Raw genomic sequence first — 64,194 nt, forward strand, 5'->3', positions numbered from 1 at the left:
GTGACTAAAATTAAACACAAATTCCATGAACAAAACTTTTTTCCTAAAACTGCCAGCCTCTGGAACTCTGTTCCATTAACCTGCTTTCCATCTGACTACAATATTGTCGTTTTCAAGTCCAATGTAAACAAGTTCTCGTTGAGCCTTCCTCTTACATAATAAAATTATACTCAATTTCTTCCACTAACAATTACTACACGGTTGTCCAAGTGACCCTTATCCTCCAGTGGCCTTTGAGCCTCGATAAGTGGTAACTCCTTTGTAAAAAACATAGATAAAAAATTCAAACAAGGAATTTCAAGAAAAACTCCTTAGCCCATTCATTTTCAAATAAAGAAATTATATATATATTTTTTAAAGTTTTTTTTATTGCATTTTCACCCCAAACAAGGCATATTGCCACTTTGTTGTAGGGGGCTACTATCAGGGACACGGACCTCAGGGGTACTGTGTAGGGAGTTGGGCAACAAGATGTCGATTCATGTTGCCCTTGAACTTCTGCATGTCAGTACAGTTGGGGAAGCAGGGACCCGGCAGGGAATTCCAAAGTCTAGCTGTCCTGGGGAAGAAACTACTGGAGTAGAAGGCTCTCTTACATCTAGGGATCTCTACTGTGAAGGGGTGGGATTTAGCTGCTTGTTGGGTTTGTCGGGGGTATTTATGTCGAGGGGGCACAAGTGCTTGCAGTTCGTCAGAACATTCACCGTTAAAGTACTTGTAGAAAAGGCAGAGGGATGCAACATTCCGTCAATGGAACAGAGGCTGAAGTTTAGCTGACAGTTCAGGACCTATCAGATTGGCGACTCTCTTTTGAACCTTGTCTAGGAGCGAGAGACTAGTGGCAGATGCACCAGCCCAAATATGACAACAATACTCCATACATGAGCGAATGGTGGCCTTATAGAGGTATAGGATACTTCGGGCATTAGTATCTTTCTAGCATGGTAGAGAGAACCTATTTTCTTCGCAGCGGTCCTGGTGATACTCTCGAAGTAATTGTTCCAACTCATGTTTCCTGAGAGCGTTAGGCCGAGGAGTTTAAAGGATGTACTTTCAGATAAAGAGTCATTGGCCATTGCTATTGGTGGTAGAGGAGGTTTCTTGTAATTATTGAAGGAAACGAGTTTAGACTTGGCAGCATTGAATGTGACCATCCATTTATGTCCCCATTCCACTACAGATTGGAGGTCATCCTCTAGTGCTTCTGCCATTTCTTTAGATATGTGTTCATTTGTTTTCCTGTTGTGTCTGTTTTAGAGTGTGGTATCGTCAGCCTATATACTCATCTCACAGGCAATTTTGTCAGGGAAGTCATTTATGAATATTAGGAATAACAGAAGTCCCATGATATATATAATTATTGGTCCACTAACTTCGTCAGATTTGGACCATAGAAATCAACCTTGCCCGTTTGTCTGTTTGTCCGTTTGTTCCCCAAAATTTCAATGACTACTCATTACATTTTTCTGAAATTTTGCATGAAGTTACAACTACCCAAGGGAGGAAATGTAACATTCTCAAATTTTTTATAAATATTCTGGATGTGTCCTCAGAGGGTCAGAATGGGGTCAAAATGGCCCAAAATAGTACTTTTTGGGATATAGAATATTTTCCGACCATTAGATTTTGCTGAAAATTGCCCAAAAGCAAGATCACATGGATATATATCTGGAAACGTAGTATTTGACTCGGGAAAATTCTGGGGCTTGAGCCCCAGGGTGTTTTAGGGGTGAAAAACACACCCTTTCGGGCTAATTTTTATTTTTCTCCTAAAATTCATACTTGTGCCTAAATAGATGGTACCAAATTAAAAAAAATTATGGCATCGTTTGTCATGAAATGGTGTAATTTGGCTGTTTTAGCCCAATATCAGGCCAGGGCTTTAAATGGTCAAAATAGGTAACAGTTCTTACAACTGATTTTGGGAATGAACTCTTGTAGACTCGATTTTACAAATATTGATTATATATTCGTAGATTGAACTTCAATATATGCAAATGGTTTACAATATGAGGTTACAATCTTGTAAACAGGCAACTCATTTTTTTTAGAGTGCCTTCTACACATAAAGATCCAACCTTTATCTAACTATTCCCTCGTGGGGAGGCAAGTAAATAAGAACATGTCAATTCGGATTTGTTTTACAATTCGAATTGACTATGTATTTATTCCTGTTGTTTCCTGTGAATGTTAGGCTGAGAAGTTTAATTAATAAACTCTTAGCTAGTGTTCATAGGCAGTCATGAAGATTTCGTCAGTGATAAGAATCTTCAAATTTTTGTGTTTTGTACGTAGATCATTTAGAGTTTTATCAGAAAGGGTCTTTCTTGATCTGCCACGAAAAATAGGATGAAAAGCCGTGTGAAGTGTGGGGCCGTTTATTTTACTGGCTGCAATACCAGTGTAAGCTGCACCAAGAACAGTTGGATGTTCCATATCCTTGGAAGAAATTGTTCGCTTGAGGTAATCAACTATAAGGTTAACCACATGACTCTTTCCAGTCCCACCACAAAAACATGACAAAGGCATCAGTCGGGGGACTATTTATATAGTTGTTGGCTTGCTACTATATTTACTATAGCTGTGATACAGCGACACACTCTGTCTGTGGGTGACAATGTACTAAAAAATTTTAAAAAGAGGCCATTCTGAACTGAAACAAAAAATGTTCTTTAATTGCTTCAGTCTAGATGATTTTTCCTTCACTGACCGAGGTTACAAGATAGCTGAAATGCAATCTCAGAACAGATACTACACTTTGCTCCTAACCAAAAAAAGAAAATGAACATGAAGATTAAAAGAAATATTAATAATCTGAGGAGTTGGTGATTATTTCCTGCAAAAATTAAATATATATCAAACATTTTAAATGAAGGTGCGCTGGGGGTGGGGGATATAAGTTAACCTGAAACAAGTAATTAAAAAGTTAATGTAGGTGTCTTTTCACTAATGACATTGAACTTTTTTGATTGAAACAGTTTCATTTTGGTTAATTTCGTTTTTGCATTGTCTCATCTTACCCATATTAAGTTATTTCTGTAGATGAGATTTAAAGTCATTTTTAGAACACTCATTTTTACCAGAGATTTTGAATCGTCACTCATCATCATCATCATCATTGTCGTCGTCATCTTAACGTCTGTTTTACACGTTGGCATTGCTTGGGCTTGGGCGGCTTGAAAAAATGGACTTCCAAACTAACCTATCTTTGGCCAAGTCTTTATTTATCCCTCTTTCCCTTTGGTCCATTATTATTACTTCTTTCCATGTTTCCCTATTCCTTCCCCTGTAAACTGACCATGCTACCTCAACTGTGCTACATCTACTCATCCATTTTTTTTCAATGTAACCACTGTGAAAAATTTCCCCCACTCTATATCTGTGCCTAAATCAAAACGCGGATTCCATGAACAAAGCTTCTTTCTTAGAACTGCACGCCTGTGGAACTCTGTTCCGTCTTCCTGCTTCCCACCGGACTACAACTTGGATGTCTTCAAGTTCAATGTTAACAAATTCCTAATGAACCGCCCCCTTAAGTAAACACTTCATCAAATCTCCACACTAACGTAATGTACTTGCAATAACCCTTATCCCTGAGTGGCTTCCGGGCCTTGATAAGTGGTGATCACTGTGTAAAAAAAAAAAACCCATACCATTGAAGTCTACTCTTCCGCACACACCTCCCTACACTGCCCAATTTTAATTTTCTTATGACGTCATCAAAACTAAACCTGTCCTTAAGATTCACTTTAAACAATAAACATCCATTGTTTCATTATCGCATCATCATTTCTATTCCATGCTTCCTAATTAATCATTTGGTAAATATGAAGAATTACTCCACCCTCCAAAAATCCTTTAAAATTACCACTTTTAAAGGTTTTCGGGGTCACTGAAAACGAAAATAACGTTTAAAATTATGGCAAACGAGTAGTTTCCAAGATATGAAGAAATGTTAGTTTTAAAAAAGTGGGGAATCACTTTTCTATATTAATTTAACGTAAAATGAGCACCCACTTTGTGGCCACGATTTTTTTCGGGGGGTGGGGGATTTCTTTCCACCCTCGGAAAATCCTTTACAATTACCACTAACTTTTAAAATTTCAAGAAACAAGTAGTTTCCAAGATATAAAGAAATGTATTCCCATTATGGTCACCTTTTTTTTTCTTTTTTTTCTTTTTTTTAGGGGGTGGACTGCCAGTTTGTTTGTCGTTCTTTTTTTGGAGGGGAATTATAGAACTTGTATGGTTTTTTAACAGATGCTTATGCAGTTTAGTTAACCGTCATAAGAAAATTAAAATTGGACAGTGTAGGGAGATGTGTGTAGAAGAGTAGACTTCAATGGTATGGTTACGTTGAAAAAAAATGGATGAGTAGATGTAGCACAGTTGAGGTAGCATGGTCAGTTTACAGGGGAAGGAATAGGGAGACATGGAAAGAAGTAATAATAATGGACCAAAGGGAAAGAGGGATAAATAAAGACTTGGCCAAAGATAGGTTAGTTTGGAAGTCAATTTTTTCAAGCCGGCCTAGGCCTAGCCCAAGCAATGCCAACGCGTAAAACAGACGTTAAGATGATGATGACACTGGCGATGATGATGATGATGAGTGACGATTCAAAATCTCTGGTAAAAATGAGTGTTCTAAAAATTATTTTAAATCTCATCTACAGAAATAACTTAATATGGGTAAGATGAGACAATGCAAAAACGAAATTAACCAAAATGAAACTGTTTCAATCAAAAAAGTTCAATGTCATTAGTGAAAAGACACCTACATTAACTTTTTAATTACTTAATTGTTTCAGGTTAACTTATATCCCCCCCCAACCGCACCCTCATTTAAAATGTTTGATATATTTAATTTTTGCAGGAAATAATTACCAACTTTTCAGATTATTAATATTTCTTTTAATCTTCATGTTCATTTTCTTTTTTTGGTTAGGAGCAAAGTGTAGTATCTGTTCATTTTTTAAAACATTCGTCTTCTAACTTAATCTTAACTGGTAGCTACTCGGACTTAGCGTTGATGGTATAAATGAATTCGTTAACTGCCCCAAATACTAGAATGGCCTAGAAATGGGAAATCCTTTACGTTATGTGAAACTGGGCCCCCTGCTCTAGATTCTAAAATAATTGTTTTTGTTTATTCGTTTTTCTGCTTTTTTCCCTCCGGATGTTCACACGTAATTGCCAAAAAAAAGTAGAATCGTAAACTGTATATGTATGTAAAATAGCTTCCACCCCTCCTTTATGTGGCTTATGTTGTACTATGCTATATTTATTTATTTATATCTTGCCAAATAAATTTAATTTGGATTTAATTTGGGCGAAGAGTGTTAATGTACCAATGTAATAAAAAAAAAGAAAAAACAACTTTCTTGTTATGATTTTAGTTTTTAAAGAAAATAACATCTTAGTAAAAGACAATACAAAACCGCAGATTAGCCAGAGCAAAATTGCGTACTTGTGCAGTTTACGAACCATGCTAAAATGATAACGCTATTAATTAGAAACCCATTCTTAACGTGTGGAAGGTTTTGTTTAAAACTGTTCTGTACTTTCACCTAACATTTTAATAAACTAAAGACACTGTAAACATTGAATTTAACTCGAAAATCCGATCTACAAAATGGGGGAGGCCATTCAGGATCTTAACTTATTGTTCTCACTTATTGTTCTTGAACTATTTTAGTTCAAAAATCATTTTTCTTACACTGCTTCTCAAATGCTTTATTTAAGAAAAATTATATCGTGGCATTTTACAATTTTTTTTTTTATTAATGTTATAAAACTTTATTACATTAGATAGTATCTGTTCTTCAGATGCTGCTGCTGCAGACTGCTGCAGTAGAAGTATCAGAATTTTTGTAGGAATTTTTGACACCCCTAACACGAAACTGCGAATACAATATAAAAATCTCGGAATTTCTCTGTTAAAAGTGGGTTATGTATTTTTTTTAAGGATTATACTTCCAAAATAAACTATTACAGTTGTTTTAAAAGTAATAGAAATATTTTTTTTTGTTTGCTGCACTTCCATTTCTTGTTCTCTTTCGGTGGAGGAGAAATCCTTCACGACTGAGACAATTTTTATTTTTGTACCTTTTCTCCACGTTAAAAAACGACCCTGGTGTCTAACTCTGTCCCGTAGGCAGGAATAGTAAATAGGTACATTAGATAGAGTAGTCAAGAAAAAAAAATCATTTTTCTTACAATTCTAAGTAAAATACCTTCCTTAGAATGAGGAGTAAAAATTCGAAAAAAAAAAAAAAAAAAAGCAAAAGAAAATACCACCCGTAAAATTCACAAGCATCCGAAATTGCTCCAGTCAAAAAAGTTTAAAAGCATAGTTTTACTTACCAGCAACAAGTGTTATTAATAAAGCGCACCCGCACAGCAGTTTCATGGTGTTGGTTGATGCTTCGTGTCAATTTCTTGTTCTTGAGACGAGATAATAAAAGTCTTTTGGAGATTTCGATTTCAAGATTGAAATTGTAACATACAGTTCGATTCGTGTTTTTATAGAAAATGATAACAGCAGCAGCAGTTGCAATCGACGTTCCTGTAAAATGGGTGCACGTTGACACTCAGGGTCATAGAGGGAAGAGAACAAAGGCATGTCATGTCAGAGTTCAAATGACTCTGCCAAACTCAGTCGAGAAAAGCTGGATTTCTCCACACGTTAACCTGACTCCATGTTTGCAGTTAGAAGCGGGTAAATAATTTAATTTATAAAACTCATTATGTGTGTGTGTGTGTGTGTGTGGGTGGGTGGGTGTCTGTCGGTCTCCATTTTTTCAAACTGCATCTCCATCGAGACGCAAGGTCGCACACAGCGTGGCACGAGGCGGATCAAATGATTAAATTTTTTATGGATCGTTCTTTTATGGATTTTTAACCAGTAAAAATAGCAGCTACGAAGTCAGAAGTGAACAAAAATTCGAACTTAGCAGGTGTAAATCAACTAAATGTGTTATTTGTACACATGTGTAAATATATATATTTATACGTTAAAGTCCATTTATTTTTAACTATTTCTGGGTCATTTGATGATAATTCAAATGGTAACGACTAAGACTGGAGCTCTATATGTTTTAGTTTCGATTTTAGCTGATGGCACCTACAGCATATTTTTTTTTTTTTTTTGCTTTTGAAATCACTATTATATATTGGGTACAATATAATATATGATAATATATATGGCATAATCACGTTGATACACCCGTTCTCGCCAGATCACCAAAGTTAAGCAACGTTGAGCCTGGTCATTACTAAAATGGGTGACCAATTTTGGAAGTCCAGGTGCTAACGTCGACATCTCCCTGCAAAAAAGTTGCAAAAACCTAACGTCATCATCTCCCCTAACGGGGATATGCATGCAACTAGAGACCACTTGTGAATTTCATGCCCCCATGAAACTTCCTCCTTCGGAGGAAGCCGGTTAAACCCTGAATAGGGTTGGTGCTGACTGCACACACACACGCACACACAATATATAATAATCGAGACAGAATTGACTGGGGATTTAGCAGAGAAGCCAACAAACGAAAAAAAAAGGGTAAAAAATTTTTTTTTAAATATCTAACAAATAAATGTTACTAAAGGCAAGATAAGTTACTCTTCTACCTACTTGGATAAGTTTTGTGTGTTTTAACGTGTTTTAAAGTTTTTTTCAGTTTGAAAAGCAAGTAGTGCCGAGTTGATAAGTTAAACCGACGACAAGATGGCCGACAAGAACATGTCGTCTTCGGGGTGCTAATAATGGTTGAAAAATCTAAAAATAAGCAAAATACCAATAGAAATCCCCCCCCCCCAATATATGTCGCAGTTATTTTTTTTTTTCCTTTGCTCTTCTCTAGTTTGCTTACAGCATTGCTGGTAAACACGTATGTAGGTATTAAAAAATTGTAAAAGAAATTATATACAAAAACAATTGAAGACAGTATTTGGATTACAAATCCTCACAAAATCTAATAATTTTTTAAAAGATCTCTTGCATATCAAATCAGTAAATATAAGACTTACTACTAAATATTAATAGAAATATCGAAGATGGTGTAAGATCTCTGATAATTTTTGAACCCCCTCCTCCTGCAAATGCAAAGGTGAAGCCGTCCAAAAATATTTAAAAAATACCCGCAATCTTATTTTTGCAGTTGCACCAAAAACAAATAATTGAAAACTATTGAGAAACTAATGCTTGTCACGAAGTAGATTGTTGTTTTTGAGGTGGTTCAAAATTTTTCAGATTCAGACATGTCACTGAAGACTGTTGGTCTGGACTGGAATGCAGAGATCTGATCACAAGTATTTTTAAATACTGGATAGACCAACATGGTTTTCCGAATAGATAAAGAGCATTTCTCTTTTAAGCAACAGTTGTATGGTTTGGAAATGATGAGAGAATTTTCCAGCAGCAGATTTTTAAGCACAATGAGTGGAATTTTGTCAGGATCAGTTGTTTTGCTGGCATCAAGGTTTCTGATAAGTTTAGCAATGTCCTGGACCAAAAAATATATATCGCTGAAAGAGTTTTTGGTCATAAAAAAGGAGGAGGCAGAGGAAGGATCGTAAATGATGGAATTTATGTTTCTGAATTTTTGATATGAGGATTGATAGTTTGAATTATTTGAACTACTGTTCTCATCTTGAGTGTTAATCACATAATATTTCGGCCGATGTAACCTCTGACCTTCTTCAGATTTTTAAACACAATGAATGGACTTTTGTCAGGATCAGATGACTTGCTGGCATCAAGGTCTCTGATAAGTTTAGCAATGTCCTGGACCAAAATATTTAAATCGCTGCATGAACTTCTCAGAAATTTTTGTTTAAATAGATTTCATTTATTTCAAGTAAGATTTTATTTATTATTAACATTTATCATTGAACATTTTATTTCAAGTAAATCAAATGCTGTAAGAATATATACGACGCCACATAGAATATTGTATGTAATTCTGAGCACCAGTACCTATAACATTGGAATTGCAATGTATTCTTAAAATTGAAAGATCTACAAAAATGTGATTTTTTTGTTTTACATATACAGGCTGGAACAATAAAGTTGTCTCCCTAAATAAAACAAAACAACAGCTTTATTTTAAAACTTTTCTTGAAAAAATCAATTCAGGTAATTTGATTATGTAGTAGAACTAACATCTATTCAATGTAGCTGCCTTCAGTCTCAATTACCGCCTCGATACAGGTCCAGAACTATGAGCATGCCTTTTCCATAACCGCCAGTGGGAGCCTGGTGGATACTCAGCAGATGCCGTCGATCGATCTGGTGTTGGTGTTGTAGGAGATCATGTTGTTGGCGTTCTCGACATATGACCAAACAAAATAGTCCAGCGAGTTCAGGTCGGGGGGAAGAGGAGGGCCAGTGAGAGAAGAGTACAAAGTTGTAGCACTCCATCTGAAGCCAAGCCTGGGTTTCTTTGAACTTGTGGGTCGGTGCTGAGTCCTGCTGCCACACCCAGAGTCTGTCTGGTTACATCAGGGAATCACCACATTCGTTAGCACATTCAGGTGCACTTTGATTGACTTTCAAGCCGACTTCAAAAATGTGAGGTGGCATGATGTGGCCCTTACTTGAAACCACACCAAATATCAGAATCATGGGTGGAAACTTTGTTTTCATCACCCAGGACATGTCCCTGTTATTCGTGGCAATCCAGTAATGCATTTTGAGGGTGCTGGCAATGGTACTGTTATCATAATTTGAATCGGTAGAGAGCATAAGTTGTACAGTGATGTATCTCCGATCTCACTTGTTGAACATTGTGTCACTTTCAGACATGATAAAAAACTCTTATCACTCGTGGGATTTGTAGTCAGCAACAAACAAATGGAAATGGAAAAGTAATTGTCTTAAATGGAAAACTCCAGATAAAACCCTCTGGATAGAGATGTCCACATGTTATCTTCAGAAGTTAACTTCTGAATGGCCGAATTGTTACCACTAATAAAGGCCCAGAATCAGTCACGGATTAAAAGATTCCAGGAGATGGGAAGAAGAGACAGTCATAGTCAGCCCTACCTCGACCATCTAGATAAGGAGGCCAAATAACTCATTGATGAAGTCATGTATAGAAAGTAGCTAGTAGGCACAAGCCATGTTTCGTTGATTTATGAAGCTAAGAAGCTAGTAAGCACAAGCCATGTTTCGTTGATTTATGAAAAACGATTTTTTGTTGTGTTGTTCAAAGATGCCGTGGAAATTATAAAAAAAGACCAAAAGTGCACATATCCCCCCCCCAAAAGCAAAAACATGTGGATGCATGCAATTAGAAGGGATAATTTTAATCCAACAAAATATAGTAAAGTAAGTTTCGTTATTTTTATTAATTAAAAGTGTAAATACACCACACGTTTGCTCTTGAGAACATTTATCAAGTGTAATAGTTTTAACTTCATTTGTTTCATTGAAATATATTCAAATCCTTTATTTTTTTGTTTGTGTCATCACACTTTAGCTGCAAAATATTTATGCGACTAAAATAAGAATTAATTGTAAAAGAAATTCTCTATATTCTATCAGAGAAAGGCGAAAATTTTGTTTTGTTTTTAACTAAATGATGATAGTCACAATATTAGAAAAATAGAAAAAAAATATTACCTGGAGCTCTTCCAATGCTCTTTTAAATAATTTTTGGTTGCAAGGAGAATGATATTAATAAGAACAAATTAACAAGAAAAAGAAAATTTCAAACATTAAATTTTATTATTTTTAATAATTCTGACTACTGTTCCCATCTTGAATGTTTATCCCACAAATATTTAGCCGATGTAACCCCCGACCTTCATCGGATACAGATTCCAGAGTTCGAGAAGATGACCTGATGAAAGTCGGAGGTTAGATCGGCCGAAACGTTGTGAGATAAACCATATTATAAATGATACAATTTAGTTGAATGTTTGACATTAGTCCGAGTAATATAAATTATCAATCTTTATCTAAAAAACTCTGAAACATTCAACTGAATTAACTATGTGATTTTTCTCTAAGTTCAATTAAAAAAAATATATATTTCTGCACTAGGAACTTTATTCTTTGTTTGTATTTAAATTATTTCTTTCAATTTAATTTGTTTAATTTTTATTTTTTTTTGTATTTAATCCTTCCACACGCACACCCACACACATATATATACATATCCTTTTACACATATTCACAGACATGACAGAAAAGAATAGACATTAAGATAAATATTTTTCCTAAGATTAATATATGCTTATTTATATATACATAGATACGAATAGTATCTCAGTAAAATTGCATCTAACAACATTGAAGCATGCCCCGAACCAAAGAAGCATCAAACCTATCAGAATTTCTGCAAGGGTGTGATCGTACAATTTACAAAAGAAGCAAAGAGTGTATAAAGCCTCATCAAAGTCGCCCCGGGCCATCTAAATGGCAACTGAGAAAGCTAAAATGCTTGTCTGTCAGTTTGTCTCAAACTCTACTTTGGACAAACTACTCCCTCCCTGTTTTCCTTTGCAGGCAGAAACCACACTAGATGATCTGAAAATCACCCCTTCTCAAGTACATTATATCATAAAAAACTAGACACTTCAAAAGGATGTGGACCCAAACTCATCCTAGCTTTACTATTAAAAAATGCTCCAGTTCTCTCGAAACTCTTCAACAAATGCCTTAAAGAATCATGCTTTCCTGACTGCTGAAAAATTGCTTCTGTGATACTAGTATACAAGAATTCTGGCAAAAGAATTGACCCACTAAATTATCACCCAATTACCCTCTTCCCTCTTTTCGCCAAAATATTTGAGTCTTTAATTAATCAAGCTCTAGTCCACCACCTTACAGTTGCTAAACTTCTGTTCGATCATCAATATGAATTTAGGCAAGCCCATTCTACTGCAGATATTCTAACTGTAATCTCTGAACATATATACCATGCACTGGATAAAGCAGAGGAGAGTAGCAGTAGCCCTAGATATATCTAAGGCTTTTGACAGGGTATGGCACAATGGTCTTCTCAAAACAAATCAAACCATATGTTATCATTTGAAGAATACATAACGTAATTAAATCCTTCTTAAGTAAGAGAAGAATCCAAGTTGAACTCGATGGTCGTATGTCAAAACAATAGTATATAAATGCGGGTGTACCTCAGGGATAGATTCTTGGACCTTTATTATTCCTGATATTCATAAATGACCTCCTTGATAAAATGGTTTTTGAGATGGGTATATTTGCTGATGACACCACGCTCTAGAATTGGCACGCAGGGAAAACAAATGAACACATATCCAAGGCAATGGTGGAAACTTTAGAGGAAGACCTCAAATCTGTAGTGGAATGGGGTCATAAATGGATGGTAATGTTCACTGCTGCCAAGACTAAGCTCATTTCCTTTAATAATTACAAGAAACCTTTTCAACCACCAATAGCTATGGCTAAAGGTACATTACCTGAAAGCACTTCGTTCAAACTCCTCGACTTAACATTCAAGCATCCTGTACCTCTACAAAGCTACCATTCGCCCATGTATGGAGTACTGTTGTCACATTTGGGCTGGTGCATCTGCTACTAGTCTCTCACTCCTCGATAGGGTTCAAAAGAGTGTCACTAATCTGATAGGTCCTGAACTGTCGTCTAAGCTTCAACCTCTGTCCCATCGACGAAATGTTGAATCCCTCTGCATGTTTTACAAGTATTTTAATCGTGGATGGTCCGACAAACTACAAGCCCTTGCCGTAAATACTCCTGATAAACCCAAAGAGCAACAAAGTCTCACCCCTACTCAGTAGAGATCCCTAGATGTAAGAAAGCCTTCTACTCCAATAGTTTCTTCCCCAGAACAGCTAGACTTTGGAATTCCCTTCCAGATTCCTGCTTCTCCAACTGTACTGACATGCAGAAGTTTGTGCAATGTATACAGACATCTTGCTGCTCAACTCCTTATATAGTATCCCTTCAACCCATATCCCTGATAGTAGCCCCCCTACATTAAAATGACACTATGCCTTGTTTGGGGTGAAAATGTAAAAAAAAAATAAAAAATAAAAAGATTAGAAGCTAATAGACTAAGAGTTGTTGCGATTCACCCAATAAAAATGCTTCACATAAAGAATGACGTCTGGAGCTCAACAGAATACGTCAAGTAGAAAAAGAGAGTAAGATTAACAACTTTAGAAATGTTGAATAATTCAGATCCCTGGGAATGATGCATAAAGGAAAGTCGGTCGGAAGTCTGGATGTGGACGCCTAGGAATGACATAAAAGAAGTCAAAATGGGGGACATAGAATCTCTGGAGATTGGGTCAGTGAAATTGACCCACATTTCAAGACAATGCATGTTGGAATTATAAAGCAAGGGGTAACAAAGAAGAAATTATTAAAAACTACCACTAATAAACGAATTTTCCCCCCTTTTTCTTTTCTCTTTTCCCTTTTCCTTTTTCTTTTCTTTTCTTCTCCTCCATCTCTTCCTCCTTTCTCTTCTCTCATCCTCCTTTGTCTCTTTCCTTCTTTTCTCTTCTTCCTTATGTCTGTTTCTTTTCTTTTTCCTTCACCCTCCCTTGACAGATCCTTATGAGTTCAATAGAGGTGTAGTGGTAAGTGACAGTGGATAACGGATGAGGTACATTCACTAATCACGGGTAAATCCGGGGCATGTCTGATACGCACTATATAACTGAATGATTGGTTTAAAGCTAAAACTTTTTTCGCAGGAATATACTAAAATATTAAAAAAATAAAAGTCACACCCACCCCTTAATTTACTTAATATGAGGGGCGTGCAATAAGTAATGCCCTTGACCCACTTCCCATAGCACTAGAGCAACGAAACTTGTCACAGTTATTAGTCTTTCGCTACATAAGAACCACCCAGAGTTATGCATTTCTCCCATTGTTTGATGCAGCTCTGGAGACTGTTTTTGTAGAACACCCCAGGTTGGTCCTCCAACCACGACGTGACTTCAGAAATCAAGGCTGCGTCATCTTGGAAACGCTTTCCTTTCAAAAACAACTTCATGGCTGGGAAGAAGTGAAAATCAGAGGGTGCAAGGTCAGGAGAGTAGGGAGGATGGGGAAGGATTTCATAACCACACGCCCGTGCTTCTGATCTGGCGACATGCGAGTTGTGGACCGGAACGTTGTCCTGCAGAAGGAGGGTACCTTTGCTGATCTTGCCCCGCCTCTTGATTTTGATAGCTTCCCTTAATTTCCTCAAAAGTGAGGCATAATAGGCTCCTGTAATTGTGGTACCCTTTGTCAGGAAATCTGTCATCACTACTCCGTCCTGGTCCCAGAAGACTGTGAGCATGACCTTGCCAGCAGAGGGCTGCACCCTTGTCTTCTTTGGAGGTGGTGAGTCCAAGTGCTTCCACTGCATTGACTGGGCTTTGGTCTCTGGATTATAGCGATGGATCCAGGTTTCATCCTGTGTAATCAGTCTTTTAAAAAACTTTGACTCATCTTCTTGGCACATCTCCAAATTCATCCTCGAGCACTCGATGCGTTCTCGCTTCTGGAATGGTGTGAGCAACCTGGGAATCCATCTGGCAGACACCTTATGCATATGCAAATGGTCATGAATGATAGTTTCCGCAGACCCTGTACTAATCTTGACATCTTAGGTTATTTGGCGAATAGTAATGCGCCAATCTTCCAAAATGGCAGCCTCAACTTGACGGACAGATGTCTCATCAATGGCAGAAGGGGGGGGGTGACCAGGTCTGGGAGCTGTTTTCACAGACTTCCGGCCATGTTTGAATTCACGATGCCAGCGTTTTACAAGGTCATATGATGGGGTATTATCACCATAAGTTTCTTTCATTTCATCAAAAGTCTCCTGTAGTGTGCGTCCTTTCAAATACAAAAACCGGATCACTGCTCGAAATTCAACAGGCTCCATTTCACACCTGACTCAGTTCAAACACCTGTAAAACAGAAACCACAATTAGTTCAGAGCTGTAATTTGCCACATAACCCGTAGAGATATAAATCATTGCACATGCAAAATTTCAGCTAGATCAGACAACTGGAAGTGGGTCAGGGGCATTACTTATTGCACGCCCCTCGTATATACTTATTCATTTAGGTTTTGAGACAGGCAGCGAGCATACACAAAAAAAGATAACATCTCTCTTTGATCTTTTGTTGTCTCCAACCTGTCTTCAACTTGACTTCTTAAACTCCAACTCTACCCATCTTATTTTCTCACCCCAACAAAACCCACATCCGCTTTATCTTGTTTACACACAACTGTTTCTATTCTTAACAAATTTTTACTGTAAGATGACCTTTAATTTTTATTACTAACTTTGCTTTCATATAAACTGGATTGCCTGAAAAGGTTTCTAGTTACTAAAAACTAGCTGACCGAAACATGCTCATGACTGCATAGCAACACATTGCTGCTTATGTAAAAACCCATTGAAAATATACCTTGCTTTACTTTGGTATATTGAGCACTCTTGTATTAACCTTGTTATATTTCACTGGTTATCTTACCTCTGGAAAATAGCAACCTTAAATTGTATATATATATATATATATATATATATATATATATATATATATATATATATATATATATATATATATTTTATTACATTTTCACCCCAAACAAGGCACATTTCCACTTTGATGTAGGGGGCTACTATTAGGGACACAGGCTACAGGGGTACTAGGTGGGGAGTTGGGCAGCAAGATGTCGGTTCACGTTACACTTGAACTTCTGCATGTCAGTACAGTTGGGGAAGCAGGAACCTGGCAGGGAGTTCCAAAGTCTAGCGGTTCTGGGGAAGAAACTACTGGAGTAGAAGGCTCTCTTACATCTAGGGATTTCTACTGTGACGGGGTGGGATTGTACTGCTTGTCGGGTTTGTCGGGGTATTTACGTAGATGGGGTACAAGTGCTTGCAGCTCGTCGGAAGATACACCGTTAAAGTACTTGTAGAACAGGCAGAGGGATGCTACATTGTGTCGATGGGACAGAGGCTTAAGCCTTGATTTTTTTTGTTTGTTTTTATTTAAATAAATATGTAAAAATTATTTGCAAATTATTCACGATAAAAGTAGTAAACAAATTTTTGTCCACTGAATTCATGATAAACCACGATGTTTATCTTTAAATACAGTGACAACGTACAACTTTTCTTCTTGAATTAATTCTTGTATTTCTTTTTTAAATTAATATTGAATAAAGTTTAATTCAAGTAGAAATCGTGTTCGTTATGTTTCTGTTTTTTCAATACATTAAAATAACTTTTTTCATCCTATTTAAAAAAAAAAAACTGTCACTATCAATAGTCTGACTGCTTGACAAATCCTACTTATTTTGCTTACTATGCATGACGTCATTTTTCAATTAGTAGGCCTTGTCTCGGTAGTGGTTAATCTGCTCAGGTGTTTTTATTAACCCGAGGTGGCTTATATGATTAGCTTGGAACGACTTGGGGAAGATTTGGATGCAGACTACTTTGGTTTGGTGAAAAGTATAAAAAAATATTATTTTCATTTTTCGACCGGAACTCATGCGTGAAGCCCATGCTCAGACGACATTTCTCTGTCAACATCCGGTTTTAATTCTTTTATGTATGTTGTTTCTGTCTGTAAAGAGATAGGATTAGGATTAACAGGTTAGGAATAAAATTTATATATTTTTATTCTCGGTTTGGTATCAAGATATTAGTGACCCCTTCCTGTTGGCAATGCTGCTGAATTGTTGGATCGTCTGTTGTGATGGTTAGTACACCAATCAACGGTGTTGGCCTGCTGGCAGTGCTGTTGAACTGTTGGGTCGAGAAAATGCCTCTTTTATTGGCTCAGATAACGTCAACAGTCCAACGTGCATTTTCTTGAAATGTGGGTCAATTTCGCTGATCCAATCTCTTCTTTTACGTCATTCCCGGGCGTCTGCATCCAGGCTTCCGACTGACTTTCCTTTTTGATGTCATTACCGGGGATCTGGATTATCCAACAATTCCATATTTGTTAATCTTACTCTCCTCTTCTGTTTGACGTATTCTGTTGAGCTCCAGATGTCAGAAGCATTTTCATTGGAGCGAATTGCAATAACTCTTAGTCTATTAACTTCTAATCTTGTCAATCTTTCTTCCTCAGTTTCGTTTCTATCTTCTTTGGGTGGTATGTTTAATACATACCTGAAAGGGGAAAGCATTATCTTAAACTTTTCAAAAGAATGATATGCATCTCAAGAAAAAAGGATCCTTTATGATCCGTTACATTGTTTTTAGCAGCATTATTTTGGAAGGTCAAAGTTAAGAGATAGTGCAAGAAATTTTGGCCTATGTTAGGGACCACTATCATGCCAAATTTTATCAAGATTGGTTGAGAGGCTGAGGATGTAGGTAGATTTGATTCAAATTCACAAAGAAGTGTGCTAGCGCCATAGTGACTACCCCTGGGATGGTGGTGAATCCCAACTTGGTTTGCAACATCCCTAGGTGGGGAATTTTATGAAGAACTGCACGAAATATAACTTTTTATCTTTGACTTTCACTTTGAAAAATGGTGTGCAGCATTCTTAGGTCAGAGACTATTATCATGTTAGGTTTGGTCATGATCGGTTTAGAGGTATGGACTGTAGAAGAGTATATATACTTAGGCTATGATCTTGAAAAAAGGTGTGCAATATCCTTAGGTGGAGAACCACCATCATGCTAAATTTGGTCATGGTCTGTCCAGTGGTGTGGGCTGTAGGAGAGTTACACCCCCCACACACATGAACGCTGCTACTTTTTATATATATATATATATATATATATATATATATATATATATATATATATATATATATATATATATATATATATATATTATATCTCTACTATTATATAAGTCATTTTGTGTATGTAAGTTCCATCCCTATAGGTTCCGAAACGGCTGAGCCTATCTTTTGCGAATTTCACACAAAAGTAATTTATATGTCTAGCGGTGTTCTTAGATATGTTTTGTACAGAAATTAAGAATCGAAAATTGAAAAAAATCCGATCCTAAAAAGAATCTATCTTTTTTATAAATAAAATCCCCCTGTTCAAAGCCTGGGTGTACCTCACCATTTTATTTTATTTTTTTTATTATTAATAAGTTCATTTTACGATAAAAGGAAAGGTACCATTTAAAATCGCCGTAAATCATTTCTTCCTTTGCATATTTTAAAAGTAAACATTAATCAGAAGTGACTTTTCTAGTGCATTCATCGTCAAGCCCAAGTATCAGCTGACGGAATCTGATGAACAACATATCCTTATCATCATTATTTATTTATTTTTTTTTTAATTAGGTCACCGGGCCAATTATTCCTTGTAATATATAATATTCAATAGAGGATTGATTCTATAATAATACATACGGAGTCTGCATGAATAAAATATCATGTTTAAGCATATTGTATGACTGGGCAACACTGGGCGTCCAGCTATTATATATATATACTAGCAAAAGTACCCGTCGTTGACTTGGTTCAAAAACAGCCTACAGAAAATGGACTCTGATTTATGAAAGTATGATAGGTTATGAAAAGGAAGGGTTGTAAATTTGGGTTGAATTTGGGGGTATCAAAACCAAAGCAAAATATAATGAAAGTAAAAATAAAATAGATAAACCCCATAATTTATTATACCATACCTGTTCACACTGAAATACTTATCACAATATTCTGTGAATCTATATTAAAAAAACTTGTTAAACTTTGTGACATATTTCCATTCTATGGAGGTCAGGTGTGAACGAACACCCCATAATTTTATTATACTATATTTCTTCAAACTGAAATATAATTATTAAAGTATACTTACGCAGATAGATATAAAAAGTCTTTATTAAAATTTGTGCCTATTTCCATTCTATGGAAGCCAGGCGCGAACGTAAACCCCACAATTTTATTATACCATCCCTATCAAAAACACTTGTAAACGTTTTTTTTTTTTTTTTTTTTTTAAATTTTTTATTTCCACACTTTGTGGACCAGGCGCGTACGCAGACCCCACAATTTTAATGAGTCATCAATATGTCAGATCAAACATACCCATTCCTGTGTCTTAAAGTATACTTACGCAGATAGATATAAAAAGTCTTTATTAAAATTTGTGCCTATTTCCATTCTATGGAGGCCAGGCGCGAACGCAGACCCCACAATTTTATTATACTATCCCTATTTAAGTTAAAACATACTTATCAAAGTATTCTTATGTACATCTATATCAAAAACACTTGTAAACGTTATTTTTTTAATTTTTAAATTTTTTATTTACATACTTTGTGGACCAGGCGCGAACACAGACTCCACAATTAAATTTTTAATGAACCACCGTTCTGCCAGATCAAACATACCCGTTCCTGTGTCTCGATACATCTTCTATCATTATATGTAATAAGTTTTTTAAAATAGTCAAGCATATAGGAGCCTATTCGTGACCACACACACACACACACACACACACACACACACACACACACACACACACACACGCAGAGCTTTATATAATATTATTAAATGCAACGGAGACACTTTGCTTTATGATTCTTTTTTTTAATTTTTCGATTTTCCGTATAATCTTTTTTGTATCAAAATCAAAAATATTAATAAAAGTTCCATAGTTGTTGCTGTCACGAGCGCTTTCGATTCATCCACGAATCATCACCAGGTGTTTAAGTAAAAGTCCCATATATATTTAATTATTTTTTAGGGATAAAAACATTATTATATCTGTTAAAAAAGGAAGACTGAGTTTTTTTGTATTTATGGTAAAAAGAAGGACAGAGGGAAAACATTTAATGGAGGTTGAAAAAAAATAAATAAATAAGGGGTAGAGTCAGACAACAGGGTTTCCTCCTCACTTTTCAAATCCGAAGCGATTTTTTTTTTTTTTTTTTTTTTTTTTTGTACAGGGAAACGAATTCAAATGGGGGAACGACTAACCGGTCGGCTGACTCTATCCACTTATTTATTTATTTTTTTTTCAATCTTCATTAAATGCTTTCTCTCCGTCATTCTTGTTACCATGTATACAAAAAAATTCAATCTTCCTTTTTTAACAGTTATAAACAAACATTATATATATATATATATATATATATATATATATATATATATATATATATATATATATATATATATATATATATATATATATAATGTTATATATATATAATGTTATATATATATAATATATATATATAATATATATTATATATATTATATATATATATATATATTATATATATATATATATATATATATATATATATATATATATATATATATATATATTATGTTTGTTTTCACTAGGTTTTTTATGTATTTGTTAAACACTCCGCTTATATCTTTGATTTTTTTAAATCTTATCTTGTCCCATACGTATTGTACAATAAATCTTGTTTTGAAAAGACATTTTATTTTATTTTCTTCACGAAGTGTTTACTTGTCTATTCACATTTTACATACGTCTTGAGAAAAGTTCTCCACCCTCCCCTCTTGTTCGATATACGTGTGTGTTCGAACCGGAGGACCAAAAGTTTTTCTTCTTCTGTTACATAACCGTTCTTTGTTGCCTCCTATGAGACATGAACGTAACAGCGTACCTGGTTTGTGAGTGAGAGAGTGTATATATGAAATATGCACGTGCATTCAATGAGCAGTTTGTACATATGTCTTGTTGCACAGGATACTGAAGCTATTTTGTGTGGACCATTCTCATATGCATTGACTAAGGGAAGACGACCAGAAAAGAGAGAAATAAAATGTGTTTGGGTTTTCATGCCACATGCAAAATCTTGCATTTGATTGGTTAAAAGAAATTGCTAATTTGAGATTTTCTCCACTCAAAAGTTGATACATAAAAATAACATTCACTGTCGCTGGTTTGAAGGTTTGTTCTGTTGATTAGTCTGTTTTTTTTTTTTTATTCATTTTTTTTTATTGTTATTTCACACCAAACAAAGCACAGTGCCACTTTGATGTAAGGGGCTACTATTTGGGATCAAATTTACAGGGATACCATGTAGGCAGTGAGATGTCTGTACACGTGAACTTTTGCCTGTCAGTACAGTCATGGAAGCAGGAAAACCGGAAGGGAATTCCAATGTTTAGCAGTTTGAGGGGAAAAACTATTTGAGTAGAAAATCTTCTGACATCTTGGAATCTCTACAGTGTAAGGATGGGATTTTGTTGATGGTTGGATTAATCGGTCGTATTTATGTTGAGGGGATACAAGTGCTTGCAGCTCATCAAAACATATTCCATTAAAATACTTATAAAGCAGGCACAGGGATGCAACATTTTGGCGATGGGACAGAGGTTGGAGAAATACAACTTGACAGATCGACGACCATCTGGGAACACGAACCACCACCGATAACATCAAACGGAAAAGTGACCGTGTTCTATGACAAAGACATACAGGCAGGCAGATACATAAAAGACAAGATCATCAAACCAGATATTGTAATATGGAACAAACCCGAAAGAACTGCGCTCATTATCGATGTCACAGTCCAAAATGATTTTGGCCTTAATGGAGGTGAAAGGGAAAAGATAACAAAATATTAGGACCTAAAAAAATGATCTAAAAACGACATGGTCTCTGAAAGAAATAAACATTATACTGGTTGTGATAGGAGCAACTGGCTTAATAAAAAAGAATCTTCAGAAATACGTAGAAGCAATCCCTGGAAGACCAAGCTGTAACGAAATACAAATAGCAGCCATAAAAGCAACAGTATCTATTCTTAAAAGAGCCCTCGGATATAAATTTAAATCATAACAGAATCAAGTGTTAGCTCCAAGAGGGAGCCCCTTGATATCTTAAAACTTACTGAAGTAAAATAAAAAAAAAACTTAGAGAATGCAATGATTTAATCTGTCATTGAAGAACTACTTCAGCCTCACTAAGAATCACGGACGGTTAGTGAAGAGAGAACCCTGGAAGCAACACGGAAAGATGTCCCCACTCTCTCTCTCTCTCCTGTCCCTATCCACTGGATGCTTAATCATCAACTACCTTTACCTGAAAATAAATGCTGACTAACTCTATTTCTTCACTTGAACACTGTCCAACATTCTTCTACGTACACCAAACGATGCCGGAAATTGAATAAATCTTTTTGTTGTTGTTATAAAAATGATTTTGTTTTTATTTTCATGTGAAAGTTTTCATTGCATATTACTAATATATATGAGTTGGTCTTAACAGCTTCTTGATAAGTCTTATTTGTTTTGCGATGGTTTGTTGAAGTGCATCCTTCCTCTTCAGAATTGAATTAGGCAACCGTGTCACTAAACAACCTGACAGGTCATCCCCCTCCCCCTCCCTGCTTCATGCAGACAATCCCACCTTTCAAACCAGGATCTGCAAAATGGAAAGAATCACAGAGAAAATATCCTGTTTACCACAATAATTTTGACAAGAAGAAAAATAAAAAATAAAAGAAGAAGAAGAAGAAGAAGAAGAAGAAGAAGAAGAAGAATTCTGGAGAAAACTGATTTTGTTTATAAAATCTTATAGGAGTTTTTAAGCTCAAACTGATTTATTATTCTCACATAGATGTATTACTTTTGGGGCTAGAAATAATTTTCATTGGTTGATAATTGTTAGGGTTCACACATTCCTGTGAAACTTGCTTTTGGAAGTGACAAAGAAAGCAAATTCCTACAAAGCAGAGAAAGAAGGAGTGTAGCAATTAGAGGTATTTGCTTTTTAGCGTTTGTAGGAATCACTTTGCAGTACAGTCGATAATAATTCAGTTTCAATAATAATAATAATAACAACAACAACAACAACAACAACAACAACGATAACAATGACTTGTGAAAATTCCTAGCAAATAAATAATAAAAATAAATATGGAAAACATTTATTTTTTTATTTTACTTGTTCAGCGTTTTTTTGTTTTGTTTTTTCTTAGGAGTGGTGAAGGAGTTCAATTATTTTCAATGACTAGTTTTCCACTGACAAAAGAAAAGGTTTGTCCTACAATTCTCTCTTTTCACCACCAAACCTCAGATTCTTACTTTGTCTCAGTTGAAAAGACTGTTTTTCTCCTTAAAGAAGCCCTACTTTGATAAACTTCTAGGACTAACGTCAGGGTTGTGAATTCCGTGATAGAATCGTTGATTGAATTTTAAAATAAAATGAAAAACGCATAAGATACGTCTGAAAGCCAAATTACAATGCAATATAATGAAAATAAACAAATATTTATTTCCAGACATGAAATGAAAGACTTACATAAAATCTGTTGCCAATGTCGATGGAAAAATGTTTGCATCATTCCACCACTCTCGAAAGTATCTTATTTCTGACGCAATCCTCTACTTGTATAAGAGTCAGATACGTCCTTAGATGGAGTAGTTGCCATATCTAGAAAATTGCCACTAGCAGCACTCTATCCTGTTTTTACAGAACACAAAATCGACTTCGAAATCTAGTGGGTGATGTTCTCTCCCCTTCTTTTCTCTATCCCAGAAAAGACATTGCTAGTCTTTCTCTACTGTATTGTTATTTTAATAAATGCTAGAATGAGCTTCAATCCCTGATTCCCAACTGTAAAACATTCCGTTTGTATAAAAACTCCATTGCTTTTTTTTTTCTAATGATTATTTCAGCTTATGTATACATTGAAAGCATGTTCTTAATATAAAAAGCATAATACTAAATAGATTTTAACTCGAAATAGTTCTTCATTTATTTAATATTAAACAAAATAATGTTTATCGTGTGTACACAATTTTTATTGCACATTATGTTCAGGCCATTTAACTGCGATTTTACTCTTTCTTTTTTGCTGTCCTTGCATTAAAGAAATGATTTCACATTAATATGGAGTGAACTCAATATTTTCAACCAAAGAAAATGATTCCCGCTTGTTTGAAACGGTGAAGCTAGTGAGCCAGTATGAAATGCCAAATCCTAATAAAACAGGCAGCCAAAAACCCAAGAGAGCAGAAAGAGTTTGACAAAGCCCTAAACAGAACCGGATACCATATTATGCCCGCCTCTCCATTCTTTAAGACGAGAGGAGGCAAAATGAACACTCAACTCAACAACACACATAAGCAAGTAACTATTCCATTTACACACATACATTCACACACTAACAAATGATAACATATTCGCACACTAACAAAGATTGCATACATACAATGTTTCCTGAACACGCACATACACATATTCACACATAGTCTCTAGGCTTGTTATATGATATATGGTCTTTATATTGTTTGAATAATTTGGACTGCTGTTCTCATTTCAGTTGATGTAACTTCCGACCTTCTTCTTAAGGTGTCTATTCTCGAACACAGGAATCTTTTTGTCAAACATAGGAATCTGCACAGAATTTCGAAACAAAACCTTTTCTTCAATGCATGAGAAATACCATGCAGAAATTTCCATCAGGTTCTTTAGATTTTGTATTTTTCCTTTCCTCTATACATTTGGCCGTCTCGCTTCATTTATAATTGTTGGTTAAGCAATCCACAACTTGTAGAAACTCTGTAATACAAGATTAAATGAATGTTCCCCACGAGGACAAACTTAGACACAAGGACATAATAGATTAAGAATAGTATCAGAGCAGATACTACACTTCCTAGTTATATAAAAATGTGAAATTTTGAATACATTCTGTTTCCATTTCTTCTTTGATGGTTGTTGCGCAGCTCCGTTTCAGTCGATGTAACCTCCGACCTTTTTAAGGTGTCTCTTCTCAAACTCAGGAATGTTTTTTGTCAAACATACAGACCTGCACAGAACTTCGAAACAAAACCTTTTATTCAATCCCTGGGAGTATACCATGCTCTCACTCCATCAGCCATGATTTGGTAGATGTTCTAAGTAATTCACAATTGTATTCTGACTATGGCCTGCACTGAAGATTGAACCTTCAACTTCCAGAAACGTGTCACTTACAATTGAATTTTACCAAGTACTTTATCCGTTATGCCATAGGTCCTTGCAGAGGCTACATCGTCCGAAATGTGAAAATAAAACTCAGGATGCGAACAGTACTCTGAGTAAAAAAAATAATTCAAATTATCAATCCTTATCTCCAAAATTCAGAAACATAAGGATGATCTTATTTTAAACGCTCGTTCATTATTAACTCATTATCTATTGCCTTAACAAGTTGTCAATAAATTTTTTTTAATGTACTAACGAGTCACTGATTATCAAGGCCCAAAGGCCACTCAGGGATAAGGGTTAATGAGTTTGCGTTAGGTTGACGGTTCCACAACAGGATTGATAAAATGGTTAAAACTGAGCAGATTTTGATTATTTAAGAGGGCAGTCCAACAAGAATTTGTTAACGTGAAACTTGAAAACGACTATGGTGTTGTCAACAGGGAAGCAATTTCTCCACAGTTTCAGTTAACCCTGAACTACTAAATATCAGTCAAGGATCTATTCTTAACAATCCATCAGAAACTGTCATTTCAGTGGCTTTTTATCTCTCGCACTGTGGTACTTGTTCTGGGTAGTCCTAAGAGGTTAACTCTCCCAGGCCTTGCCTCCTTTCTTTAGATTGAAGTTTATAGCTTACTGCCTAAGGCGCCACTACCAGGGAATCTTAATGGGGGCTGCCCAGACAATTTTTAATAGGTCAGAATGCTCCCCTTGTCTTGACTTTCCCCTCCTTCTGGTCTTGTGTCACATCTTTTTGTGGTTGGAAGGAAGTGAATAGCTGCTGAGAAGCAGCCCCATGGTACTGCGTTTCACAGACGTATAGTTTTTTTTATTTTTTTATTGCATTTCCACCCCAGTCAAGGCAGAGTGCCATGTAGGGGGATACTATTTGGGTCATAATTGCAGAGATACTATGTAGGGAGTTGAGCAGCAAGATGCCTGTTTACATTACAAAGTCTAGCAGTTCTGGGAAAGAAACTATTAGAGTAGAAGGCCTTCTGGTATCTGGGAATCTTTACTGTATAGGGGTGGGATCTTGCTGCTTGTCAAGTTTGTCGGGGGTATTTACGTCAAGGGGGTACAAGGGCTTGTTGTTCGTCAGAGCATTTACCATTAAAATACTTGTAAAACAGGCAGAGGGATGCAACATTTAGTCAATGAGAGAAAGGTTGAAGCCTGGCTGACAGTGCAGGACCTATTAGGTCGACAACTCTCTTTTGAACCCTGTCCAGGAGTGAGAGACTGTTAGCAGATACATCAGCCCAAATATGACAAAAATACTCCATACATGGGCGAATGATGGCCTTATAGAGATACAGGATACTTTCAGGTATAAATAACTTTCTAGCAGGGTAGAGAGAGCCCACCTTCCTCGCAGAAGCCTTGGCAATGCTTTCGAGGTATCTGTTCCAACTCATGTTCCCTGTGAACGTTAAGCGGAGGAGTTTAAACGAAGTACTTTCAGGTAATTTATTGTTAGCCATAGCTATTAATGGTTGAGAAGATTTCTTGTAATTATTAAAGGAAACGAGCTTAATCTTGGCAGCATTGAATGTAACCATCCATTTTTGCCCCCATTCAACTGCATACTGTAGGCCTTCCTCTAGGGTTTCCGCTATTGGCTTGATATGTGCTCATTCGTTTTTGGAAACAAACTCTGCTCATGGAAGTTTTGTTTTAGTTTTAGGTACGGAGAAGAACATTAATCTATCTTTTTTTTTTTTTTTTTCATTAGTCACCAAGTCATAGACCCCAGAGTTGTACGGTCGCTAGACATCGCCTTGTTTTGATTATATAGTTCATTCTACTTAAGAAACCAATGAAATGCAATTTAAATTTTTCTTACACTCCTCTCATCTCCCCACCACCTTTCCCCGATCTCTTCTTCCTCACCTCTTTTAAACCACTTTAGCATCTTCCTATACCTTTTATTTTTTATTTTGTTTGTTTTCGCTTATCTAAGATTATTTACCCGCTCCCAACCGCAACAAGGTCGAAACATAGAATTAGGGGGAAATCCAGTTTTCCCGAATGAGTGACGCAATGACGCACTTGGAACCCGGACATGACTGTCCCGCCTTTGCCCTCTTCTCTTCACTCTAAGACTTAAAAAGTGTCAACGTACGTGCACCCATTTTGTAGGAGCGTCGATTGCAACTGCTGCTGCTGTTGTTGTCATTCTCTATAAAAACACGAATTCGAAACTATTTGTTACAATTTCAATCTTGAAATCGAAATCTCAGCAAGACTTTCTCAAGAAGAAACTGACGCAAAGCATCAACCAACACCATGAAGCTGCTGTGCGCTTTATTAATGACACTTGTTGCTTGTAAGTAAAAATATACCTTTGAACTTTCGGTGCTTTTTCATCCCCTTCCCTACTTCATGACCCCCCCCCCAAAAAAAAAACAAAAAACAAAAACTAAAAATAACGAAAACTCTTTATGATGTACGTACCTGTGCCAGAAATAAAATACCATACTCCAAAAATCAAATACCTTTATTTTTACAAAGAAGGTAACTTTTCAGCGAATTTGAGGTGTTTTAATGCCCCTCTCAATGTTAAGAATAGCTTTCTAAAATCTCGCAAGTTTGAATTATTTGGAGTTATCACCCTCGTTTTTTTTTTTTTTGTTATTTTTTTCAGCTTTTTTCCAAAATGGCGTTGCGAGATCGTCACTCGTAGTTTTTTTTTTTTTTTTACATAGGCATCGCCACATTATCAAGGCCAAGAGGCCACTCAAGGATAAGGGTTACAGAGTTTACAGTAGAAATTGGACCATATAGTAATCATTAGTAATGAAAATTTGGTAAATTTGATAACTTATATGGAACGGCTCATCAAGAACTTATTTACGTTAGACTTGAAGACAACCATATTGTAGTCAGCCGGAAAGCAGGAAAACGGAAGACAATTCCACAGTCGTGCAGTTCTAATAAAATTTGATTTTTAGGTTTGTTTTACTATACACATAGATTCGAAAAAGTTGTCAAAAAAAAACAAATACATAATAAATAAATGTTATCAAAGGCAAGATAAGTTACTTTTCTACCTAACTGGATAAGTTTTAAGTGTTTTTATTTAAAGTAAAATGTTTATTCAGTTCGAAAAACATACACTGTTTATCGTTATATTTGAAAAACACAAATGGCGATGAGGGCTCTGTTGAATAAGTTAAGTTTAGGAAAATGAGTTCAAACTAAAAATTAAACAAAATACTGTTAGAAACTCACTCAATATATGTCAGCCTATGTCATGGTAACATTTATTGAGTGAGTTTCTAGCAGTATTTTGTATAATTTTTTAGTTTGAACTCATTTTTCCTGACTGCTGGAGGGTAGAGCAGTAGCCCTATATATATCTAAGGTTTTTGACAGGGAATGGCACGATGGCCTTCTCAGGAAAATCAGATCATATGGTATCACTGGAAGAATACATAACATAATTAAATCCTTCTCAAATAAGAGAAGAATCCAGGTTGTGCTTGATGGTCGTACATCTAAACAATATGATAGAACTGCGGGAGTACCTTAAGGTTCTATCTTTGGACCTTCATTAAATGACCACCTTGATTAAATTGTCTCTGAGATGGGTATATTTGCCGATGACCCTATGCTCTATAACAGACACAAGAGGAAAGCAAATGAACACATATCAAAGGAAATAACAGAAACACTAGAGGAAGACCTCCAATATGTAGTAGAATGGGGACAAAAATGGATGGTCACATTTAATGCTGCCAAGATTGAGCTTGTTTCCTTCAATAATTACAAGAAACCTTCTCTACCACCAATAACAATGGTCAAAAACACATTAACTGAAAGTACTTCTTTTAAACTTCTCGGCCTAACGTTCACAGGGAACATGAGTTGGAACAGATACATTAAGAGCATTGCTAATGCTGCTGCAAAGAAGGTGGGCTCTCTCTACCATAGTAGAAAGCTGCTAACGCCTGAAAGTATACTGTACCTCTATAAGGCCACCATTTGCCCATGTATGGAGTACTGTTGTCACATTTGAGCTGGTGAATCTGCTATTAGTCTCTTACTCCTGGACAGGGTTCCAAAGAGAGTTGCCAATCTGATAGGTCCTGAACTGTTATTTAAGCTTCAGCTTCTGTCCCATCGATGAAATGTTACATCCCTCTGCCTGTTTTACAAGTATTTTAATGGTGAATGCTCTGACGAACTACAAGCACTTATACCCCCTTGATGTAAATACCCCCGACAAACTTGATTAGCAGCTAAATCCCACCCCTACACAATAGAGATCCCTAGGTGTAAGAAAGCCTTCTACTCCAATAGTTTCTTCCCCAGAACTGCTACACTTTGGAACTCCCTTCCAGGATTCTGCTTTCCCAACTGTACTGACATGCAGAAGTTCAAGTGTAATGTGAACAAACATCTTTCTACTCATCTCCCTTCATAATGCCCCTGCAAATTATGTCCCCGATAGTTGCCCCCTACTTCAAAGTGACACTGTGCTTTGTTTGGGGTGAAAATTGAAAAAAAAAAAATTGATGTATTCAACAGACACCTTGCCGCCTTTTCAGACACTGTATGTTTTTTGAAACGAATAAACATTTTACATTAAATAAAGACACTAAAAATCTATCCCGTTAGGTAGAAAAATAACCCATCTTTCCTTTGAACATTTATTTATTATATATTTGTTTTTTGACAACTTTTTCGAATCTATGTGTAACAAACCTACAATTATTTCAGAATTTAGTGGGGAGATCGGTTCTGCATATAACTTTAACATGAAAAGATTTCCTATTTCCAGGCCATTCTAGCATTTTAGGGCAGTTAACAAATTTTTCCCCTGAACTTTAAGTCCGAGTGGCTGCCAGCTAGAATTAAGTTAGAAAACCATAACGAATGTTTTGAAAGATGACTAATTAGAGAGCATGATTTATTTTCATCATCCATGTTTATTGCCTCATATATATATATATATATATATATCAGTGGCGTATCTAAGGTATGGCAGGCATGGCCTGTGCCATGGGCGCCACTCTGACATGGGCGCAAAAATTGCTTGACAAAAATTAAAATTAATAGTTAGGTATATCTAAGGTATAAATTATTAAGAAGGGGCGCACATTCAAACTTTGCCATGGGCGCCATTTTACATAGGTACGCCACTGATATATATATATATATATATATATATATATATATATATATATACGTGTGTGTGTGTGTGTGTCACTAATATATATGTGTATACGCATATATATATGCATATACACAAATATATATTGAACTCTCTTTAATATATATATATATATATATATATATATATATATATATATATATATAGTATTTTATGAAAATATATATGCCAATTAGGCTACACAGAATATTCCGCGTTTCATCCTTGTGAGAATTTGTCAGGCTTATGCCTGCCTTATATTTTCATAATTTACTATCTTGCTCTACTTATGTATTGAGCACTGTTGAAGTAAATACTGAAAATTTACGCATAAAGTTATATCTTCTTGTATTAATTTATGTGATTAAATGAAATATATATATGTATGAATAAATGACAAAAGTCTATACTTCAGATTTCATGATTCCTTTAATTAAATTGACACTTATAATTCTTGACAGTATCTGTTTCGTAGCACAAAATCAATCACTTCATTATTATATCAATCAGTGAATATCAATCAGTGAATCAATTTTGCCGTTAATTCATCAGAAGAAATAGCAACAATCAATACCTTATATTTTTCTTACATTACGCTAAAATGGCGTAATTTAAGAAAAATATTTGCAACTTTTACAGTTTTTGGATTTTTCAATCAAGTCCAAATACATTTTATTTCCTTTTCGTGCAAGATAGATTCACTGATTGATATAATAATTCAGTGATAGATTTTGTGCTACAAAGCAGATACTGTCAAAAATTGTAAATGTTAACTGAATTAAAGGGATAAATTGTAAGATGGTCAACATTTATTCATTATATGCTCTGTAATTGCATTGAGCTTCTTAAATAAAGATTGGTATATATAAAAAGTGAATATAAGTGAATAAATAATATTTCCACAGAAATATATATATACATATAAGAGAATGTGTCTCTAAAAGCAATACATATGTTAGCATGATCATAATCATGTTGACACACTGGTTTCCGTCAGATCACCGAAGTTAAGCAACGTTGAGCCTGGTCATTACTAAAATGGGTGACCAATTTGGGAAGTCCAGGTGCTGTATGTAGGAGGACGTCGACACCTCCCTGCAAAAAGTTGCAAAAAACCTAACGTCGTCATCTCCCCTAACGGGGATATACATGCGACTGGGGACCACTTGTGAATTTCATACTCCCATGAAACTTCCTCCTTTGGAGGAAGCCAGTTGAACCCTGGATAGGGTTGGTGCTGACTGCACACACACATGACTAGAATTAGTATTTCTCAGCATCTTCCATGTCACCTGTCTTCCACTAACAGCTTCATTTACCAACATCAAGCAGCACGTGCCCCCCCCCCCCTCTCCCAGATGAATTCAGATAGTTTTTATTTTGTTCCTATCTAGAGTGCCCCTTTTTGAAACCGACCTTGTGTCAGACTTTGCCCTCGTGGGGAGGCAAGTAATTAGGAACTCTCATTCCTTAAACATCCATAAATATATTTGTATCATAGAAGTTATATTTTGAGGCATTAAGAATTGATTATATAATGTTAAATTGAATTTTAAAAAAAAATTAATGCTGCAATGTGTTAAGTTATAAATTTATTATATTTTTACTAGAACATCTTGTCCTTTTCCTTTCCAGTTTTAACAACTGATCCTTTACTTTTCCATGTTTAAGCTTAACCATATTACTGTTTATGCTATTGTAATCCATGATTTTTCCAGATTTCCAATAAATTCACTTGTTCTTTATTTAATTTCAGTCTTATTCTTTTGCCCCCATAAACATAACATACATATATGTAATAACAATATACAGCACTCGTCTGCTTCAATAAAATCCCACCCATTATCTCCCTTTTAGCTTTCAATTCTCTTTGTTTCACTTGTTACTTTTCTTTTCGCGACAGCAGTGAATTAGTATCAACACTAGTCGCTGAAGCAACGTGGTTGCTATAGAAAACAGTCATAAAAAACGTCGCTCACCTCCTTACGTTTTTACGATTTTGAACACCACTAAATTCATCATAACTTTTGTTTTACTGAACGAAAATCGAAAATATTTTTTCACAATATAGCTGAGAAGGTGATCTATAAACTGTAATAATTGTTTGAAATTTGGTCGAAAAATGAGTGAGAAGTGAATCTTTAAAGCTCTTTTAAATGATTAAAATTTTACCATATATACCATATATGATATAAGAGGAGAAAAGAAATTAAAACTGTAAATTAAAATTTACAATTAAATTTATTGTTCGACAGAATACTCCAAAAATAATCCTTATTCTGCAGAGTTTCAAAGAATGATATTCTTGCTATTCTTCTCATCGTGTTTCACACACACACACACGCACATATATATATATATATATATATATATATATATATATATATATATATAATTTAAAGGAGATTAGAACAATAGTCTAAAGAGCAAAGTGTATTTTAATGTAATAGTGAAATTACTAGTTTAATTAAAATACAGGAAAGAAAAAGTGCTCGTTGTAATTTAACATTACTAAATATATATATATATATATATATATATATATATATATATATATATAAAGAAATTTAAGTTAAACTGTAAATTAGAATTTGGGGATTTAAAAATAAAACAGTATATTAAATCATGGCTTCTAAGTTGTCTTAATCTTATATATATATATATATATATATATATATATATATATATATATATATATATATATATATATATATATATAAACTCCTGGGTTTATTAATCGCCATACCAACCCAGGCCTTTTGTTCTCACTGGATATTTGCAACCAAAATTATTGATTGCTGATTATTCGTTTTCATTTTCCTGTAAACTTTTATTTCCTTTTAAAAACTCTTTTCTCTACTGTTTTCAAAAATTGAGCTAACCAGCAAAAATAGATATTATCTATATATTTCTATTGCTAACATTTATTCCTCTGAGGAGAAGAGCCTATCTTTGAAACTCCATGGAATAAGGAATCTTTTCACATTTATCTCGTATTCCTTGTTTTGAATAAAATATTGTAAATATAATTCTAAATATCATTATATGACGTTTATATATATATATATATATATATATATATATATATATATATATATACATTGTGAAAAATTTCCCCCACTCTATATCTGTGCCTAAAAAACAAATTCCTAATGAACCGCCCCCTTAAGTAAACACTTCATCAAATCTCCACACTAACGTAATGTACTTGCAATAACCCTTATCCCTGAGTGGCTTCCGGGCCTTGATAAGTGGTGATCTTATATATAGTGAAAAAAAAAAAAAAAAAAAAAAAAAACGATTCTTTCGTAATCTCGTGTCATTTTATTTATTTAATCTATCACCGCTATATTTCCAAACACAATTTTTAATCTCTACGATATTTTATCTTTTAGACGTAATCCACTACACTAGTTTACTCTAATTAGTTCTTCTCTCATAAAATGTATATACATGTATATATGACATCTAATTTACATAAGGAAAACACGCTGTTCTCCCCCATCATTATATATAGCCCCAATCCTCCGACTCTCTCGTCAATGACCATCCCTCTTGAAGAAGCCCGCATAAATCGGGCGAAACGTTGAGTATCCAGGTCCTTCCACCTCCATTTTATTTCATATATATATATATATATATATATATATATATATATATATAATGAAAAGCTGTGGCTATGTATATTATAACCATCCACAGACAGATTGTTTCACAGCTCTTCAGTGTGGCTAAATTAACAACTGCCTCAAGCTAGGATTGAAACTCGACCGCCTAGACAATCATCAGCATTTCTAACCATTATGCTATTTGGCTGTTGCGAAGTAGCTAGGTGAAATTATAATAGTCAACAATGTGCAAACGTCTAAACTCCATTTGGTTTACACAAAGAGCACTGAATTATATGTCAGTGGCAGTTTCTTATTTCACTCACCAATATGCTCAACCCAAGATATGGAGCATTTATAGTCATCTACAGACAGACTGTTTCGTTGTATCACAGCTCTTGAGTATGTTCAATCCTTACTTATATTTTCAATTTTTATTAGTTTGGAGTTATTTTCTCATGAACACTGTCAATCATTGCCAACATCGGAGGAAGCCTATCATCATCAATACCTCCTCACTCTCCATATATAATGCATCATCTGAATTTCAATTAGATTTACCCCCACCCCTCTTTCTTTCATTTTTTTAAAATTCTGAACATACCTACTGGTTATTATGACAGGTTTCTCAGAATTATTATTGCTAACCCAAAACTAACGACTCATCAACTAAATATGCCATTTTTGTTTTGACATTATTTCATAAACACTGTACAATTAATCAGTGCTTTTTCGTTATTAGAATGATATGCAAAAATCGATCTATTGAATTTTAAGTAAAACCAATGGTATCTACTTAATTGTCATATCGTGGTAATGAACATATCCAAAAATCAGGAAAAACAATAATGCAGAAAATTAATTATTAATGAAAATAGTTTTCGAAGATAATTAACGAACATTGAGTTTTGCTTTCGTAACAAAGGAGATAATAATTTTCTCAAATTTTATTTGCCAATTTAGCAAAATCAATTTTGCTCCATTAACAAAGAAGCACTAATCAATCAAAATATTTTTTTGTCCAATCTCTCTTATAAATAGACAAGGGAGATAACTACAACATATCCTCCTGGGGTCTAAATGCAGCTCCTCTCAACCCATTGTGGCAGTACCCAATTTTTCTTCTTTAATTTATTATCATATACATACAATATTATAGTTATTTACATAATTTAGAACATCAAATAATGTTGTATCATATAATATTTTTTCTTGAGACTTTCAACATTATATGTCTTTTTAAAAAATACTTTAGTGCTTATCAGAAGTCCCCACCCCATATGAAAAAAAAATTGATTGAGTATTTTATTTATTTATTTTATTTTTTTTTTTTGGTAGTATAGCACAAGCGACAAAAATCTGGCCTTTTATGCATTCAGGGTGGATCAAAACAGTAAATTTGATGCATTCAGAGAAATGCATCTGATTTGCTTAAAATGTTTTTTTTTATTAATTCAGGTTTTTTTTTTTTTAAATTTTTTTTTTATTATATTTTCACCCCAAACAAGGCACATTGCCACTTTGGTGTAGGGGGCTACTATCAGGGGAAACATCTACTGGGGCACTATGTAGGGATTAGGGCAGTGAGATGTTGGTTCACGTTGCACTTGAACTTATGCATGTCAGTACAGTTGGGGAAGCAGTGACCTGGAATGGAATTCCAAAGTCTAGCAGTTCTGGGGAAGAAACTACTGGAGTAGAACGATCTTTTACATCTAGGGATCTCTACAGTGTGGGGGTGGGATTTTGCAGCTTGTCGGGTCTGTCGAGGGTGTTCACGTCGTGGGGGCACAAGTGCTTGCAGTTCTTCAGAGCATTCACCATTATAATACTTGTAGAACAGGCAGAGGGATGCAACGTTTCGACGATGGGACAGAGGCTGAAGTTTTGATGCCAGTTTAGGGCCTATCAGATTTGCGACTCTCTTTTGAACCCTGTCAAGGAGAGAGAGACTAGTAGCCGATGCACCGGCCCAAATATGACAGCAATACTCCATACATGGGCGAATAGTGGCCTTATAGAGGTACAGGATACTTTCGGGTGTTAGAAGTTTTCTAGCACGGTAGAGAGAGCCCACCTTCCTCGCAGCGGCCCTGGCAATGCCCTCGATGTAATTGTTCCAGCTCATGTTTCCTGTGAACGTTAGGCCAAGGAGCTTGAAAGACGTACTCTCAGCTAAAGAGTTGTTGGCCATTGCTATAGGTGGTAGAGAAGGTTTCCTGTAATTATTGAATGAAACCAGTTTTGTCTTGGTGGCATTGAACGTTACCATCCATTTTTGTCCCCATTCCACTACTGATTTGAGGTCATCCTCTAGTGTTTCTGCCATTACTTTAGATATATGTTCATTTGTTTTCCTGTCGTACCTGCTATAGAGTGTGGTGTCATCAGCATATATACCCATCTCAGAGGCAATTTTATCGGGGAGGTCATTTATGAATATCAGGAACAGCAGAGGACCAAGGATAGATCTCTGGGGCTCTCCGGCATTTATATTATATTGTTTAGACGTACGACCGTCGAGGACAACCTGGATTTTTCTCTTATCTAAGAAGGATTTAATTATGTTAAGTATTCTAACAGTGATACCGTATGATCTAATCTTCCTGAGGAGACCCTCATGCCATACCCTGTCAAAAGCCTTAGATATATCTAGAGCTACCGCTCTGCCCTCTCCCGCTTTGTCCAGTGAATGGTATATGCGTTCAGAGATTACAGTGAGGATGTCTGCCGTGGAACGGGCTTGTCTAAATCCATATTGATGGTCAGTCAGAAGTTTAGCATCTGTAAGGTGCTGGACTAGAGCATGGTTAATTAAGGTCTCAAATATTTTGGCAAAAAGTGGGAGGAGGCTAATAGGGCGATAATTTAATGGGTCAGTTCTTTCGCCAGAATTCTTGAATACTGGAACCACAGAAGCAGTTTTCCAGCAGCTCGGAAAGCAAGATTCATTAAGGCATTTGTTGTAGAGTTTGGAGAGAACTGGAGCTACTTCGGCTGAGCACTTTTTTAATAGCACAGCAGGGATGAGGTCGGGTCCACATGCTTTGGAAGTGTCAAGGTTTTTTATGATAGCATGCACCTGAGCAGGGGTGATTTCCAGATCGTCTAGCTTGGCGTCTGTCCGCATAGGAAAGTCAGGTAGGGGGTGGTTTAAAGGGTCCAGTGTAGAGTTGGAGGCAAACCGACTGGCAAGCATGTTAGCCTTCTCGGTTGCTGAGCAAAGAACCTCGTGATTGTTGGTTAGTGGGGGAATCGTTGATTGCCCATTATTTACTACACTGTTGTAGATTTTCCAGAAGTCACGAGTTCCTAATTTTTGTGCTTCGATGCGTTTTTTAGTGGTTTCCGTAAATTCCCTCTTAGCTGTCGCTATTTCTTTCTTAACGTTACTTCTAGCTTCTATGTACTTTTGTCTGTTTGAACTGGACTTATGTCGGTTAAACCTTCGGAATGCATGCTGCCTTTGAGCAATGGCAGTTGCGCAAGTCGAAGTAAACCATTGGGGAGAGTGGGGCTTGCTATAGAATTTCCGCATGGGAACATGCGCTTCGATTGCAGTTTTGAACCATTCAGTGGTCTCAGTTGCACACTGTTCAGCAGGAAGAGAAAAAATATTTCCCCATGGGGCGTCTCTGATAAGATCTCTGATAGGTTAGTGTATGTGCGCAGAAATGATGTGTAAGCATTTATACTTTTGGGCACACACACACACACACACACACATGTGCACACAGACAGACACACACACAAACACATGTACGCTGACAGACAGACACACACACAGATACACAAACACACATTCATACTTAACCTATTTATTCAGCTTAAAAACCACGGCCTCACTTGCTCATTGGATGGCTAATCTTTTTTCCCTTCTTTTGTTATTAAACTAATTTCCTTTTATATACCAACTAGTTGGATGCCCGGCGTTGTTCGGTCATACAGTACGCTTAAACATGATATTTTAATTTAATTTATGCAGATTGTGTATGTATTATTGTAGGATCAGTCTTTTATTGAATATTATATATTATGAGGAATAACACACACGCACACACACACACACACACACACACACACACACACACACACACACACACACAAAGTGACTTTTATATAATAGAGATTTGACTATTTGTTAAATTGAAAAAGTAAAAACAAAAGCCTTCAAAAAATGTGTTATTTAATAACCTTTGCCTTAATGAAAACATACCGTATGATATTTTTCATTGTCTTATTTATCCTTTTTTTCTTTTTCTTTTTTTTTTTTTTTCAGCCATGCAAAATTTCCAACTGACACAAAGCCACCCTTTCCAAGGTAAGTACATCAATTTGAACTGAAATTACACATGTAAAGATTATTTTTATATTTTTTTTATTATTGGGTCACCACTTCATCAAGGAAGGCCAAAAGCCATTCGAAGATTAAAGTTAATGAGACCAAAATAATTGTTAGCTGAAAAATGAGGAACTCTATGAGAGATACCAATAGTAGGCCTCCAGCAGTCAAGGTCGACCATAGATGAAGCATCCTTGTCCCAGCTGTCTGCTTGGCTGGAACAGAACTTTTTGTATCTGTAGAGACAAATGCAAGAGCTATTTAGAAGTTTATTGAAATTAATATTTCTCTACACTTTCTCATCTTCTCGAATTGCTGCATAACTGAGTGAACTATGCTCTAGTCTTGATGATATGTTTTAGTTTTGAACTTGACATCTATATCCTGTGTTGGTGTAGAAACTTGCTCTCAATTAAACTATATCGTCTCAGAAACGATCATACACGAAGCTCTTGTTTATGCTGAATTATTGAAACACTTGTAAATGAATATGTCTCCCATTATTTAACCCCTAAACTATAACATAATAGCTCTGGTTGACCTAGCAGTTCTGCCATTGAGTTAATTTTATATCTTACAGTATTTCTATACCTACACATAGGTATAGAATACCTGTCTTTAAACAAGCAAAATTAATTAACGTAACTGTTTTGCATCACTTTTATGCCTCCTTATGAAGATTAAAAACAAGGCACAATAATACTAAGCCCTATGTCTAGAATCCTTATTTTAATTTTGATCAAAATTCATTAAATGATTTTGATTCTAGAAAATGTCTAAAATTTAAGGCTTAAACTTAAGAGAACTTAATAAGAAATTGAAATACCGGGAATCTTGCTTAATTGGTGCCCCATGACTATAGATCAAATTTAATACAAATCTAATTCATAAAACTCACTATGTCTGTCTGTCTGTCTCAATTTTTTTAAAACTGTATCTCCTCTGAGACGCAAGTGGGATGAAGGAGGTCAAATGATTGCACTTTTTTGTGGATCATCATTTTCTGTTTTTTTTTTTTTTTTTGAACTGGTAAAAATAGCTGTTAAGGAGTCAAAAAAAATGGAACTTGGCAGACGTAAGTTGACTTAAATTTCTCTTGTACACATGTGCACATACAGGGTTCATTTTTAACTATTTCTTATCCATCTGATGATAGGTCAAATGCTAATGATCAAGGCTGGAGCACTAAATGTTTTGGTTTCGATTCTAACTAATGGCACCCAAATCATATTTTTTTTTTTTTTTACTTTTGAAATCACTACTATATATTGAATACAATATGATAATTACTAGAGAATTAGCTTTATATTAATATGAAATCTGCATAAATTAATATATCATATTTAAGCATGTTTTATGACCAGGCAATGCCAGGTGCCCAGTTAATTGAATATATTTGAAATTTTAAATGGAGGTTGTGTCCATATTATGCTCCCTAAAATCCTTAAAACTACTCCAAAGAATTGGAAAAATAAGGAATATTTATTAATTGATGCCTGAAACCCAAGTTTGACTCATTCAGGGAAATAAAGATTTTTTTGATGCAAACCTATCATAGTATCTATTTACAGTGCCTCCCCACGAGGACAGAGTTAGACACCAGGGTTGTTTTTAACATGGAGAATAGGAACAAAAATTAAAAAAATTGTTTCAATTGTGAAGGATTTCTCCTCCACTGACAGAGAACAAGAAATTGAAGTGTAGTATCTGAAGAACAGATACTACACTTTGAGTTATATATTTTTTATTCACTCTGAAAGTAAACAAACAAAACAGAAATAAACAAAAAATTAGGTTCAAGGCCACTCAAAAATTGGGGAGGGGTGTCTATGGTCATCCTCATCACTGTACCTTTGTTAGTCTATGTTTGATCCTAGCTAAAGTTCTATCATAGTAACCTTGGTTGGTGCCACTTCTCTCCCCCCGCCTTTTTTTTTTTTTGTTCAAATCTAATGATTGTAAAAAATTTTTTTACTCAGTTTTAACACTTTTTTCATCTTTTAGCATCTCCAGGGAAATTATGTAGTCCTGAATGTGAATTTAAGTACTTCCAAAATCTTCACTTTCAAAACAGAATGTGGGCCGACGTCTTCCTTCCACTACCCACATCTCAAATTGACTGGAACGAAACTTGCAGGTGAGTGACCTTTGCAAATAGTATTGTGTTAGATTAGACACTGAGATGCAATCAGAACGAATTCTAAAACGCAAATGGTTCTAATTGCTCATGTAACATAGCTCGGATGCGTGAATGTAAATATATGAGAAGTGACATCACCAGTGGAGGAAAAAGAACTATAAAAAAAAGAGAAAGACAAAGATCTTGTCAGAGACGAGATAACATTCAAGATCTTGTAAAACCATTTGGGACTTCCAGGTGCTGTATATGCTCTCCGCTTATCTCGGTATTGTTTCCAATTGTCCTGGACTTCTCCTTGCCACTGGACTCAAGCAGTGCCGATTCAGGAGAGCTGTAGTTGGAGATTGCACAACCCTTACCACATAATTACACATGCTGCTAGATTTTTAGTCTGAATGGAGGCATTGATAGATTAGACATTAAAATGCGATTCAAATGAATTTACGTTCCAAATGGCAATATACCTTTGTTTGGGGTGAAAAAGAGCAAAAAAAATATTGTTATCATTCAGAACTCACTAAAAATTGTCATACAGGTCATCATCAGTAATTTCTTATTGATAATAACCGGTGATGTTCCCTGTAGTCTGAGTGACAAGTCTTTCCAGATTTCCAATACTCTTCGTCTTTTTTGATTAATCATTGTAGATGACTTTGCATTATGGTCTTTTTTTTAGCCGGACAACATCATTTCTAGCCTGTTCAGAATTGAAAACAGCTGGTTGCCGAAAAGGGTGGCCCCCAATGGTGAGACTGGCTCAAATAAGAGACGCTTATGGATATATGTGCAAAGAAGGCTCATCTAGTAAGTAAATAAGTTGCTTCTTTCATTATTTTGTCTTACATTTTAAATTCAGTTGCATGCTTTAAACATTGAACCATTGAACACAAAAAATCAGTTTTTAAGGGTAAATAATTGTTATATTTTCACCTTTTTTTTAATGGAAATCACTCCATACAAGGCATGAAGCCACTTGATGTAAAGAGCTAAAACAAAGTAAGACTTTAAGGTCAAAAACTAGGCAACAATAAGTGTTAGAGAAATAGATTTTAACGCAGAAAAAAAATTCTTTCTCCTTTGTCAGAAACTTACATTATTGACTACATTCTTGATCATACACTCAAAGGGTGGTAGTTAGGCAAGAGGTAAGTATTTTGGACCTGGTTTATGCTGATAGAATCGCATTATTGAGGTGAACTGGTGATGAGGTGCAGATTGTGGGTATGTACATCAACACATCAAAGACAAAGGTTCTCTTCTTTATTCTCTCCAAACGATTGGAAACCATTGTCACTAAATGGTGTTGCATTGAAAGACATGATGTCATTTGTGTAGCTATGTTTCACCATTGTTTCAAGATGTAGTGCAGGTCGACCATTGTATGTCTTCAGTAGTTCTAATGGTGGTATAAAGAGATTTCAATGCATATTTCTGGATTTTTTCGGGTTATTTTCACAACGTTTCAGTCGTTCTTTTTACATCTAAAAACAAAATAGGTTTAAGGCTTCTAAATTTCATACTAACATTGTCCATAAGGATCCATGATGTAATGGATAAAGTACTTGGTAAAATTCAGTTGTAAAGTTACACTCTTCTGGAAGATGAAGGTTCAATCTTCAGTGTGGGCAGCATTCAAAATATAATTGAACAATTACTTAGAACTTCTACCCAGTCATGGCTGATGGAACAAGAACATACTACACTTGTGGATAAAAAATAAAGGGTTCCATTTGAAATTACGTGCAGATTCGCAAGTTTGACAGAAGGATTCTCAAGTTCAACAAGATACCCCTGAAGAAGGTTGGAGGCTAAATTGACCGAAACGTTGTGAAAATAAAACTCAAGATGAGAATAGAAGTCCAAAGAATCCAAATAATATAAAGAATCATATTTACCAATCTATTATCCGGCTGATCTTTCATCTATGATTGTGAAACGCAACCAATGAGAAGCTGAAAGTCTTTGACAATGACTGTGTCTGCCGTATCTTGCATTTTCAGTGAGTTAACTATGTCTTAACTGCCATCTGTTCTTTTACGGCAACAACTTCGATGAGTTGAATATGTGGCTTGTCATCCGAATGAGCAACTAATTCATGATGCAATTCTGTCTGGTGATTTGGGTGATGCAAACAGGTCGGTAGACCTGCACAGCAACCACCAAAGAGGAGATGGAAGCAGAATACATTCAAAATTTCACATGTTAATATGCCCATAAAGAAAGTATAGTATCTGCTCTGATACTACTCTTAATCTATTATGTCCTTGTGTCTGAGTTTGCTCTCGTCAGGAACATTCATTTAATTTAATCTTGTATTGCAGAGTTTCTACAAGTTGTGGATTGCTTAAACAACAATTATAAACAAATCGAGACAATCAAATGTATTCAGGAAAGGAAAAATACAAAACCTAAAGGACCTGATGGAGATTTCTGCATGTAAGTTACTTTCGTTTACTTTCATATAACATATTCATATAACAGAGAATAACTCGGATGAGTTTTCCAAAGTAGACAACATCATGAAGAGTATAACATCTATTTTGAACATTAAGAAGAAAATGTTCAATGAATACATCATCGTCATGCTTGTTATGACATATGGTAGCAAAACATGGGTACTCTCCTTGCCACTAGACCCAAACATTGTTGATGAAGGTTAAGTGTGGTTAGGATTGCGCAACCCTTGCCTCACAGTTACATGTGCAGCTACTCTTACAGGGCTGTCCATTATCTCAAGACTGAACAGAGGCATCAATTATCCATTCAGCAAATTTAACTTTTTTCATTTTCTTGTTTATCGGAGAAATTATTGGATAATTTTGCGATTATAATTAACTTCTGAAAAATAATTAAAAAAAAAGAATAAAAACAACATACAAACAAAATACACAACAAATAACTTTTACCAAATGCACTAAAATTTTATTTTCTACTGATCTGTATACAATTCTGAAGCTGTTTTCAAGTTTTTTTTTTTTTTTTTTCTAAATTAGAATTTCTTTGAAGCTCTTTATGTCTGTTTGATCCTCTGTTGTTCAGCCTTCATGTTTCCAATTTCTATTTTTTTTTTTTTTTTTTTTGCAGAAAATTAGAAAATGCTCAAAACTGTGCAGTAGAAAAAGCAATGGAGAAATGTGGACAAACTGCAAGTGATTTTATGTCGACTTATATTCAAGAAACCCACAAAGAGATGAAAGAAATCATCAACTGTGACAAATTTGTAAGTGAAAATGTATTCATACAACTCAAATACGTTTTTAAGTCTTTTTTTATGCTTAACTAGCTGCTCATATCCCTGCGTTGCCTGAGAAAGAAAATAAAATCAAGAGGTTCCTTGAAAGTACATTATAATTGACTTCTTAAGAATACCAGTAAATAAATTCTGCTAGTGACATGATGAGATTTGGAGGACTTGATAAATAGAGAGGGAATGTGTTTGCTACCATGTGTATGGGATTACATTTTTGTAATAAGCAATTTGATTGGAATAAATGTAATAGTTTTTAATCAGGGATGAATTGTATGCAATATTTTTATGGAACACATTTCAGGAAGTACTGTAAGCAGTGAGTGTGGAAAATTTGTTGTTTTCCTATTATATACAATAAGAAAGAAAAAGATGTATAGAAGATAAAACGATACATGACTAAACTATTGTACGCTGGGTGGTCTGTTAGTATACAATAAGAAGAAAGAAAAATGGTACATAGAAGATATAAGAAGATAATATGTGACTAAACTATTGTAGATATATAAGAAAATATGACAATACAAATTATAAATGTATATTACAGAATATTAATTTATTACAAACTCTTTATAAAATAAATACTATTTTTTAAAATTATTACTACTACTTTTTAAAAACGTTTATTCATACCAAATAAGATAAGGGGCTATCACAAATTAGAGGCCACATTGATAGGAGCATCCTAAATGTGGAATCGTGCAGAAATCAAGAATACTTTATTATATACTAGCAAAGGTACCGGAGAGGTAAAGCAGTGCACACATGCACAGATGTTGAAATCGTTTAGAAAGAGACAATTTTATGTGACAGAATTTGTGGTCATTAAGGTAAAAAAAAATGAATATTTTGTTCAAAATTTCACATATTATGCATCCGAGTTCCTGTCCTTTAAGACAGTACCAGAATAATTCTTATTCACTTTGGATTTTGGAAGTTTTAGCAAGACATACATACATACATACATACATACATACATATGTACGTACGTACGTACATACATTTGCCTTTTATATAATAGAGTAGCTTGGATACCCAGCATTGCCCGGATCAACATGAAGTTCAGTTTGTACACAACTGCTATACTAAGGATATTGAGCACTTTCATTTATACCCCTACAACAATTTTAAAAATAAAAGAATGGAATCGTCCCAAAAAATAACAACCTCCCCACCTGATATTTCGGCGGAAGGGATACAAAGAGAAGTAGCTATTCTCCGGATATTGAACACATTTTGTTGCTCATGTGCTGGACCCCCCCTCCCCCCCAAATAAATAAATGAATGAAAACAACTTTTCTTTCAATCAAAATAGCAAGTGCCCGTGCAACCGTTAAAAAAAAAAATGAGACATGGCAGCTGGGTTCGAACCTGAAACGCGAAAGAGGAAAAGAAGGGGAAAAAGTTACTGGTAAACGTGCTTGCCATTATGGTCACAACTTCTTATGATGTCATGATGCTAAAAAACAAGGTTTTTAAACATAGTTTAAGTGAATTAAGTGTGACTTGTGAAAAATGTAACGCGAAAATGACTTCCCTTCAAAAAAAAAAATTTTTCTTTGTTCCTAATTTTCACATATTATGCATCCGAGTGATTGCTCTTTCAGATGGTACCAGTTTCAACCCGGTCGGATACAGCTGGCGAAAGTTTTTAGTACACACACACACATGACTTTCCTTTATATAATAGAAGAAGATAATAAGAAGAAAGAAAAAAGATATAGAGAAGATAAAAGAATAATGACTAAATTATTTCACATATATAAGAAAATATAACAATACAAATTACAAATGTATATTACAGATTATCAATTTATTAGAAACTGTTTATAGAATAAATACATTAGTTTTTAAAAATTATTATTACTATTTTTTTTTAAACGTTTATTCACCCCAAACAAAGCAAGGGGCTACCACAAATTAGGGGCTAGATTTATAGAAGCATCTCAAGTGTGGAATTGTGTAGTGAGATGTTTAAATTTCTGCATATTGGTACAATCTCAGAGAGCAGGGATGGTATTCCAAATTAAGAATACATACAGTTATTTGTGAGTGTCTGTAGATTACTATATGTACGGCATTTCAAAATGTTATGTTGTATCATAGACTTATAATACAAACGTTGTTGCTGTTGTTGTTATTGTTGTGTTGAGCATCATTTATGATGATAGTGATGATTTTATTGCCATATGTTCTTCTGATATATTTTGATTAAGAGTTCTTTCTAGAAGGATATTGGGTACTTATGGGAGAGATCACGTAAAGGTTGCCAACATTCCTAAGTGAAAGTGATTCTGTAGAATGAACTGGATTCGAACTTGGCACACCCAGGTTGTAAGTCCATATCATTAACCATTGAGGCACCTTTACCTCCCTGTTGCTGCTGTTGTTGTTGTTGTTGTTGAACAAGACAAACATGAGTTCAGGTATAATTAAAAGAGGATAGTGAATTCAAGGAGTTGGTAAATAACTTAAAAATCATAAGAGTCGCCACGCATGCGCAGAAATGAACATTGCTTTTAAACCTGGCCGGGAGGCTAGGTTAGCTTCTCACTTTATTAAATGCTGCTTTTAAAGCTGGCTGGAAGCCAGGTAAGCTTCCCGCTTTATTAAATGCTGCTTTTAAGCCTGGCTGGGGGCCAGGTAAGCTTCCCGCTTTCTGTCATTTGCGTTCGAATAGCTTCGCTTTATTATACGAAAAAGACAAACAAACATTCGAAACAATGGCACGGGTGGGAATTTTTTAAAACTTGATCAAAAAAAGGAAAGAACCAGTGTCTGTTTGCGAAACTCAGATATTATGATCTCAGAAGTATAGAAAAACTTCTCGTGAAATTTAACTAACAATGGAACCCTGATCTGAAAAGCCTTTCGCAGACAAACACAAACGCTCGTGCCCATTTTTGGGGGGGTTAAATAATAAAAAAAAATGTTTTGGTAGATGAGTGTATGAGGATCGAACCCGTACCCTTGAGTTGGAAATTAATGTGTGAAAAAAAAGCAGTGCTACGTTAACCATTGAGCCATGGCGACAGACAATGTTAAGCAGATTATTTAACTATAAAAACAGGCGTGCGCAATAAAAGTTAACTCTGCTGCTTCCATTTGACCTAATTAAGAAGGTCAAATAGAAGTCATGCAGCGTTTGGGTTTGTTTACCCAAATTTAACTGTTTCTTCCCCAACAGATGTTGGGGAGGGGGAAAGCAGCTCCCAATTGTCCAGATTGAATAGCAACTGTCTGATCACAGCTGATTGCTTCTGGACGTTTTTCCCGGCGCAATGCCGAAGACGACGTTTGAGTTTAGTTTCACTTTACTTATACTAAAAAGCCCAATCAACACGCGAGAAGCCAAAATAGCAATAATTTTGTAAAAATCGACGTAAATAAATCTATACGCTACGCAGTTTCCTAATTCCTAGATATTATTATATAGGACCTATATACACAGTTGTAAGCGATAGTAACGAACCCGGGAACGTGTGCGAGAAAAGCCTTTGCCAGACATACACGAAATGGTCACACACATTTTGCCTTTTATATATATAGATAGAAGATAGATTACCACCAAGCCACCCTCACATCCCTGTTGATGCTGTTGCTGTTGTTGTTGAACAAGACAAACAGGAATTCAGGTATAATTAGTGAAAAGATTGGGGGATTTGAAAATAAGTGAGGGAATAGAATGGATATGGATGAAGTTAGTTGGAATTTGGAAGGCTGAACTGTGATAGGTCAGGAAGGTCACCCATCTCTGGCATGTCATCAACGCTAGCAAGGGGTTGTTTGATAGAGTATCTAGGCAAGGGGATTCAGCAGGAGATTGATGGAGTTTAATTTCTCGCTTTGTTGCTTCTAGGATAATGTGATAAAAATAATTAATAATATGGTAAAAAATGATCATATTCCTTAATTCTCATTTCATATCTAAATGTTATTAAGCCTATCTATATTTGCATTTTGTATAATTCTGGCCCTCCTCATCTTCTGATGAGAAGCATTTACCTTAGAAATGCCAATGCCTGTACAGGTTTCTTTTTTCTTAATTTTCTCCTTTTACTTTTCCTTATTTTTCTGATGATATAATAAAGTTATATATCACTTTTATTCCTCATCTTTCATTTAATATTATTGTTTATTCCTCTTGATATTGTTCAGCTTTTCTTGATAACTTTTGCTTTGTTAAAGATATATTATTTGAATGTCAAAACATTGTTAATTCACTACCTGGCATAGCAGCAGCTGAATAGCTTAGTGGTTAGAAGTGCAGACTGTCATTTGGATGGTCGGATTTCAACCCTGGATTTAGGTAGTTGCTTGTCTAGCCACACTGATGAGCTGTGATACAGCGAAACTGTACTCTATGTAGATTATTGTATGTATATATATATATATATATATATTTTTTTTTATTTATTATTTTTTAAAACAGTAATTTACGGACATGCATGTTTCGAGGCCCTGCCTCTCTTCAGCGGTAGAGCCTTGAAACATACATGTCTGTAGATTACTGTTTTAAAAAATAATAAATAAATGAATAAAAGTATTATTTGTTTACGTCCAAATAAAAATATGGGCGATTTCAAGGTAAAGACGCTAAGTTAACCGTGTTATTGTTTAAAAAATCAACAACAAATTTACGTATATATATATATATATATATATATATATATAATTAAAATTAAAAAAAGGCTAAATTGATTTGGTTTTATTTTTTTATTTTTTTTCAGAAAGTGCAAACAACCCCTAAACCACAACGAGGTTAATCAGATGAATCCACAAAAATGCCGGTGAAATTCACGCCCAAAAAACTTTGAACTTAAGAATGCTGTCCTCCATTTTGTTTAAAATGAAATAAAATATTTATTTTTAACAATTTTTCATTTTCTTTTATCTTTAATCCTGGTAATATATCACATTTGTAAAGTCGAATTTTCATCTTTTTTTTAAAATAAATTTTCTTGATTAATTAGGAAATATATCACTTAAGACTATTATATTATCAGTGACCCCCCTCCAAGTGTTGGAAAGTAGGATAGAAAAAAGAAATATGACAAAAGACAAGGGAAATAAGTTGATCAATTATACAAAGTTATAGGAAATGGGGTTGGTGGAAAGACAATGGATTTTTTTTTTTACACAGTGATCACCACTTATCAAGGCCCGGAAGCCACTCAGGGATAAGGGTTATTGCAAGTACATTACGTTAGTGTGGAGATTTGATGAAGTGTTTACTTAAGGGGGCGGTTCATTAGGATAGGAAGTTATTCACGAAGGAGCACAAAAGGAAGCTGAGATGAGATTGTTGGTCAAGGTGTGTTGATGATTGGAACAAACAAGGTCAATATGTTTTAGAGTTAGTTTTAAGAGTGTCAATGAGTTTTGTGACAGTTCACGACATTGGATAAGGTTTGCGGACAGTCTTGGGTTTGCAACGGTTGATGACAGTTACAGTTGAGGAATGTTTGCAAGGTTGATACAGTTAAACATGGATCATGACTCGAGATGAGGAAATGAATTGATCTTCCAACTGACGAACATGATGTAAACGTGGATCTTAGCATATCGGAGTTTGTGTTTTGTTTTATTTTTATATATTTATAAGTTAGTGCACGTCAATATGTGAGAGCAGACAACATGGCCAGAATAAAAAGAGAAGATGAAAGAAGAAAACCATGGAAACAATGTTGGGTCAGCGATGTTATTGAGCAGGGTTAGGGTTTGGGTAGCACAAGGTTTTTTTCACAAAATATTGACTTTCTGAATCTTTTTTCAAATTTAAAATAAAATGTATGGAGAACCAGAGTGCTTGTTTGTGATAACCTTACCTAGGATGTGCCATCAAGATCAATCTTAGAAACTTATCAACACATGGAGATTATTGAAAGTAAAAGCCATTCATTCCAGTTGAGTCAAAGTGTGGATAAGAGCATTAATGGTGAAAGGAGAGAAGCCTGGTTTTGGAAGTACCCCCCTCCCTATCGTTAGAGAAGACAAAAAGAGATCTTGATCAGTTATGTTCTTCAAAGTGTTGCCATAAACGGTTTTATTTCCATAAATGTCAAAGATCAGGAAGAGAATACAAGGTATACTGGCATTGATACTATTTAGTTCTAACATCTGTCCATCAACAACTACTTGTGTAAACCTATCAGAGAGAAATGGTTTCATGGTTGAAAAGACATTTCCAAATATTCCATAGCTAGTTAGCTTTTAAAGCAAATCTTTGTGTCAGGCAATATCAAAGGCCTTTGAGATATCAAGAACTATTACTCTAGAGATGAAGTTTACATAAATAGATTCACTGAGATATTACAGTCAGCACATCAACAGTTGATCTTGCAGGATGAAATCTATATTGTTTGTTACTGAGTAGATTTTTTATGTTGAAGAAGTTGAATTTTTTGGATTTATCACAAATTCAAACAATTATTATAACGCATGGGAGAATGATTAGTTTGTACTGAGACACAAAAGACCGATTTCCAGTATTTTTAAATACTGGTCAAATGTACAATTTTTTTTCTACATATATACAAGAATACAAATAGGATGAAGCGGAGAGTGAAGGAAAAAAAAACAAAAGGCATTGCTTAGTAGCAGCATCCCAATCCCTTTAAATAACAGACTATTCAATGTTGTTTGCTTTTTTAGGGATTCATTTCTTATCAAGGCCTGAAGGTCAATCGAGGATAAGGGAAGAGGCGGATATTGTGTAGAATTTGATTTTGTAAGGTGTAAAAGAGCAGGACACTGAGAACTTTTTCCAGTGGACTTGAAGAGAACCATGTTGTAGTCAGCTGGGGATCAAGTCAGTGGAACAGTTCGATAGGTGGGCAGTTTTTAGAAAAGAAGATTTGTTTGTGGAATTTTCATTTAGGTTTATCCACAGATGGAGGGAAATATTGTAGCTAGATAAGTGGGTTTTGTGAAATTTAGGCGAGAGTGTGTGTATGGATAGATTGAAGCTCAGACGTGAACTTACCATGAAACTAGGCTTACAATGTCGCTTCCGTGTGAAAGAGATTGCAGGGAGAAGAGAAAGTGCATCACCTACTAGGTTTCAAAACCAGTTTTCAACTCTCTAAAGTCAGGATTGGATGTTCCGAGCAACTCCACCCCAGATGTGGCAACAGTATCCAATTTTAGAACGTATCTGGCTCTTATACAGGTAGAAGATTGCATCTGGAGTAAGATACCTTTTGGAGTGGTAGAACAACCATTTTTCCAGTGACATTGGCAACAGATTTGATGTAAGTTTCCCATTACAAGTCAGAGAGAAAAGCCAATCTTAAAAGCATATATATATATATATATATATATATATATATATATATATATATATATATAATGTGTGTGTGTGTGTTTTATTATTACGACCTGAAGTGTATTAACTTAATTCATTACAAATTGTTTTAATAGACAGGATAAAAATATCCGTCCATATGGTTAGAATATTCAAGTTAAAAAATTTTTTAACTTGAATCATTTGAGCGTATGGACGGATAATTTTTATCCTGTCTATTGAAACAATTTGTAATGAATTAATTTAATACACTTAATGCCTTAATGAATCTTGCTTTCCGGGCTGTTGGAAAACTGCTTCTGTGGTACTAGTATTCAAGAATTCTGGCGAAAGAACTGACCCATTAAATTATCGCCCTATTAGCCTCCTCCCACTTTTTGCCAAAATATTTGAGACCTTAATTAACCATGCTCTAGTCGAGCACCTTACAGATGCTAAACTTCTGACCGACCAACAATATGGATTTAGACAAGCCCGTTCCACAGTAGACATCCTCACTGTAATCTCTGAACGCATATACCATTCACTGGACAAAGCGCGAGAGGGCAGAGCGGTAGCTCTAGATATATCTAAGGCTTTTGACAGGGTATGGCATGAGGGTCTCCTCAGGAAGATTAGATCATACGGTATCACTGTTAGAATACTTAACATAATTAAATCCTTCTTAGATAAGAGACAAATCCAGGTTGTCCTCGACGGTCGTACATCTAAACAATATGATATAAATGCGGGAATGCCCCAGGGTTCTATCCTTGGCCCTCTACTGTTTCTGATATTCATAAATGACCTCCCCGACAAAATTGCCTCTGAGATGGGTATATATGCTGATGACACCACACTCTATAGCAGGCACGACAGGAAAACAAATGAACATATATCTAAAGTAATGGCAGAAACACTAGAGGATGACCTCCAATCTGTAGTGGAATGGGGACAAAAATGGATGGTCACGTTCAATGCCGCCAAGACTAAACTGGTTTCATTCAATAATTACAAGAAACCTTTTCTACCACCTATAGCAATGGCCAACGACTCTTTATCTGAGAGTACGTCTTTCAAGCTTCTTGGCCTAACGTTCACAGGAAACATGAGTTGGAACAATTACATCGAGGGCATTGCCAGGGCTGCTGCAAGGAAGGTGGGCTCTCTCTACCGTGCTAGAAAACTACTAACACCCGAAAGTATCCTGTACCTCTATAAGGCAACTATTCGCCCATGTATGGAGTATTGCTGTCATATTTGGGCTGGTGCATCGGCTACTAGTCTCTCGCTCCTTGACAGGGTTCAAAAGAGAGTCGCAAATCTGATAGACCCTAAATTGGCATCTAAGCTTCAGCCTCTGTTCCATCGACGAAACGTTGCATCCCTCTGCCTTTTCTACAAGTATTTTAATGGTGAATGCTCTGATGAACTGCAAGCACTTGTGCCCCGACGACGTGAACACCCTCGACAGACCCGACAAGCTGCAAAATCCCACCCCCACACTGTAGAGATCCCTAGATGTAAAAGATCTTTCTACTCCGGTAGTTTCTTCCCCAGAACCGCTAGACTTTGGAATTCCATTCCAGGTCACTGATTCCCCAACTGCACTGACATGCAGAAGTTCAAGTGCAACGTGAACCAACATCTCGCTGCCCTAATCCCTACATAGTACCCCAGTAGTTGTTTCCCCTGATAGTAGCCCTCTACACCAAAGTGGCAATTCGCCTTGTTTGGGGTGAAAATGTAATTAAAAAAAAAAAATAAATAAAAAAAATAAGGTTGTAATAATATAAAAAAACATATATATATATATATATATATATATATATATATATATATATATATATATATATGCATGCATATTTAATGGAAATAAATGAAACATTAAGATAATTAGAAGGGTTATCAGGTATTAAGTGCTACCTAAAAAATAAACAAAATTTTGTAAATGCAAAAAAAAAAAAAAAAAAAGAAGGAAATTTTATGACAAAACATTTTTATACAAGAGATAAGAATATAAAAGTTACTTCCAATCATGAAAATGTTCAGAGTGTAAACACATGTCGGGTTAATTGTCACAAGTCAAAAAGTTGGGTTAATTGTCTTGAGTCAAAAAGTTGGGTTACATGTCACAAGTCAAAAAGTTGGGTTACATGTCACAAGTCAAAAAGTTGGGTTACATGTCACAATCAAAAAGTTGGGTGACTTGTCACAAGTCAAAAAGTTGGGTGACTTGTCACAAGTCAAAAAGTTGGGTGACTTGTCACAAGTCAAAAAGTTGGGTTACATGTCACAATCAAAAAGTTGGGTGACTTGTCACAAGTCAAAAAGTTGGGTGACTTGTCACAAGTCAAAAAGTTCATAGTGTGAATGATATGTACGTGTAAGCAATATACAGTTAAGGAAGTGTCGATCATTTTCTTTTAAATGGCTTCTAACTTCGGTTTCAAGCCCGATAATAAGGCCCGTTTAAGGTATCCTTATCAAGCTTTCTTCAGCCAATATTCGTCAATATTGATAAGGATACCTTAAACGGGCCTTATTATCGGGCTTGAAACCGACGGTACCAATGATCTGTCTCAACTAACAACTTTCTGTACACAAAATATAAATATGCTCTTACAATTTGGATTTTCCTTTTAATTGAGCACTCTGCGGGAATTTTTTTCCCCAAAAAAACTAATCATATATATATATATATATATATATATATATATATATATATATATATAGTATGTTTGTATATGTATGCTTATGTATACATATATATAGTATATGTGTATGCCATTACATAATCATTCAATTCTAATTTATTTTATTTATCTCTTCAGTATACTGATTCTTAAATTCCTTATGGTGTAAGGGAGATAACTCTGATTATTAAATCTTTATCAATTTTCCAAATTCTCCAAGTTTTACGGATTCATACTTTAATATTTTGACTTTAGTATTTATTAATTTAAAACTTATAATTCTAACATTATCTTCTCAATGCCTATCATGTTAAATTTCTCAGTTGTTTTCAACTTTATATTTTGACTAAATTTATTTTACTGCATCTCAGCCTGCCTGTCTCAGCGTCTTGCATTTATTTACTTCTAGATTTTTTATTTTTTATTTTCTTGCGCTGTTGAAGTTACTAGGGTGTAATTTTTATTATCCATAACGATTATTGAGATCAAAACTACTTCTATTTCTCCCATTTAGGTTATAATTATTTTATTTCCTGTATGTAAAGTTGAAGATCTATTTATTGCACCATTTAAAAAATTTTGATGTTAAATTTCTGGGTTCTCCTTACACTTTATGGTGAGCTACGATGTTCACTCTTTCGCTGCCGGAAGTTCAAGTGCCCCGAAACATTTTCTGCGCATGCGACTAGAGGCGCCTTTTTACTAAATTACTTTAAAAATTCAATGTTTTGATTTTCTGACCAATCAGAGAATTCTCCAAGCTGTCGGGAATTTGGTGTCTGTGGGAGCCGATGAGAATCTTTAAAAGAGCTCTGTATTTAAAAAAAAAAAACAGTTGTCTGCAACTCAACTCTAACATGACAACACTTTGAACATAGTAGTCAGCTAATCAAACAATGTAAGCGAACACACAGACACAGAAACAGTAACTAACTTTTGCATTCCCCTTTTTATTATTGTATGCTCACTTGAAATTAAATTTATGAAAATAATTATTTTAAAACTTCTCACATTTTTCAATGAACCTTCCAGAGTGATTAATTAACTCTACTCAAAAACTTTCAGTGAAAATTATTTTATATAGTTGAGTGAGGAAGTTTTCTTTACGATTTACAGACCCGTGAACTAATCACGGCTCTTGAATTATCAACTCAAACTTCCTCGAAATCTCAAATTAATTTCCCCCTTTTGTTCACTCATAAATGAACTATTATTTTCAATGAAAATATTTCCTAAAATGTAATAAATCTTTTTCCTTTTATAAATTGAGAGTTAACCTTGTTTGTTTTGTTGATATATTTTCTACGAAAGAACCTTGTAAATTCGACTCTCTGTCTAGCTCTCTTTACTTCTTTTCCCCACTATAATAACATGTATATTTTTATAAAGTAATAGGGTTCGTGTATTTCTGTCTGTGTGTACAGCTCTCCATCATCAACGAAATATAAAGGAGGTAAGAGGGTAGATCTCTCCTGGTAGAGAAACATTAGAACCCATTTTAGGATGTTTCTGTTATAGGAGACATTAGAATCTTTGCCTAATTTGTTTATATACTAGTCTACAAACCACCCCCATATCGAATGACTTATGCTCATTTGCATATCACATTATATTAAATCTCTTTAACTAATTACCTCGACCTTATTACATATTGCAAATATTCTAATCATTTCAACTGTACTATTTACAAAATCTATTTAACATTTAATTATTTAATATATTTTCATTTAATTTTATATTCGATTTATTTCACTTTACGTATATTATCAAAACAATTCATTGGCGAGGAAAGCTTTATGTTTTGGGATTGTATTGAAAATGTAATGGAAATTTCAATTTCGTTCCGTTTTAATCTTTTATATTTTACTTGCCAATATAATTGAAAGAATACAATTCAACTATCGTAATTTTATATAAATAAACAAAAACAAATATTTTAAAATAAAACTTTATTAAAAAATAAATAATTTTATTTTTAAATGAAAAAAATCAATTTAGTAAAATAATTGTATTAAACACCCCCAGCCTTGTCAGCAAACCTGTAAACCTATAAAAGTTAACATTTCGAATGTAAACAGTGATTTTTCGATTTTGTTAGCGCTTGCCGCAATTAAACACAATTAAAACGGAACTAACTTTATTTCCATTCTATTTTTTAAACAACCCCCAAAACATAACGCTCTCTTCCAGTTATAGCCAATTTTTTTTTTTAATTAAATAAAACAGGTCAAAATAAACAGATAAGCGCATTTTCTTTTACATTTTTCTTACAACCATTGTCATTTAACCAACTGCAGGATATCGTTACTTTTGTGGGGTTGTTTTGAAAATGGCACGGAGATTATAATTTCGTTCCAATTTAATCTTTCTGGTCGAGCCTATTTCGAAAGCCTGTCTTATCATAGATTTGAACTACAAATAATTTATTACATTTTGATTATTACTATCTTAAGACTTAAAGCTTATATTTATTTCATTTTTCTATTTATATATTGAATTAGTTATTTCCAGTCTTATTTAAACTTAGTGCTTTCTTTAAACCGGATGAACCTTTTATAAAAATATGAGTTTAACGTAAAGAACACGAACAAGGTTTTATTCAACTGAATTTCTTCCAGTTTACTAACAAAATATATAAATTTAAAAGAGATATAATTAATAAAATAAAAAGGTTATGTAATTTAAAAGAAATACACGTACTCACAAAAGCAGAACTTTTTTTACACATTTTTTTCTTTAAAACCATAACAATGAGACTAACAATTACCTAGATCTTAGTAATTATTTGTTTTAATAGAACTGTTTTAATTGTATTGTTTACATATATTAGTTAACCTAAGTTGGTATTACATTTATTTTACATTTACTTTTTTTTTTTAATTATTACTTTTAGACTGTGACGTTTACACCCGGAAGTAATGAGTCACACGTAGGTCGCTTTTATTCATTCCTTTTGGTCAAGATCAAAGTGTAGTATCTGTTCTTCAGATGCTGCACTTCATTTTCTTGTTCTCTTTCGGTGGAGGAGAAATCCTTCCCGACTGAGACAATTTTTATTTTTGTACCTTTTCTCCACGTTAAAAAACGACCCTGGTGTCTAACTCTGTCCCGTGGGGAGGCATAGTAAATAGGTACAATATAATTCTACTCTTCTCCCTTCATAATGACCCCGCTAATTAATTCCCTAATAGTAGCCCCCTGCTTCAAAGTGGCACTGTGCCTTGTTTGGGGTGAAAATTGAATAAAAAAAAATAATAATAATAATAAAAAAAAAAATTGTTTATAATTGTACTATTCAGAAATATTATTTATAGTTCGTCCATTTCAGTTAGTATACATTTCCTTTACGCTTAATTAATTTACAATCATTAATATCGTTAAACAATTCCGTTTAAAACCGAAATTATGCCACCCAAACGAAGTAGAAACGAAAGTGAGGAAGAAAGAATGGAAAGATTGGAAGCTAATAGACTAAGAGTTGCTGCAATTCGCTCCAATGAAAACAATTCAGATAGAGAAAGACGTCTAGAACTTAACAGGATACGTCAAAGAGAAAGGAGAGCAAGACTGTCAGATTTGGAAAGAGAAACCCAACGTGAAGCTGACAGAACTAGACATGCTGTAAGGCGGTTAAATTCATCACAAGATGAAATTCAAGAAAGGCAAAGATATGCACTGGAAAGAGAAGCAATATTACGATCGAATGAATTATATGAGGTAAGTAGACGTACACAAGGTCAGTTGAGAGTGGCTCAACGACATCAGAATGAATCGGAAACCCAACGAAGCTTTCGCCTATACCAAGGGCAACAACGAGAGGCTGCATGGAGAGAGAGTATGACTTTGCCCCAGCAATTGACAGAAAACGAGGCAGCTAGACAACGAATGACTGCTTTGAGACACCATGAAATAGAACACTGCAATAGAAAAGGATTGCTCTACAACAAAAATGACTCTCTCACTACAGCTGATATAGGAAAAATGGACAAAGTATGTCAACATTGCTCAGCTGTAAAATTTAAAGGAGAAACCCCTGGTTGTTGTTGTTCTTCTGGCAAAGTTGTGCTTGATAGCTTTCCACCACTGCCTCAGTTGCTTCAAGATTTGCTCTCCGGCAATGGTCCCATCTCTAAAGATTTTCTGCAAAATCTACGCAGTTATAACAATTGTTTTGCAATGACATCATTTGGTCACAAAATTGCGGCAGTACATGGGTGGAATCCTTCTTTTAGAATTCGACGCCAGGTTTGCCACCAGATTGGGAGTCTTTTACCACCTGAAGATGAAACAGCAAAGTTTATTCAAGTCTACTTCTTGGATAGTCTGGAAGAGGAACTACATAATCGGGGACGTGACAGTAGACTCAATAGAGACATTCTCCAAAGTCTGACTGAATTTTTACATGAGAACAACAGCTTTATTTGTCAGCTGAAAACAACAAAGGAGAGGATTGAAGAAGAACACTTGGTAGAACATAAAGTTGTCATAAGGGAAGACCGAAGGCCGCAAGAAGAGCATCCACGGCGATTCAATGCTCCAACAACAACGTATGAGATTGGAATATTAATGGAGAATGAACCAACAGCTAACCGGGATATTGTCTTGCGTTTTAGAAATGATACATTAAAATGGATCTCCGAACTACATCCCCTCTACGATACTTTAATGTACCCGTTAATGTACCCCTATGGTTCTCCATCTTACAACATCTACATGAAGGCATCCAATGGGCGAAAAGTTACCCAACAGCAATTTTATTCGTACCATTTAATGACTCGGCCTGGAAACTATTTTCTCTGGTACCGAAGGCTATTTCAACAATGGCTGGTGGATGTGTACTGCAAGATTGAAACAGAACGTTTACAGTTCCTGAGGCGTGAGCAACAGACCCTGAGAGCTGACAATTATAGCAACTTGAGAGATTCAATTCTTAGGGAGGATGGGAATCCAGAACAGTTTGGTCAACGAGTTGTACTTCCGGCAACTTATACAGGAGGCCCTCGATACATGTTTGAGCGTCAAAGTGATGCCATGGCATATGTTCGGCGAATGGGCTGAGCCGACCTCTTCATCACGTTCACAACAAATCCAAAGTGGACAGAAATTACAGAAAATTGTCTTCAAGGGCAAGACCCTCAGGATCGTCCAGATATTGTTGCCAGGGTTTTCAGGCAGAAGCTAAAAAAAGTTACTTGAATTTATTAAAAAGGGAGGATTTGGCAGGCTGAGGGCTTTCCTGTACAGTATTGAATATCAAAAAAGAGTACTGCCGCATGCACACATCCTCACCTGGCAGGCCCCAGAGGACAAACTTCTACCAGAAAAAATGGATCTCTGCATATCTGCAGAGATCCCTGACAAAGAGGAAGATCCTGATCTTCATGCTAAAGTGATGGCACATATGGTGCATGGACCTTGTGGACCATTTAATCCAAATTGTCCATGTATGATTGACAACAAATGTTCCAAAAAATACCCAAAAGAATTTCTTCAGTGTACCGAGCAAGGCCAAGACTCTTACCCCAAGTACAGGCGAAGAAAACGAGAAGATGGAGGCCAGACTGGTACAATAAGGATGAAGAGAAATGGTCGGTATGTTAATCAAGAAATAACAAACCAGTGGATTGTTCCGTACAACAAGGTCCTCCTTCAGCAGTTCAATGCTCACATTAACGTAGAAATTTGCAGCTCGATCCAAAGCATCAAATATGTCCTCAAATACGTGAATAAAGGATGTGATCAAGCAGTGTTTGAACTACAAAGAACTGATGGAGCAGCTAACCAACAAGGCCAAGTACAAAGTCACATTGTGGATGAGATCCAGCAGTTCCAGAATGCAAGGTATGTCGGCAGTTCAGAGGCGGCCTGGAGGATATTGGAACATCCCATCCATGAACATTTCCCCCCAATTGTACAACTTTCTGTTCATCTTGAAAATGGGCAGCGTGTCATGTTCTCAGCTGATACTGCTCTGGAACGAGCCCAAGGTCCACCGCCTGCCACAACTTTGACAGCATTTTTTCAACTCTGCCATGAGGATGACTTTGCAAGGGGTCTCAAATACGTAGAAGTCCCTGAGTTTTACACTTGGAACAAATCGACAAAGAAATGGATGAGAAGAATGCGTGGGGTACAAGTTGAAGGTACTGAAAATGATGATGTATGGAAGGCACCATGCATTGGGAGAATCTACACGATTAGTCCAAAAGCAGGGGAGTGTTATTTCTTACGCCTGTTGCTCAATGAGGTTGCTGGTCCAACTTCATTTCAAAATTTGCGAGCATACAATGGTCAGGTGTTTGAAACATACAGAGCAGCGTGCCTTGCTCGAGGCCTTCTAGAAAATGACCATCACTTGCATCAAGCAGTAGGAGAGGCAAGTGCCACTCAATCACCTTCAAATTTGCGAAGCCTATTTGTGATAATTTTAACAGCCTGTGAGCCAAGAAATCCTCTTGAGATCTGGATGGCTTTTCGTGATGTAATATCTGAAGACATTCTTTACAGATACAGGCAAGAAGTTAACAATCCAGAAGCAGATTTTAATGAGGACATCTACAATAAAACTCTTTGTCTAATTGAAGAAAAAGTTCTCCTTATGTGCGGTCAACCATTGGCAAGCTATGGATTACCTGCACCAACGCAAGGGAGAGATGAAAGACTCACGAGAGAGTATCAACGTGAAGTTACTTATAATCTTGAAGAACTTTCCCTACAAGCAGAAAATATGCAAGAAAAACTGACCGATTCTCAAAGAGAAGTTTACAATTCATTCATGGCTATGTTGGAAGCACAAGGTGAAATGAACAAAAACATGATATTTCTTGATGCTCCAGGTGGTACGGGCAAGACTTTTGTAATCAATTTGATCCTTGCAAAGATTAGATCCATGAGAAAGATTGTGCTTGCAACAGCATTCAGTGGCATTGCTGCTACTCTACTACAAGGTGGCCGCACTCTTCACAGCACTTTTAAAGTACCCTTGGATACTCATCGAATGGATCAGCCAGTTTGCAAAATTACTGGTAACTCAGCCTTGGCAAATGTAATTAGAGACACCTCTGCAATCATTGTAGACGAAGCCCCAATGACGCACAAGAGTGCTTATGAAGCAATTGACCGAACACTGCAAGACATCACAGGAAACAAGAATCCCATGGGTGGCATTCCAACCTTATTTTGCGGTGATTTCCGTCAAATCCTCCCAGTGGTTAAAAATGGCACAAGGGCTAACATTGTCAATGCAAGTTTGAAACAATCCTATCTCTGGAGGCACGTTATAGTGAAGAGACTGACTACTAATATGAGAGCCTATATCTCTGATAACACAGCTGCAGCAGACTTCTCAAAATTGCTTCTCCAAATCGGTAATGGTCAGTTTCCTATCACTTCTTCACCTGACACAATTAAGATTCCAACTGCGCTTGGTAAATGTGTTGGTAATCAGAAGCAACTGAAAGACAAAGTGTACCCAGACCTGCAAAACAATGGAAAATCACCGGATTGGCTTGCTGAGAGGGCTATTATTTCGCCATTAAACAGCAATGTGAATCATTTGAACAATTCAATAATGGATGAATTTCCAGGAGACACAAAGCAATACAAGTCAGTTGATTCGGCTACTAATGAATATGAAGCTGTTCACTACCCTGTGGAGTTTTTAAACTCTTTGGAGATATCTGGAATGCCTCCACACATTTTAAATCTCAAAATTGGATCGCCAATCATGATTCTTCGATCCTTGGAACCGCCAAAAACAACAAACGGAACCAGATGTGTTATCACCAGATTGCACACCAATGTACTTGAGGCCACCATTTCCTGTGGTCCCTACAAAGGCGAAACCGTTCTACTGCCAAGGATCCCCTTAGTTCCATCGGACTCAGAACTTCCATTTAAATTCCGGAGACTCCAATTTCCTGTGAAGGTGTGTTTTGCAATGAGCATAAACAAAAGTCAAGGTCAGACATTTAACACCATTGGCGTAGACTTGACATCAGACTGCTTCAGTCACGGTATGTTCTACGTCTCCATCAGCCGGACAGGAAGTTCAGAAAAACTCTACATTCTGGCTCCAAATCAAAGCAGCAGAAATGTAGTTTACCCTGAGGCTCTTTAGTGAAAAGTTCGAGAAATGGATATTCTTGTGTTTTTAGAATTTTCTGGAATCAATCTATTACCTTCCCAGAAGAAATCCAAAGGTTATATTGTATTCTAGATTTTAAAGTTGGAATAATTGTGCCTAATATTTTCTTACTTATATTACCTAAATCAGAAACATGGTGCAATTAATCTAATAGTAGGTTTATTGTTGAAGTCAGGGTTGTATCTTTCATCAAAAATCGAGGGTTAAGAGGGACATATACTTCTATTTTATCCTGAATGTTCATTTTTCAAATAATCTAAGTGCTTGTAAGTTTATGCTGTAGAGATCCTCATCATTTGCCTTTTTATATTTTTTATTAAGTTCACCTAAAATAAGATTATTATATGTTTTAAAGTCCATACTATAAATGTTCATGGTTTTCTCCGCTGGAACTATAATGTTAATATTATCTATTATTTTTTTGAATGTCTTATATATTCCACAGAAGAAACCAGTCCTCAAAACTCAAAAAGGTTTGAGGACAGGTTTCTTCTGTGGAAAGCAAACATTTATTAAGTCACCTGATAAGGATTTCTGATTTTAATCGACCATTTGTCTGAAATATTTGCATAACCAATGTTGTGACCATGTAAATTTGTTAGTCCAATTTCTACTGTACACTCTTTAACCCTTATCCCCGAGTGGCCTCTTGGCCTTGATAAGTGAGGATGCCTATATATATATATATATATATATATATATATATATATATATATTAAAAAACTTCGGTTAAAGATTCATGTAAATTGATTTGGTTTTATTTTTTCAATTTTTTTTCAGAATGAGCAACCCCCAAACCACAACAACGTTAATCAGATAAATCCACAAAAATGCCGGTGAAATTCACGCCACAAAATCTTTGTATTTAAGAAGATTTTTGTCTTCCATTTTGTTTAAAGTGAAATAAAATATTTATTTTTAACAATTTTTCATTTTCTCTTATCTTTAATCCTGCTAATATATCACATTTATTTTTTTATTTTAAATTAATTTTCTTGAACAATTAAATTATCAATCTTTTTCAAATTTAAAATAAAATATGAAAGAATCAGAGTGTGCTGGTTTCTAAAAACTTACTTGAGGTGTGCAGTCAATGTCAGTCTTAGAAACTAATCAAAGCAGGAGAATTCTTCAAAGAGGTGGCTATTCATTTCAGTTAAGTAAGATTGAGGATCTGAGCATTGGTGGTGAAAGGAGAAAAGCTTGGTTTTTGATGTATTAAAAGTAACCAGCCCCCCCCCTCAGTTGTACTAGTTCGTTAGTTCTGGGCAACACAGGAAAATAAACTAGTCGATTATTATGATTGCGTTTCATAAGATTAAATGGAATGCAACCTAAAAAAACTATTTTAAAATGAAATATTTATAAACAATAACTTAGGAATGTTAAATTGAAAGAATGGAATTTTATTCTGACGATTATGTTTTCACTTGGAGAAGAATTTGGATTCAAGAGGCCAGTTTAGAATGTGGGAATAGTAACAAATGGATTATATGAAAACCATCAGGTGATGATGTAATAAATTAGAAAGATAGTTTAGATTGGACATTATACACCTGAAGAAGGTGCCAATAGTAGGCTTCCATCATTCAGGGTTGATCATGGATGAAGCATCCTTAGCCTAGTCGTCTTGGCTGTTTGCTTGGCTGGAGCAAAACTATTTGTGGCCGAAGGGACAAATAAGAGTAGTAGTTGATGGGCAGAAAAACAGAAGTTCACAGTATTAATGCTGGAGTCCCTCAGGGGTCCATCCTGGGCCCAACTATTTTCCTGATCTACATTAATGATCTTCCTAATCGAATCTTTAGATCATTTGTAGACACTACCATCTATGGTAGCACATCTAAGACAGTACACGACCAAGTTCTCTCCAATTCTCTCTCCTCTGATCTTGATCACGTTGTACAATAGGGAAAGGAGTTGCTGGTTACTTTAATGCATCTAAAACCAAGCTTCTATGCATCATCAACGTTCTGATCCCCATCTGGCATCAATTAAAATGAATGGCTCTCATCTTGGGGAGTCCTCAAATTTTGACAAGCTTCTGGGCTTGACCTTTACTCCTGACCTTAAGTGGAATACGTACATCAAATCTGTTGCCAAGGCCGCTGGAAAAATGGTTGGATCCTTCTATCGATCCAGTAGATATCTCACTGCTGACGCAATTCTCTATCTATATAAGAGCCAGATACATCCAAGGATGGAATACTGTTGGCAGGAGCTGCTAGAAAGGACTTGTCCTGCCTTGATAGGGTTCAAAATAGACTTTGTGGCCTCGTGGGAGATGTCCTTTTCTCTTCGCTGCAACCTCTATCTCACAGAAGAGATGTTGCGAGTTTGTCTCTGCTTTATTGTTATTTTCATGGCAAGTGTTCGACTGAGCTTCAATCTATGGTCCCTCCTTGCCAAACTTTCACAAGAAACACTCGTCTAACTGAAAACACTATCAATAATTCCCCCCACTCATTATCTGTGCCTAAATCTAAACGTAGATTCCATGAACAAAGCTTCTTTCTTAGAACTGCACTCCTGTGGAATTGTCTTCCGTTTTCCTGCTTTCCAGCTGTCTATAATATGATTATCTTCAAGTCCAACGTAAACAAGTTTCTGATGAGCCGTTCTACTTTAAGTTACCAAATTTACTGAACTTCCATTACTATTGA

At 35.3% G+C, this 64,194-nt stretch overlaps 2 protein-coding genes across 2 annotated transcripts in view; one reads left to right on the forward strand and one right to left on the reverse strand.

Moving 5' to 3' along the window:
- Positions 1 to 6,562, reverse strand: part of LOC145296702 (uncharacterized) — an 80,644-nt gene extending 74,082 nt beyond the window's left edge. Inside the window, exon 1 of the mRNA XM_080142679.1 lies at positions 6,364 to 6,562. Within this exon, the coding sequence (XP_079998805.1) occupies positions 6,364 to 6,409 (46 nt within the window). The 5' untranslated portion in view covers positions 6,410 to 6,562. The remainder of the gene's footprint in view (positions 1 to 6,363) is intronic.
- A 20,462-nt stretch (positions 6,563 to 27,024) lies between these two features.
- Positions 27,025 to 48,282, forward strand: LOC145296704 (uncharacterized protein F44E2.4-like). Its single transcript, XM_080142680.1, has 7 exons — positions 27,025 to 27,238; positions 37,955 to 37,996; positions 40,022 to 40,154; positions 40,834 to 40,961; positions 42,479 to 42,593; positions 43,242 to 43,377; positions 48,135 to 48,282. Exons 1-7 carry the CDS (start codon positions 27,199 to 27,201, stop codon positions 48,168 to 48,170), a joined length of 630 nt encoding a protein of 209 aa, XP_079998806.1. The 5' UTR covers positions 27,025 to 27,198; the 3' UTR covers positions 48,171 to 48,282.
- Positions 48,283 to 64,194: the final 15,912 nt, after the last annotated feature.

Source organism: Euprymna scolopes, chromosome 17, assembly GCF_053919585.1.
Source record: "Euprymna scolopes isolate OS-2025 chromosome 17, ASM5391958v1, whole genome shotgun sequence".
NCBI classification, from domain to species: domain Eukaryota; kingdom Metazoa; phylum Mollusca; class Cephalopoda; order Sepiida; family Sepiolidae; genus Euprymna; species Euprymna scolopes.

Coding starts and splice junctions, on each gene's coding strand:
- LOC145296704 (XM_080142680.1), top strand. CDS start 27,199: ATGAAGCTGCTGTGCGCTTTATTAATGACACTTGTTGCTT. Junction 27,239..37,954: donor ATTAATGACACTTGTTGCTT/GTAAGTAAAAAT, acceptor TTTTTTTTTCAG/CCATGCAAAATTTCCAACTG. Junction 42,594..43,241: donor CCTGATGGAGATTTCTGCAT/GTAAGTTACTTT, acceptor TTTTTTTTGCAG/AAAATTAGAAAATGCTCAAA.